This window comes from Capricornis sumatraensis, chromosome 5 (genome assembly GCF_032405125.1).
Source record: "Capricornis sumatraensis isolate serow.1 chromosome 5, serow.2, whole genome shotgun sequence".
Taxonomy (NCBI): domain Eukaryota; kingdom Metazoa; phylum Chordata; class Mammalia; order Artiodactyla; family Bovidae; genus Capricornis; species Capricornis sumatraensis.
Window position 1 is genome coordinate 81,942,853 of NC_091073.1, and position 68,340 is coordinate 82,011,192.

The 68,340-nt window shown below is 54.0% G+C and overlaps 4 protein-coding genes across 4 annotated transcripts in view; 3 read left to right on the forward strand and 1 right to left on the reverse strand.

Moving 5' to 3' along the window:
* Positions 1–20,673: 20,673 nt before the first annotated feature.
* On the forward strand, positions 20,674–34,128 carry GCK (glucokinase). The gene is made up of 11 exons (XM_068972415.1): positions 20,674–20,684; positions 21,603–21,654; positions 25,557–25,719; positions 26,245–26,399; positions 27,516–27,635; positions 29,199–29,294; positions 29,501–29,600; positions 31,609–31,792; positions 32,708–32,863; positions 33,496–33,729; positions 33,984–34,128. The coding sequence occupies exons 1-11, from the start codon at positions 20,674–20,676 to the stop codon at positions 34,126–34,128; spliced, it is 1,416 nt and encodes a 471-aa protein (XP_068828516.1).
* Positions 34,129–37,918: 3,790 nt separating this feature from the next.
* MYL7 (myosin light chain 7) lies at positions 37,919–39,886 on the forward strand. The gene is made up of 6 exons (XM_068972516.1): positions 37,919–38,026; positions 38,217–38,292; positions 38,541–38,645; positions 39,038–39,116; positions 39,325–39,373; positions 39,785–39,886. The coding sequence occupies exons 1-6, from the start codon at positions 37,991–37,993 to the stop codon at positions 39,884–39,886; spliced, it is 447 nt and encodes a 148-aa protein (XP_068828617.1). The 5' UTR covers positions 37,919–37,990.
* A 13,168-nt stretch (positions 39,887–53,054) lies between these two features.
* On the forward strand, positions 53,055–60,994 carry POLD2 (DNA polymerase delta 2, accessory subunit). The gene is made up of 12 exons (XM_068972863.1): positions 53,055–53,069; positions 53,476–53,642; positions 54,295–54,554; positions 57,735–57,856; positions 58,059–58,182; positions 58,344–58,458; positions 58,632–58,830; positions 59,117–59,197; positions 59,348–59,505; positions 59,718–59,845; positions 60,336–60,437; positions 60,804–60,994. Exons 3-12 carry the CDS (start codon positions 54,335–54,337, stop codon positions 60,962–60,964), a joined length of 1,410 nt encoding a protein of 469 aa, XP_068828964.1. The 5' UTR covers positions 53,055–53,069; positions 53,476–53,642; positions 54,295–54,334; the 3' UTR covers positions 60,965–60,994.
* Positions 60,995–61,181: 187 nt separating this feature from the next.
* The window catches only part of AEBP1 (AE binding protein 1), a 9,434-nt gene continuing 2,275 nt past the window's right edge, over positions 61,182–68,340 (reverse strand). Inside the window, exons 2-21 of the mRNA XM_068972696.1 lie at positions 68,265–68,340; positions 67,661–67,723; positions 67,461–67,532; positions 67,182–67,316; positions 67,025–67,105; positions 66,497–66,574; positions 66,290–66,373; positions 66,118–66,171; positions 65,380–65,489; positions 65,163–65,302; positions 64,752–64,836; positions 64,511–64,655; positions 64,321–64,406; positions 64,032–64,155; positions 63,562–63,758; positions 63,288–63,467; positions 62,721–63,072; positions 62,501–62,640; positions 62,257–62,356; positions 61,182–62,036 (exon numbers count right to left, since the gene is read on the reverse strand). The exon at positions 68,265–68,340 is cut by the window's right edge and continues 326 nt beyond it. Of these exons, the coding sequence (XP_068828797.1) occupies positions 61,417–62,036; positions 62,257–62,356; positions 62,501–62,640; positions 62,721–63,072; positions 63,288–63,467; positions 63,562–63,758; positions 64,032–64,155; positions 64,321–64,406; positions 64,511–64,655; positions 64,752–64,836; positions 65,163–65,302; positions 65,380–65,489; positions 66,118–66,171; positions 66,290–66,373; positions 66,497–66,574; positions 67,025–67,105; positions 67,182–67,316; positions 67,461–67,532; positions 67,661–67,723; positions 68,265–68,340 (2,922 nt within the window). The 3' untranslated portion in view covers positions 61,182–61,416. The remainder of the gene's footprint in view (positions 62,037–62,256; positions 62,357–62,500; positions 62,641–62,720; positions 63,073–63,287; positions 63,468–63,561; positions 63,759–64,031; positions 64,156–64,320; positions 64,407–64,510; positions 64,656–64,751; positions 64,837–65,162; positions 65,303–65,379; positions 65,490–66,117; positions 66,172–66,289; positions 66,374–66,496; positions 66,575–67,024; positions 67,106–67,181; positions 67,317–67,460; positions 67,533–67,660; positions 67,724–68,264) is intronic.

A 68,340-nucleotide genomic window follows, 5' to 3' on the forward strand; every position in this document is an offset into this window, starting at 1 on the left:
GGTCAGCATAAACACTGGACTGGTTCTGCTCCTGGCAGAGCTAATGATGTTAGGAGAAAAACAACCAGCCCGGGTCAGGGCGCCCACAAGCTGCAGGCAGCAGGAAGCCTGCATCTGCTGGTCACTGGGGCTCTGGCCGGAGTTTGGATGAGAAATCCTATGCGGAGGGGCCAGGGGGGCCAGCTGAGAGAAGGGAGATGGGGTCTTCAGCATGAGCAGAGAGTTGGCATGGTGGCAGTGAGAGGTGGGACCTGTGGCCTGCTCTGGGGAGTCCACCACATCAGACAGGGGCAGGCCCATGCCCCTTTCTTATTTGTCTCGGGGACACAATGCTCCCCATGGTAAACCCCACATGCGTTGGGGAGCTGGTTCGGTCCAGAGTGGTGGGGGGATGTGGGTCACTGACAGCCTTGTCAGGGCCAAGAGGAGAGCGAGGCCCCTCCTCTGGCCCATGCTTTAAGGGGGCACAAGAAACATCAATCATCAAGATAATATTTTAATGCAAATTCTAAAGAATCAAAAATCAGTGCAAAAAATTCTGATGAGCAAAATGCTGAATTTCCAAAGAAAGAGGGCCCAAGTACTGCTGATTTGTTCACTTGTCTCAGGCCTGTGCTGGCTGCCCTCACAGCCCCAGTCAGCAGGCTGCCAGGGCCAGATGAGGGAGGCGGGGGCTGCTGGCGATGTGCACACCCCTCCTGTCTGTGCCGGCTGCCCAGGGGGCCCACCTCTTGTCTGGGAGCTGGGAAGCTTCAGCTTGGTTTCAGAGCCATCCTAAGGGTCTGAGGTTTTGCTGCCAGGCCTGCCCAGGTCCAGCCCTGCACCCCTGGGAAATGCTATTCCCACCACAAGCCATTTGGCCTGGAGCAGTAAGCAATTTCAAAATTGTCCCCAGCAGGTCGGCTGGGGCTGTATCCACTGCAGGCTCCCAGAAGAAGAGCATTCTGGTCGCATTGGAGGGACCTCAAGTGTGGCTGATTTTGCTCTTTCTGTTTCCCTGGTGCCTCTTGCCTATGCTGACATCTCAGATCACCTAGGGTCTTCCTCTACAATTTGTAGGAGTGTGTGGCCTCAGTACCATTTGCAGCAGCTTCATACATGGTTCTTCTAGAGCTCCTTGGGAGCAGGCCTGCTCCTATGAGGCTGCTTCCCCTCACCTGTGGCTGTGGAACCTCAACATCCTCAGTCATTCCCTTGGCATGGAGCTCTATCTTTTTCGCCATAGTTTCATCATCTGTAGATAGGTTAAAAATATCTTTTTCTTTTTTTTAAAAGAATTTTTTGATTTGTATTAGTTCAGGTATATAACAAAGTGATTCAGATATATATATAGGCTTCCCTTGTGCCTCAGCTGGTACAGAATCCACCTGCGATGTGGGAGACCTGGGTTCAATCTCTGGATTGAGAGGATCCCCTGGAGAAGGGAAAGGCTACCCAGTCCAGTATTCTGGCCTGGAGAATTCCTTGGACTGAATATATATATTTACTTTTTCATGTTCTTTTCCATTAAAGGTTATTACAAGATATTAAATATAGTTTCTGATGCTATACAGTAGATCCTTGTTTTTATTTATTTTTTACATAGTAGTGTGAATCTGTTAATCCCCAGTTCCTAATTTACCCCTCCCTCCCTCCCTCTCTTTTCCTCTTTGGTAACCATATGTTTGTTTTCTATGCCAGTGAGTCTATTTCTGTTTTGTAAGTTAGTTCATTTGTATTATTTTTTTTAGATTCCACATATAAGTGATATCATATGATATTTGTCTTTGATTTACTTCACTAAGTGTGATAATCTCTAGGTCTATCCTTGTTGCTACAAAGTGTCATTACTTTTAATCTTTTTTATGGCTGAGTAGCGGGCTGCTGTCTATGGGGTCGCACAGAGTCAGACATGACTGAAGCGACTTGGCAGCAGCAGCAGCAGCAGCAGCAGCAGCATCCCATTGTGGATGTGTACCACATCTTTAGGGCTTCCCAGGTGGTCCAGTGATAAAGAACCTGCCTGCAAATGCAGAAGCCGCAAGAGACTCCGATTTGATCCCTGGGTCAGGAAGATCCCCTGGAGCAGGAAATGGCAACCCACTCCAGTATTCTTGCCAGGATAAGCCCCTGGACAGAGGAGCCTGGCGGGCTACTGTCCACGGGGTTGCAAAGAGTCGGACATGACTGAGTGAGTGAGCACACACACGCCACATCTTCTTTACCTGGTCATCTGTCAGTGGACATTTAGGTTGTAGAGAGTTCTATCTCTTGATGGCCACCACTTCTCAGTGGCCTCAGATTGGGTTCTTGGAGCCCACTTGGAAGTTTCTGGTCTATTCTTTACCCTCTCTCATCTGTGCCCCTCTGCTAGTGGGTAGGAGGGATGGGGCACCATAGCCTGTATAGTTAGCTGTGTGTGGTGGATTTGGGGAGCACTTTTCAGGAGGAAAACTGGGGAGGTGACCCTCCAGGTGTTTTAGTCTGCCCAGGTGCCAAAACAAAATACCGTGGACCAGGTGACTTAATCAACAGACATTGCTTCCTCACAGTTCTGAAGACTGGAAGTCTGAGATCAGGGTGCCAGCATGGTCAGCTTCTGGGGAGGGCTCACTTCTTGGCTTGCAGACAGCTTTTTTATTGCTGGGTCTTCACAGTGGCGGGGGATGCAGAGGTAAGAGAGAGCACGCTGGTTTCTTCCTCTTATGGGGGCTCCACTCATGACCTCACCTAACTCTGATCAGTTCCCAAAGGGCCCACACCCTGATACTATACACTGAGGGTTAGGGCTTTGGCATATGGGTTTGGGGGAACACGATTCAGTCTATAGCACTGAATCAGGGGATGGGGGTAGAGCCGGGGAGGGGGCGGACCTCTCTTCGTTCAGCCTCCACAGCTGCCCTGAGCACTTTGCTGCTGAAGCAGAGGCTCGGAGATGGGGTGAGGGTGCGTCACTCGGCAGGCACGCTCTCTGTTTCCCCGCAGGACCTGTCCCAGCCTATGTGGGGCCCCTGCCCCCTGAGCTGGTTGGAGGCCCTACTACTGCCAGATGCTCAGGAGGACACAAAGCTCCAGGTGGCCCCCAAGCAGATGTGTTGGCAGAGGGGCCAGAGTGGGGAGGAGCAGATGGCTCCACTGAACAGAGTGGTGATAAGACCCTGAGCATGGGACGACCGGGCTCTTGTGACCCAGTAAGGTGTGGATTCAGCAGTGGGGGCTGGGGCCATGCCTGCCTGCCGTGGGCCCCTCTCAAGCAGGAGCTGCTGGCTCTGAGCATGTGACACGCTGTCCCTGCGGTCCCACAGCGGGGCTGGGCTGGCAGACTATGAAGCAGAGACTGCTCCAGGAGAGCTGAGCAAGCCGCCTGCATCCCAGGCCCCAGGGTCCAGGCGCCTCAGAAACAGAATGCCGAACATCTCCCTGCTCCAGAGAGGCGTCGTCATCTGGGGTTTATGGGGTCGGGAGCAGGCCAAGGGGACCCAGCAGTGAGAGGCAGTATGGACCCCGCGAGGCCCATGCCTGCTCCTGCAAGAGTGGGACCGGAGGGCAGACGGGCTGAGAGAGAGCGGGGAAGAGAGGGAAAGGCGCAGAATGCTCTCGACCTCCTCCCATGGTTTCTGCAGAGCTGCCCTGAAACCACCCTGCAGCAAGAGAGATGAGACTTGTGATGAAGGGAGGCCCTCCAGGGAAGGATCTGGAACGCACCCCTAATCCTGTGACGGGGGGCAGGCCCGGCCCCTCCCCTCCGCCTTCATCTTCCTTCCCTTCTCAGGTAGACACCAATCCTAAGGAGAATATAGTTCTGTGTGCGTGTGTGTGTGTCTATCTGTCTCTTCCTCTGTCTCTCTTTCTCTCTGTTTTTCTGTCTCTCTCCTTCTCCTGTCTCTCTGTCTCTTTATCTCTGTGATTCTCTCGCTGTCTCTATGTCTCTCTTGTCTCTTTGTCTCTCTCTCTTTCTCTGGCTGGACACACAGTGAAAAGAGGTCCCCCTTTCCTCCCCAAACCCCCCACTTTCCACATCATCCCATCAGGTCTGGGTCTGCCCCTGCCCAGGTCCCTCCCAGACTGGAGTCCCCTTGGCCCCTCCTCTGCACCCCTGCTGCACTCAGGCCTGGGGTGTCCCTGGGCCACACCCTCCTGTCCCAGGCCCCTTTTCTCTTCAGCCTCTGAGGGCCTCTGGGGAAGCTGCTTGGCGTCAGCCAAGGCCCCTGGTGCTCTGACCGCTGCCGCCGCCTCTCTTGTGCCATGTATTCTATCCCTTTATTTCTGAAAGAGCGGCCGTTTCCTGGCGACCAGTCTGTGTACAGGCCATCGAGCTATTTGGAGAAGCCTGTTTTATGGGACTAAGTTGCAGTAAGTACACGTGCCTGGTGGGGATCCATTTCTGTTTGTTTACTTCTGCTCAAGGAATCCCTCGCTGCAGCCACTCACGTTTCAAATATAGCTACAGCACTAGCTCTAGCCTCCCCTTTTCTCAGTGAGGTTTAAACCCATCTGGCACGTTTCATAAAAAGCGGGGTTTTGATCTGGAAAGAGATGTACCTTCTACCCCAGAAAATGGACCACTTCTCCCTGACTCAGATGATGGCTCTTTTTGAGGGGGAGGATGTCTTTTTTTGCTTTTTGGACAAGTGTTCACATGTCTTCTCTTTGGTCTTGGACTCTCCTTTCCAAGAGAGTTGACCTTCTGGTCCAGGCCTCTCCCTGACCCCTAAAAAGGCCAGTCTGGCTCATCCTCCTCCAACCATCGATGCCAGAGGCCCTGGCTGTCCTCCTGAGGGCTGGGGTGGGCCAGGGTGCTCCAGCTCTGAATCTTCCCACAGGCTCCTTGAGCTGGATGCTGGGGGTCCCACCAGCAGCTGGAATCAGCGGGAACTGCACCAGCCATAAGCTAGGCTGCAGGGAGGTAACTGGGAAGAGGCATTGGAAGGAGCGGGGCTCCAGAGGCCACGAAGGTTGGAGGGTGTTCCTGGACCAAGAGTGATCCCGTGGGGTAAGGGGGACGAGGGGCCAGGTGTGGGGGCTGGCCATACCCGAGAGCCCACCTTTCCAGGTGGGCAGCTAGCACCCCCTGGACCCCAATTCCTCAGGCCCCCCTGCAGTCATCCTGCCTTACTCTTGATCCCCAGTCCCTTCCCACGCTCCTCATGCATCTTAGTCCACCTCTGCTCTGCTCCCTTGGTTAACAAACACCTGCCCAGGCCGGGGCAGGGGCAGGGAGGAGTGCTCCAAGGACCACACCCCCCCCCCAACCACCACCCAGTGCTGGGCCCAAGCCAGAGTCTCGCAGAGGGGAAGGGCCCCGGTGACGGGTCCTTGGTCCCAGGTCCCCACCAGCCAGGTCTGCCCGATGTTCAATCACTGGCTGTTCTGGGGGATGGTGCTCAGAGGCTGTCCTGCCCCTAATGTCACAGAAAGAAGACTCTGCAGGCAGAGAAGCCCTGTGAGTTGCTGAAGTCACAGGGGTGAGTGATGGAGACCTGGGTTCAGTGAAAGCATTTGTTCTTAGGCAGTGACTTCATGAGCCTAAAGGCGGCTGCTGGTGAGGGCAGAGCCTGCCCGGGCTCTGGAGTTAGCTTCCTCGAGGCCTGGTGAGATCTGGGTGGCTCTGGGCCTCACCTGTCTGGTCTGTAAAATGGGTTAATAGCAGCGTGTGCCGCATGGGCTGGGTGTGGAAACTTCTGTGAGGTTTAGCCAGAGGGTGATCTGATGGAGACTGGGGGAACCAGGAGCTTTTGAAGTTATGCTGTCTGAGGGCCCCAGGGCTCTGGGTGGAGGAAGCATCCCCACACCCACCCCACTCTGTGAAGAAAGGCGCTGCTCACTGCTCCAGCGTGGACACTGACTACATTGCCTCTTTGGCTCCCACCCCTGCAAGGGGCCTAGCAGAGCCTGCCTGGGGATGTGCAGTCAGGACCACAGCCTTATGTCCAATGAATGCCTGTAGACACCTGCTGATCATCAGTTGACCATGCCTAGCACAGCTTGGCAGACCTCTAAGCCCTGGGCAAACCACATAGATGCTGGGGAGTGGTGAGCTAGCTTCCCACGGGCCCCGGTTCTTCATGCAGGGCCCGTGGAGGCCCACTCTGCTGGCCATCCTGCCCAGGGGGGAGCTCTGCTGACCCCCCACAGGAGAATGGGGACAGGCCTGGGTGAATGTGCTTCCTGCGCATGAAGACCCAGCAGATCCATCCTTCATCCCCAGGGGAGGTGAGGGGTGGGAGGAAATAAAGAACTCCTTTGGTTAGCACTCCCAGAAGAAAAGAACCAGTCTGGGCACCCAGCAGGGAAGGAGGCTGGCTCCACCTCCAAGGACGACCCTCTGCTCCCAGCCTGTGCCTGGTAGGCTGTGGATTCAAACCCGCTCTTCCCTTCCCTAGCAGGGTGGACTTGGTGACTTTGAAATCCCTCCAGACCTCAATTTCCCTTCTGGTACTATGGCCTGCCAGGGCTGCTGTGGGGGTTTGAGCCCCTAAGTATGTTCCTCTCAAGGGATGAGTAGAGGAGCCCCTCATGCTAGGTAACCAAGAGCTGACCTTTCCAGAACAGCTTCCCACTGTGAGTAGAAGGCAGCGAAGTCCCACAAGTAGACAGGCAGGAGGAAGGTGATGCCAACACTGTGACACACCCTCTTCCAGAAGATACAGTATCCTCACTCTATGTTCTGGGACATCATTTTCCCATCCACAGGCTCACATGAAACCCGTGTCATATACATCAAATATATATGTATATGGCCTGCATGGGTCCTGGATCTGGCCAAGGTCCCCCTTCTTCCAGAGGTTCCAGGGCAGCATTGTCTCAGCTGATGGGGCTGTGGGCTGTGCACACAGGGAGAAACATCAAGGCTGGTGTGCTGGGGGAGAGCACCTGCTTTCTTCCCCTGGCCCTGGCCCATGTAACCCCCTCAGGCTCACCTGCAGGAGGATGTCCCTTGAACATACTATGAAGAAAGCCAATGCATACATTTGTAAAGCAAAAGTCAATGAGAATGGTGATAGATGTCTTTTTAAAGAGCCCACAAGGGGCCCACTACTGTGTGGTGATTTCAGTCCATTACAAAGAAATAGTGGATGTTTCCCTATTCACACACACATACAATCACATAATCACTGATATAAGCAAATCACTTGGAAATTAAAATTGTAGTGTGAAAAAAATGCCATCAGGCAGGACTCGGGGTTTCCAATGGCTGAGCCTGAGTCTGCCCAGGAGGAGCTTGTGGAGCAGGAGCAGCATGGCAGAACGGGGCGCCAGCCCCTCCCCTGCGTCGCCCAGCTCCCTCTGTGGGTGTGCATTCACTACCTCTGCACCTGGGAGAGGGCACCTGCCTGCAACTCGCTTGACCAGGTCTGTCACAGGCCCACCTCTCATCCCATGGTGCGAGCAAACGCTTGTTAGTCACCACGAGACCGCAGGCAAGAAAGGATGTGTTGGGGGGGACACGAGAGAGTGGCCGGCACCATCTCTCTGAGCCCCTGGGTCCAGCAGGGTCCACGTGCCCACACGCAGTGCCTTGGTCCAGCAGGTGCTGGTGGCCGTGTCTGCTCCTTTGTAGTCCAGCCAGTTTATGCTCAAACTGCTCCACAGATGGGGTGCGCCTCTATGCCTGTATTTGCTTGTGATGAGTCGGAACCCATCAGAGGTCGTGCCCGAGGTCACACAGGTGGGCACCTGCGGAGCCGAGATATAGCCAGACCTCTGGACTTCCAAGAAAGCCTGGACCCGTTCAGCCTGGACGCCAGGCCTCACAGGTTCTCTGCCATGCTCTGGGCCAGTGACCGCCCGCTGCTGTGTACAGTCCTCCTCCAGGGGGACTCTGAGGCTTGGCAGTCCTCATAAAGGCGGGCACCAGCCGGGGACACATGTAGTAGGGTGATCCCTTCCCACCCCACAACACTGCCCATCCCTCATAACATGTCTGGGAAGCACAATTGCTCAGATTTATATTTACTAATGCGGACACTTTTATGCATTTAGTAGTTGCTAAAAGGGATTCCCAGGTGGCGCAGTGGTAAAGAATCTGCCTGCCAATGCAGGAGACGGAAGAGATGTGGTTTCAGTCACTGGGTCAGGAAGAACCCCTGCGGTGGAAAATGGCAACCCACTCTACTATTCTTGCCTGGAGAATCCCATGGACAGAGGAGCCTGATAGGCTACAGTCCCTGGGGTTGCAAAAAGTCATACACGACTGAGCACATATTCACACAGCTGAGATAAAAATATAAATGCTGGTTCCTCTCTGCATGGGTTTCTTATAGCTTCTGTAAGAAATGATCACAAATAGTGGCTTAAAACAAAGCAAATTTATCAACTGACGGTTCTGGAGGTCAGAAGTCTGAAATGGGTCTTCTGGACTAAAAACAATGTGTCAGCAGAGCCAGTTCCTCGGCGGGTTCTAGAGGAGAGTCCATGTTCTTGGCCTTTCTGGCTTCTGAGTCCATGTGCATTCCTTGGCTCATGGCCCCTTCTTCCATCTTCAAAGCTGGCAGCTGCCCCTCCAGCCTCTGCGTCTGCCATTACATCTTCTCTGACATTCCTGCCTCCCACTTATAAGGATGCTTAGGATGCTATTGGGCCCATGAAACAGTCCAGGACCATTTCCCCATCTCAGGGTTCTTAAACATCTGTCACCTCCCTTTCGCCATGTAAGGTCGCATTGCACAGATTCCAAGGACTAGAAAGTCTTGGGGGCTGTGGCTCTGCCTCCCACGCCGCCCCACCCCCACCTCAGTGATGAGCACAGCCCTGCCTGCCTGCCTTACACTTCGGCTCACTGGCTTCGAGGACTTTTTCTTTTCAGCTGTACATCACCTCCCCCATCCCAACACACACACACACACACACACACACACACACACACACACACACAGAGTTTTAATCAAATTCTGACACTTTTAGTCAAAATATAATAGACCACACAGAGCTATTTCCCCTCATGGGCAACCCTGAGGAGGGCAAAGGAGGAGGCTTCCCAAACCCATACCCATGCAAGGTCACAGCCTGCATTTTCCTTGCATTTGGGAATTGGTAGCAGTGTCCTGCATGGCCCACGGGAGGGCAGGAGGGGCCAGGCTAGGGGAGGGGCTAGGGGTCTAGTAACAGTGGAAGGAAGGGACTGAAGACCAGGAAGTGTGGCGTGCGGGCCTCTTAGAGAGTTTGGGATGAGGTATAAGTCCTGGCCTTCCTTTCCATTCCTTTGCAGGTGGGCTGGCCAGGAAGGCCAGCAAGAAGGGGTACTGCACAGGGACCTGGGGAGGAAGCCAGCCCAGACAGGATGTGTCTGTGAGGGCTTGGAGGCAGGAAGGACATCCAGGAGGGAACATGCTGGGTGACAGGAAAGAATCACTAGGGCTGGAGAGAATCCCTTTCCTAGGGGAGGGGTACTTGGACTTGACACTTCCTGTCTGTGAGGAGGAAGGGACAGCAAGCCAAGAGCTGACTGCTTTTCCCCTTGTGCACAGCCATGTGTTCTGCTTGTGTCTGAAGGTGACTCTCAAGGTGTCAGCCTTCTCTAATGCAGGCACAACTCCACACATCACTGTCCAGGGGAAATGCAGTGTTTTCTAGTAGCCATGTTACAAAAGTAAAGAGAAATAGGTAGATTAATTTTCATAAAGCTTTATTTAACCCACTATAAACAGAATATTAAGGGCTTCCCTGTTGGTTCAGATGGTAAAGAATCTGCCTGCAATGCAGGATACCTGGGTTTGATCCCTGGGTTGGGAAGATCCCCTAGAGAAGGAAATGGCTACCCACCCCAGTATTCTTGCCTGGAGAATTCCATGGACAGAGGAGCTTGGTGGACTACAGTCCATGGGGTTGCAAAGAGTCAGACACAACTGAGAGACTAACACACAAAAACAGAATATTATTGGGACTTCCCTGGAGGTCCAGTGGTTAGGACTCCGCTACACTATTGAGGGCTCAGGTTTGATCCGTAGTCAGGGAACTAAGATCATGCAGCATCCATGCTGTGCAGCATGGTCAAAATATTTTTTAAAAAAACAAAACACAAGACAGAACAAAACAAAAACCCAGAATATTATCAGTGAAACAAGCAAGCCACATAAAAACTGTTAATGAAATATTTTACACACTGTGGTTTATATTGCCTTCCAAAGCCATGTGTATTTTCCACGTACAGCTTCTCCCAATCTGGACTTGCCATGTGTCAAGTGACAAAAAGCCACATGTAGTCAGTGACTACCACTCTGAATAGTGCAGTTCACAGCTACTCTGATAAATGATTGTCCAGGGATTTGTCAGGCTCTCTGGCCATAAGCAATGCAAATTCAATGGAAGCAGGGGAAGCAAAGAAGGGATGGACTGGCTGATGGGACCAAGTTCCCTGTGCTGAGGTGAGGGGAGGGGAGGGGAGCAGGATCTGAGGTCCAACGGTGGCCGAGGGTCCTCTGTCCACTTCTGTCTGGGGCTGGTGTCGCTTTCCCTTCCGGACCATGTGTGTTCTCCACTGGGCGGGGATGCGGCCATAGAAACTGCAGGCTCCCAGCCTTACAGTGTAGCAATCAGAGCGAAAGGAGAACTCTTCGTGAGTTCTGCTACACATGATTCCCAGGAAGGACTCGGGGCTCTGCTAGGGCAGCGCACCCACTGGATTTCCCAAGGCGCTGGCTCCCTGAGGCGCTAGAATCAGCTGCCTTCTGGAGTCAGAGAGCTGGTGTGGGCACACAGGACAAGGGTCCTGTGCTGGGCATGCCCTCGGGCCCTCGTCCATACCTGTCCTTACTGCAGTGTGGCCTCCAGGCAGCCCAGCTCCCCTTACCAAGCCACTCACAGGCGTTCTCTCAGCTTTGGCCCAAGGCCACCTGTCTGTCTTGCAAAGTGCATCGTTGCGTGTGTTCTCCTGGGGCCAGCCGGCCCCCAGCAGCTTTCTGCTCTCCTGTCCTCCCCCCTCCACCTGCCTCTGCTGGCTGTCCCACTCCAGGTCCTCGCCTTGCAAGTCAATTCACTTTCCCTATTGCATCCAAAGTGAGCCGTATCAGTGCAACTCCAGGTCGGCTTCCCCTGCACAGAGCCTCCCATGACATCGGCGCAGAGCCAGACCCTCAGAAGACATCCCAAACTGCAGCCTCACAGCCTGGAGTCTGCAGCCACACTCTGGTTGCCCTAGACCTAGTGCATTCTCTGTATCCAGCCCGGCTCCTGGCACTTGGCTCTTGTAGGTGTCCTGCCTGGCTGCTGGCCCCAGGAGCAGGGCTGACCAGGATGCAGTCATAACTTTAAATTCTGTGGGGCTCTTCCTGTATCTCTTGTGGAAGCATCCCTCCTCTGAGAACCAGGACCCCTGGGCCCACAAAACCTAAGGCTGCAGGTACAGAAAGAACAAATCCCCTCACATCAGTCGTGAAGAATGATGAAGAGCCCTTGGTTCCCAGACCATGTATTTTACCTTTTAGGGACGCAGCATCACCCAGTGGCTGTTAGAGTGGACACTGCACCCTGGAGGTCACAGGTCCCTTCTACTGGGGGGCGAGCATCTTCAAGCTGACAGCTCAGCTGTGCCTTCAGGAGGTTGTTTGACTGCTCTATCGTAGGGCAGCTGTTAGGTGGGAGGACTAGTGCGTCCTGATTGTGCACTCACTGCCAAGCCTCCTTTGCCAAGAAGCAGGTCCTTCCTCTGCGGTCGTGCTGTGGGGGATCTCGGATCAGGAGATTCGAGGTTCCTTGGTTGGTGGTACTGGCTGAGACAGTGAAAGTAGGAAAGGCAGACGTGTGCCTGGAAGAGCAGATGGTTGCCCCTTCTAGAGTGGAGCGGTCCTGCGTGATCAACTTAGACCAGGTTGTGGCTGGTTGGTGCCCTGGAGGAACAGTATCACCCCAGAGGTTTAAGGTTGGTCTCTGACACTGGCAGGTCACACATTTGACAACAGCAAAAGCTAGGCTAGCCTTGGCAAGATGGAGCCTATGCTTTGGGGCGTAGACACAGCTTCCACATCCGCCGCCATGGTTAATGGTTTGTGAGGGCATTGTGTTAACGCCGAGAAGCTACCAACGTGAAGCTACTAGCCAGCCCTCCGCGTGCTTGTTCAGTGCCTGTTCTCTAGCAGGTGGTTTCTCATGGGCTGGAACTCCGCCGACTTGTTCTCGAGCACCTGGATTTCTCCATAGTCCTCCTCCCCGCCCCATTCCTGTCCCCAGTCCTCTAATCTCGCTCCTTCCAGCTAAGCTGTTCCCTCCTGTCCATGGTCTGTGGGTGCCTTGACCTGTGGGCCGTTTCTCTCTCTTCGCAAGGGGAGTCACTGGGTGCCTGCCCCAAACGCTGACTCTTGAGAGCCTTTCTCTCCATTTCTGCCTTCCATGGCCACCCTTGAGTGGGACTGCTGCCTGGCAAATGCCCGTCTCCAGCTTGCACCAATGGGCCAAGCTGACCTGTCTGTGGACCAAGTGAGTGGGTTTTGATCCCTCCAGCAGCCAGACAGAGGGAAGGGCATCTGTGTGAGCTGAGGGGGGCACGGGGGCATTCGTGCAAGAGTGGTAGTGACAGGAGGTGGGTCTGAGCCTCCTGCCCCTGCTTGAGTCTGATTGCAGACGCCCTCCTGTCTTATGATGGATGGCTGTGGCATCTGCCCGATCTGATGACTTAGCAGCTCTGACGTCACCCAGCTCAGGATGGGCAGTTCTGGCCATATGATCAGTCACTCAGTGCCCCGTGGTTAGATGTTCTGTCTCTACTGGGGCCCAGCGACAGACCAGGAGCTGCCTTTCAAGTGGTATTTGGTATTTGGCTCACCTGCTGCAGGTAGTAGGCCCTTGGTCCAGAGCCTGGGGTCTGGTCGGCGACACTCCTTTTGGGATTTATCACACTCCCCACAGTGTAACACCTCAAGTATCACAGCTGCCAGGTCACATGGCCTAAGAGTCAGGGCTGACTGTGGCCAACTGGCTCCAGAGCGCTTTCTTTCTCTGGCTCCACTTAACCTATCAGCCTTCTGTTTCATCCAATAAATAGGTTGGAACAGTATCGCCAAGTGCAAGAATATGCTGCTTCCAAAATCTGAAGAGGCTTATCAAGCACTACACACCTTTCTTAAGAGAAACAAGGCATGATCATTACTCACTTTAAAGCAGTTGTCCCTGGCATGTCCCAGACCACTGGGCCGTGGCAAATTTCACAGAGGTGGCAGCCCCTGAGGCTTTTCGAGATGTGTCTCACCACGAGACATCCATGATACTCACCTCTTGTGTCCAACTAGCATAATATCCAACTAGCATGATGTCCAACTAGGATGAGTCATCAATGTGGTGAGCTGATATAATGTCTGGTCTCTGTAGACCAGGTCTCTTGGGACCATACTGTGATGGAGAGCAGGAGAATTCACAGGGTGAGGCCGGGTGTATGAGGGACTTGGTAAGACAAGGATGGAGGCAGATTCACATTTAGCAGAAGTCAAGCCACAGTCTAATCCCATGGGGAGCTCTGGGTCATGAATGGCCTCGTGTGTGAGTCATCTCTCCTGAGGCCAGGTAGCCTTTGCCCTTCTATACTGGGCATTCATTGGTTGGAGGCCCTGGTAGGAGGGTAGGGGCTGCCAGATTCAGCAAATAAAAATTTAGCAAATAAAAAAAAAGAAGCCCAGTTATATTTGAATTTCAGATAAACAGCAAATAAAATTGTAATATATGTCCCAAATATTGCACGACATACTGTATTTTCTCCGCCAAACCTGGGGGCACATAACCTCCCAGGTATTTCTGGGCAGGATGACTTAGTAGGTTGAAGGTGGGTCTTAGGAGAAGGGCCCAGCTGTGAGCTATTGGCAGCCAGCTGGAGCAGGTGGGGGCAGGTACAGTGCCTGTACAAGGGGATCATGGCAGCCTCCAACATCTACAATGTGATAGGTTGTGACATGAACAGGATTGCTATGTACTCCATACAATTACAGCCACCACTGAGCTCTTTAAGAGTTAAATAATTAGGTAATTGGTGTTTTGAATGTTTCATATTATGCAAAAGTCACTGGTGGGTTGCTATATATGAAGAGAGTTTTAGTGATATCTGGATAATTGGATAGAGTTTTTGGATGGGCATCATTTGCCTTTTATTTAAAACAAGTAATGTAGGCTCTTGCTGCTGTAAATTAGTTCTCTAAGATGTTTTCAAAGTGACTGTAAAGCTCATGAGTATAGCTCAACCACACAGGGAATCCATGTGGGAAGCAGCAGCAGACCTAGCTTGACCAGTGGCATCGTTAGACCTGGCGAAAGTCAGAGGGTGGGACAGAGGCCCAACTCCATCTGCAGGTGGTAGGGCCAGAGTGATAGGAGAACGTGTGGCAGAGCCCCTCGTGCTGTGGTCACACAGTCCCTGCCAGAACCACAGCCTCTGCGAGGTGGCCTAGCTATGCCAGAGGACCAGGTCCTCCGGAGGCTGGGGGCAGTGGCTGCAGCCTGTCTCTGCTCACTTCCTTCACTCAGGTCTTTCCCCCTGGAGAGCCAGTTGTTAAACATTTTCCAGCTGGGTTTCCATAACCTTGAAAGGAGTGAAGTCCAGTTCCTGCCTCACCTCCTGTGGTCTTTCCTGAGCCACTCTGTCGAGGGTGATTACCAACATGTGCCCCACTGTCCCTTGCTTCCCCCTCTTCAGGCTTGCTCACATGAAGAAAAGCAGAATAACTTGTTAGTCCTCATGAGGCAATTATGGTCCATTGGGCTGTACCAGACACCCACCTAACGCTGAATTCATTGATAGGCTCATAATCTCACATAAAAAATAGTCCAGAGGTGGCTCCCACCCCCATACATGACAGCCTGATGTCAGACTCTGGGTCAGCCCCGCGGGTTGTCTTGTCCTCCCCCTCATGGCTGTCTGGGGTACCAGCAGATTCAGTGATGCTCCAAATGCAAGAGGAGTGGGGCTTCCGCTTCCACATGTTCCCTAGCTGCCTCCCTCCTGTTGTCTCCAGAAGAGGATGGGGGTGAGGCCAGGCAGGTCCAACCCCCAGTACTGGGTGTGTTGCCACAAACGAAGGCTCTTTGAGTAAGAATGAAGGGGAACCGGGTGTGGGTGGCAACAAACCATGTTTGCCCCCACCCCTAAGAGCACACATGTCCAGGGCACTGCCCAGGAGCAGGCCACCCACCTGACCAGGGCCAAGGCTCAGGACTTTTTATAGGCTCAGAAACTGAAATTGTGAATGAATCACTTATCTGAGATCAGGTAGGTAGCAAGTGTCCACCAGCTCCCTCTTCCTGTTCCAAGCGCCACGAGGGAGCTGGAACAAGGACTTCCAGGGTCACGGTTCCTACAAGGGAGAGGCCACTGCCCAGGGAGGCTTGAGGGTGAGGCAGCTCTCTCCACGGGCCCCTGTCTCTTTCCATCTGTAATTGGGACCCCTGACTCTTCTACTTCATCTGTTACTCTTCTTTTTTTAACGTTGATATAAAATACATGCAATGAAATTCACCATTTTAATCAAATTTACTTTTTTGTTTTGTTTTTATAGATATAATTTTTAAATATTTATTTATTCATTTGGCTGTACCAGGTCTTAGTTGTGGGATTTTCTTAAAAAATTTTTTTTTTATTTGTTTATTTTTGACTGCGCTGGGTCTTCATTGGGCTTCCCTGGTGGCTCAGATGGTAAAGAATCTTCCTGCAAAGCAGGAGACCCGGGTTCAATCCCTGGGTCAAGAAGATCTCCTGGAGAAGGGAATGGCAAACCACTGCGGTATTCTTGCCTGGAGAATCCCTGGACGGAGGAGACTGGTGGGCTACAGTCCATGGGCTCTTCATTGCTGGGAGAGAGTTTTCTCCAGCTGTGGCAAGCAGGGGCCACTCTCTAGTTGCAGCGCTATGGGCTTCTCGCTGCAGAGCACGGGCTCTGGAACGCTCAGGCTTCAGTAGCTGCAGCGCGTGGGCTCAGTAGCTGTTGCTCAGGGAGTCTAGGGCGCAGGCTCAGTAGTTGCTGCTCACAGGCTCAGCTGCCCCACAACATGAGGGATCCTCCCGGACCAGGGATTGAACCCACGTCTCCTGCATTGGCAGGTGGACTCTTACCCACCGTTCCACCAGAGAAGTCCCAGTTGTGGGATTTTCAATCTTTAGTTGTGGCGTGTGGGATCTAGTTCCCTAAACAGAGATCAAACCTGGGCCCCCTGCATTGGCAGCACGGAGTCTTAGCCACTGGACCACCAGGGAAATTCCTCAAGTTTGCTATTTTTTTTTTTAATGTTTAATTGAAGGATAATTGCTTTACAGAATTTTGTGGTTTTCTGTCATACATCAACATGAATCAACCATAGGTGCAGCCATATTTGCGTATTTTCTGTACAATTTGTTTCTACTTTTATCATTATTGATTGCTTTATTCTTAGGTTTACTTTATATTCTGTGTGTTGGGTTTTTTTTAAATACCTTTAGAGGAATGTGTTGCTCATTGATTTTTCATTTATTTTTTTTGTAAGTGAATTAAGGGTTCCTTTGAGTTTTGCTTTAGCTATTTTTTAAATATAAATTTATTTATTTTAATTGGAGGCTAATTACAATATTGTATTGGTTTTGCCATACATCAACATGAATCCGCCACAGTGCTTTTGCTATTATCCGTACTTTTTATATTTGGTACACTAATGGTTATATATTTATAAAGGGGGGTGTAACCCAACTCAGATCTCCTCTTTAGCCCAAATGCTATTTAAAACAGCCTAATTTCCTTTGTGTACTCTTTGAGTGCATTATTTCAAGTCACTAGAAATATATGCATTTCTCCAAACGCCTCTGACTTTGTTCTGCTGGCCCCTCAATCTAGAATGTGCTTCTCTGCTGGCCATTTCCTGCTCATACATCAAGGACTGCAGGAAGAGGTCCTGAGAAACCCTGTTCTCCAGAGAACCCTCCTAGTCTCTCTCATGTTCCCTCAAGACTCTGCAGCTCTGCCAGTATCAGTTAGTATTTGCTATTTGCTTGTCTCTTCTGCCAGAGCGTAAGGTCCTTGAGAACTAAAAACTAGTCATTTTCATAACCTTAGACTGAACACAAATTAGATGCTCAATAAATCTTAAATAAATGTGTGATTCAATCCCTTCCGAAGCTCTGTTCGGGTCATTGGTGCTTTCATTCTGAGTGTTAATTAGGGCAGATATAATTGCTGTAACCAATACCAAACAGGAAATGGATCTACAGAGCAGAATTGAGTTTGCTCCCATGTTAGCCCAGCATTATCCTGCCTCCTTTGGGCCCTGAATGATCCTGCAGCTGGCGGATGTGCAGGACACACCCTGTTCCTCACCCACTCTCTACCCCCCTCCCTCCCATGGCCCCAGCCTTTAGGTTTCACCCCAACATCTGGCCCCAGGCCTTCAGGCCCACCTGCTGTCAGAGGCAAGCACTGTGCAGGACAGACCTGTGTGGCCACTTCGGCTCCCCCCACCACCCCCTCCCTCCTCCCCACCTCCCCTGGCTGAAGCTGAGGCCTCTGAACATCTCCATCATGGAAGCAGCTCCAGAGCTACTTCCTGACTCCCAGCATGTGCTTAACCCTGGAGGGACCCTCCCCATCTAGTCAGACTAATCTTCCAGCACACCTGGAGTTAGGCTGAGCTGGGGGGGAATCCTGGCTAAGTCACTGATGGCTGCTGTGTATCAGAAATCCCTTCACTCCCAGGCGCCCCAGCGTCCCCACATTTAAAATGACTGCCCTGAGCTTGCCGGCCAGTTGTGCTGCATGTAAGCATCTAGCACAGGAGCCGGCCTGCGGAAGGCGCTGGGTACTTGCCAGCAGTGGCTACCGAGGTCCCAGCCCACTCTGCTGTCTCTTGGCTCATCTCCCCCTTTCTCTGTCCCTGACATGGCCACACTACCTGATACCCTCTCATCACCAGGCCCCTGGTCTGCCCTTACACAAGGGCGCAGCCGGCCTCCAGTCGACCCTGCTGTAAGTGAACAGCTGCAACACCATACTGACCTGCAGGCCCTGTTGTACCAGCTCAGGGAGTACCCACACTGTTGCCCAGCTGGTGTGGAGGGCTGGCAGGCCAGTGGGGAAGGGGCTTGCAGGCGGGATTCTCCAGCTTCCAGCCTCACTTTCTTTCCCACGGAATATGGAGTCTGGTAATTTGACCCATTTAACTTTGAGCCTCCATCCTTCAGAGTCTGGGCCTCAGAGCCTCTGTGCAAAGAAAGCAGATAAGACCCAACCTTTTTGTTTTTAACTTGATTTTTAAATACTACTTAATTAGTACAAATCCATTGCAGAAAATGCAGGACATATAGATAAACAAAGAGGAAAATAAAGTCACTCATATTTCCATGATCATGATAACTACTATTACTATTTTCCTGTATTTCCTCCCATGTGTATATCACATATACATGTATATGACAAGGTCTTCCATGATGTGGTTAAGACTCCAAGCCTCCACTTCAGAAGGCACATATTCAATCCCTGGTTGGGGAATTAAGATCCACATGCTGTGTGGTGTGGCCTAAAATAAAGAGAGAGATTTAAATACATATATATGAGAAAAATGGATTGTGTTATATTTTTAAACTGTTTTTCCTCTGTATTTGTCATCTATTCCTATGTGAAAAATTACCTCAACACTTAGTGGCTTGAAACAACAAAACTTTATCTTACAGCATTTCTGTGGGTCAGGAATCCAGGAGTGGCTCAGCTGGGAGGTTCTGGCTCAGCATCTCTCCTGAGGTTGCAGTCAGGATGTTGCGTGGGGCCGGATCATCTGAAGGCTCAACTGGGGCTGTTGGACCTGCTCCCAAGGTGGTTCACTCACCTGCCTGGCAGGTTGGAGATGCCCATTAGCAGGTGGCCTCAGTTTTTCTCAGTAGAAAAACTATCTACCTCCTGATAGAACCTGAGTGTCCTCATGACCTGGTGCTGGCTTCCCATAGAGTGAAGAATCCAATAGAGAAAAGCGGAAGCTTCATTGTCTTTGTTGGCCTAGCCTCTCATTTCACAGTCCATCATTTCTGCAACAGCTTATTAGTTACATAGGCTAGACCTATTCAGCATGGGTGGAGCCTACACAGCAGCTTGAATGCCAGATGTGAGGCTCATTGGAGGACCTTCCAGAAGGTAGCCCTCATGTTCTCTCCTTAAAAAAAGTTATTTATTTGGGCTTGCTGGGTCTTAGTTGGGGCATACAGGATACTCAGTCCTCACCGTGGCATTCGGACTCTTAGCTATGGCATATGGGATCTAGTTCCCTGGTGAGGGATCAAACCCGGGCCCCCCGCATAGGGAGCATGGCATCTTAGCCACTGGACCACCAGGGAAGTCCCACATTCTGTTTAAACAAAATGTCATTAACATCATTCCATGCCAACAGAGGCAGATCAATCATCATTTTGCATATAAACGTAGCATAGTTTATGTAACCAGTTTCCTAAAGTTGGGTGTGTGGATTATGTCTCATTTTTTGATCCTATAAAGAGTAACCTGGAATATCTGTTACTGAATTTGCTAGATTATTTCCTAGAGATAAAATTAAAAAGAAAATTAAATCATGCCTATCAATCAGCTCCTTGAGCAACCAAAGGATGAGGACACTGACTAGGACACAGAAGTCCTTCAGCACCTACTCTCTCTAATACCTCACATCTCTCTCTCTCCCATTAAGTCAGGAGCTCACTATGTGCTGAGACATCCTAGCCCATTGCTGGGCAGCTCTGTTGCTTTTATTTTTGAGGAAGTCTAAGCAGAGACCACATTCATCCAACATCCTCAGGACAACCACTCTGTGTCCTGGGCATCCCCCAGGAGCCATGATTTTTGACGTCCTTCCTCTCCTGGCCTCTCTTCCCTGGACAGGTCTGTCACTTGCTACAGTGGCTCTTGACTCCTGCCCAGGGCTGACCCTCTGGTGTCACTCCCTCACCTGAAAGGGAAGCGACGAGACAGGGCACACCTCCTGTGGTGGGAGCACAGGAGAGCTGGCTGAGGCATGACAGTCTGGCTCTGAAGGATTAACTAGTGTGGCCAAGTGGGGGTGTTGCCCTCATAGGTGCAAGGAGGAGGCCCAGGAAAGGGGTCTAGGGAAGGATGCTCACTGGTCAAATTGAAAGCCAGAGAGGGCCCCAGAAGTCCAGCAAACCAGCAAGGGACCCGCTGATCTCTGCCCAGCCCTGTCCTCTCCAGCCTCCCAGAGGACAGGCCTGGGGGATTCTGATTCTCCTCTCAGGTGCTGTGAGCCTGGACCAATAGAAGGGCAGCTGCTCCTTGGTCTGGCCAGTCCAGAAGGCCAGTGTGGGGACTCCAAACCCAGGGATGAGTCCTGCCCACTCTGTGAAGACAGAAGCACAGAGCCAGGATCTGGTGGGACAGTAATCTGTCACATGTGGGTCTGGTGAAGCCCTTTTTGCTCTATTTTAGGAAAGAGATGAATCATGTCAAGAGCTTCCTTGGGGATGACCACACTGGCCATTGGCTGGAGAGCCTGGCATTCTACCCAGCCACCCGGCCCACTTGTGAGCTCTTGCTAATTTTAGCAGTGTTTGGCAGCTGCAGGCGGGTCCCACTAGACAAGTTCACTCCCAGGCAGGGAGCTAGGAGTGGGGAGGAGGGATGGTTCTCAAAGTGAGTGCTGGCCTGGACTTTGCAGACCCCAAATGCAAGAATGACCTTCCCCACCTTTTGAGGCAGGTTTTGATGATTTACAGTTGAAGACCTTGATGAAAACAAGCATTTTCTACTTGGGCAGGGAGGAGGGGGCATGGCCCTGAGGTAAGGGTGGGGCCAGTCATCAGAGTGGTGCCCTGCCTCCAACTACTCCCCGACACTTGCCCCACCCCTCCCCTTCCCACCTCCTGGCCCCCCTACCAGCCCCCAATTACCATCATCCCTCACCCCCAGCCCCTACCCCTGCCTCAGCCCAGGACTGAGCCTGGCTCTCAATGACCTAAACGATGTCTTAGGCACACCCCCCAACCCCTCATTCAACCCACCAGCCTGATTGGGCAAATGGCGGGGCGTTGAGGGCCCAGGAGAGGAGCCGAGAGTCTCAGGAGGTCTCTCATCCTCTGCACCCCAGTTTCACAAGGAGTCTTCCTTGCTCAGGTCCTCAGGTCAGGCCTCCCTGCCACCAGCCTGCCTCTCCCCTCCCAAGTGCAGTATAGACCTCAGCGGAAAATTGGCCAGGGGTCCCCATAGTCCAAGACCAAGACCAGGTTCAGATTCTTCATCCAGCACAGGGTCAGGCCCTCAACAGCCCCTCCCGGCCTGCTGGATCTTTGATGTGCTTTCCTGATCTGGGCAGTGTGAAGACTGTCCACCCTGGACGCCCAAGGACTGAAGGGGACATAGACTGGTTCTGCTCCCTCTCCAGAAGATCTGGACAACAAATCTCCACTCCCGGGCTGAAGGCATGGGGCACCACTCCATAGCCCTTGTCACTCCTGACCCCACGCAGGCCTCCTTTGCCCTTTTGGCCCTGTCTGACCTGTGGCAGTAGGCAGAGTATTTTAGCAGCTGCCTGCTGAAAGCTCTCTGCAGAAGCCCCAGACAGCCTGAGTGGGCAGCTGTCTGTTCCATGGCCCATACTTGCACAGGTGGGCCCCTGACTTCCAGGCTACAGGGCAGCCCTGTGCCTCAGCAGGAAGGAGTGTCTCCACCTCCCCCCAAACCTACCTCTTGGCCTCTCAGAGAAGTGGTGATGGAAGCCACAAGGAGCCGGGTCCAGACAGCTTTGAACCTGGTAAGGGTCACCGCAAAGCCAGGTGAGTGGTCCCTGGGGACGGCTGGGACAGCAGAAGTGAAGAAGGGGCTGGACGCCCTGGAAGGAGGCACAGAAGCTAGGTGGCAGCCGATCCCTCCTGTCCGGCCTCTCTAGGAGGGGTCTCCGTGGACAGTGTCTTCTTGGGGACTTGCTCCTGGGCTGACAGTGCCAGACTGTCTGCTGTGCACTGGCCTCACAAATCCAACCGCTACTTGGCACCAATCTCTCCTTGACTAACAGACACACTGACATGCCAAGACCAGGTGGATTCCCCCAGCCCTACCCATGCCTTTCGGTCTGTGGGACCTCTCCTCCTAGTGCACAGCCATCAGTATGCATATAGTCCGTAAAGCCACAGGTCTGGATAAAGCCATTGGATGAATATGTTGGAAGCAAAGTGGGAGGGGCCAAGTTGGTGGGCAGAGATGATGGGGGCTGGGTCTGTGGAACTTGGTTGAGGACAACTGCCCTCTTTATGCCATACTCAGCACTTTGGGACCCTACTTCCTTGGCTCAAGAAAGAAGGCAGGACATGCTGCAGGGCTTCCTTTTGATGGACGAGACAGGTAAAGGTGTGAGAGTGCCTCCCATCCCAGCATAGCACTGGGAGGGCCCCAGAGGGCCAGGGCATGGGACCCCTAGGCAAATGTTGAACACCCTGTGAGCTTTAGAGCCCATCCATTGCCCTGGAGGGCAGTGTGAGCCCCACGTGTGTCCAGCTGCAGCCACTGGATGGCTGTGTACACACAGAGGGTGATCCTGGGCCAGCTGCCACACACTCCTGGGGAAGCAGTTCCAAACATGCCAACCCGAGACCTGCCTTGAGAATCCCAGGAGAGCCAAGATGGGAGCACCCAGGAGAGCCAGAGGGCCGGGACACCAGAAGCCGGGATCCTGGGGGCCATGGCACTATCAGATGGCGGCAGTGGCCCTGCCTGGAGCATAGTAGATTTGCTCAGGCAGGAGACCCCCCACACACACACCGTATTCGGGTGTAGCTGTGAGCCTTGATGCTGTGTCCTGTGACCTCTTGGTGAGCAAGCAGGGGTGCAGCTGTGGGGTGAGAGTGGGGGACAGGCTCTGTCTGTGACCTGGGGGACAGGTAGCTTCTTGGGGTTCCTCAGGCAACTCCCCGCAGTCCCTAGGCTACTCAACAAGACCTTTAAGCCAGAGTGCATGGACACCCAGCCTGGGCTCTGGGAAGGGCTGGGCAGCCCAGTGGGGTGGGGAGGGGAGGTGGGCTCAGCGCCACCCAGGCCAGCGCCCAGGTTCAATGCCAGCTCTGAGCTGTCTAGATTTGTGGCTTTGGAAAGTAAGTAGGGGTAATAAAATGCTTGGGTCCCAGGGGATTAAACAGGAGATACCCTGGGCAGGGTCTGGGGTTGTTCACAGGGGGATCTGTGGGACAGACCTCTTCCCTGTGACTTGAACCCCACCCATACCCCCTGGACACACAGCCTTGAGAGCTGAGGGGACTGTGCAGTTAGGAGCACCTCCTCTCAGGGTTGCAGGCTGACTAAGTGTGGTGCCTGCAGATACTCAAGGAAGAGCTTTGTAGCCATCTTGGAGGATGCTCCCCACGGCCAGAGGTGAGGTCAGCTGGAGGCCCATGTCAGTCTGTGGCCTGCAGTGTTGGTCTGCAACCACAGAACCTTCCAGCCCCTTTCCAAACATGTGCCCACATGGGCCTGGACACAGAGTGAAGCCACTGGGTCACAACCCCTCATGGGTCCAGGCTTACAGCTATGGGACAGGCTGCCATGATGGAAGGAGAGGGGATGAAACCCAGCGGGGCCTAAGGGCTGGACCTCTGCAGGATTAGCATTGCTTTTGGTAAGAGCCTGTGATGTCACACAGTCCTGTTTGGGGAAAGATGCCAGGCAGTCCTTGGGTACCTGGCCTTGGGTGCTGGACCCATGCTGTGTGTTGGCTGCCTGTGGCCACCATCTAAAAGATGAGCAGATGCTAACACCTCCCCTCGTGCCAGGGATGTGAGGCAGCTTGTGTAGTATATTCAGCTCAGCGCCTGGCATACTGCAAGGATTTAGCGAATGTTAATGTTACTATTCCTTCTTGGCATGTTTTATGTTTGGAAGTGTGTGTGTGAGAGAGAGAGGGGTCCAAACTGAAGGCGTGGACCTCTGAGGACAGCCTGGATGGTTTCACAGAGCATGGGGCCTTCTCCAGAGCTGTGTCCTGTGAGAAGAGCCTTGGGGCAAGGGGCACCCCACCCCATGCCCAGAGCTGCAGAATAGCTTAGCAAACACTGGTGTCTGATTCTCTGTGCTTTGTTGTAGACTTTGTCAGCCCCATTCCTGTGTGAACTTCCATGGGTTTAAGTTTTAATCAAGGGGGTCTTGGTAAGAGAATTGGTTCCTAAGTAGGGATCTGTATCCATTAAGAATGCTTTGGGCTTTAGGAAATGAAACACCTGACTAACCATGGCCTTAAGTGATGAGTGCTTGTTTCCACAACCGGCACAGGGAGGTGTGTGGGTCAGGGCTGACTCAGCATGTCAGTGACGTCATCAGGGCTCAGCTCACTTAGCCTCTCTTCACTGCCATCTATAATATGCTAATAGCCTTTTCTCTTCAGCCTTGTCTCCTCATGGTTCAGCATAGCTGCTACAGTGCCAGTTATCACACCCTTTTATAGTTGTGTATACAAAGTTGACAGGGCACTGACCTTCCCCAGAGGGCCCTCCTCCTGCTAAAAACAGGCTTCCCTTCACCTGTCATTGGCCAGAATTGGACCACATGCCCAACTATAAACCAAATCACCAGCTAAAACAGGACAGGATAACTGGGCTTGGCTTAGCCCAATCATGGGATGTTGCCTCAGCCTGGTGAGGGGCTGTCTTCCTTTAAGGTGATAGCTTCCCAGTCTCCCAACAAAATGTGGGCTATCAAAGCTGAGGAAGAAGGAGCAAATAGCTGTGTCGTCTCCTTATTGGAATTCAGAGCATCTCCACCCCCAAGCTCACAAGGAAAACTGCCAGCAAAACAGGCTGAGATTTTTGAAGAGTGGATCCATGGCTTTTATTCGAGTATCTGCCCTTTCTTTTTTGGTCCGAATATCCAGGGAATAAAAATGGCCTTTTCTGCATGAATACATGCTATTGTGCAAAGAAGGAAGGGCTGCCATACCACTGTCCACATGTAAGGTCAGAGCAGGGTCTCTGCTTTCTGGGGATTCATGGGCATGGGTACTGTGTTTACACCCAACCTCATGCCACCACGATGGGGTGTGGCAGGAGACCCTTGCCCAGGCTGTCATAACTCACAGGAATGGTGACATCGAATCTATCTTTTATATATAGGGACCCTTCCTCCCTCTAATGGCCTCAGCAACTTCCAGGCTGTGGACACCATGCCTTAGTCCAACAGACACCTCTAACTAACTGGTGTCACCTCTAATTGGTACCTTGACTAACACTTAATGAAAATGTGCACCACTGGCTCATTTACTCACTTAGCATAAACTCGTAGAGGTAGAATGATTGGATCTTTTAGACAATAATGCCAGCTGCCCATCGCCCTCCAGACAGACTCTTCCAGCCTGTGTCTCACCCACTCTCCTGGTTAGCACCTCCCTCTTCCCCTGACCTGGATCAGGGGTACAAAGCGGGTGCTTCATCTGCCCTCTGCCCCTCACCCCCAGGCTGCATTTATTTAGACGGGGTGTTGGAACGCCACTGTCTTAATTTTCCAACTGGTTTTAACTGCAGTAGTTTGAAATGATGGGTCATCCTGGACCCAGGGTGAGGGGGCAAAAGGAGACCCTCAGTGTGGGTGAGAAACACCCACTCTGCAGGTCCCCCCTCCCCAACTCTGCACAGCTCCTCTCCCACCCAACTGCTTTCCATCCCCCTCCCTGTGCAGGCGGAACAGATCCTGGCAGAGTTCCAGCTGCAGGAGGAGGACTTGAAGAAGGTGATGAGGCGGATGCAGAAGGAGATGGACCGAGGCCTGAGGCTGGAGACCCATGAGGAGGCCAGTGTGAAGATGCTGCCCACCTACGTGCGCTCCACTCCAGAGGGCTCAGGTACTGTGGCGCAGGACAGGGAGCCAGCGGGTCCTCAACCAGAGGCATCTGTCCCCTGGCTCCAGCAGGGAGAAGCGCCCTAGGCCCTTCTTAACAGCCCTGATTGTCCCTAGCAGCCCCAGCGTGCTGGGCCCCAGACACTAGCCTGTTCTTACTCTCGGTTCCATTGGCCCAACCCTGGGCCCTTCAGGCTCATTCTGATCTCAGAGAAACTGGCTTTTTTCATTTCACAAGGAGAAAAATGGTTTCCTATAGTCATTTGGGGGACTCTCAGCCCAATCCTGAGTCTGAACCATTTTCCTAGATCTTCGGGTGGGCTCTGGGCTTGGGGGGACTTCAGTCCAAGGTAAGGAATCCCTGCTGACTTACCCGGTTCACCTTTGACCCTTTGCACAGTTTACTCTGGGGTCTGGTACCAGGGGCCCCTCCGGTGCCCCCACCATGCCTTTACCTCCTCTTCTCCAGTCTCAGGGGTCCTGCCAGGCAGTGCCCATGAGACTGATGTACTTCTGTCTGTGGCTGCAGAAGTTGGGGACTTCCTCTCCCTGGACCTGGGCGGCACCAACTTCCGGGTGATGCTGGTGAAGGTGGGAGAAGGCGAGGCAGGACAGTGGAGTGTGAAGACCAAGCACCAGATGTACTCCATCCCCGAGGATGCCATGACGGGTACTGCTGAGATGGTGAGCACCCTGGGCTAGGGAACAAGGGGCTGGGGCGGGGGGTAGTGCAGGGACCAGGGTCAAGACCATCCAGGATCTTGGAGCTTGGCTAGTCCTGGTGTTAGAGCCTACCTGTTCATCAAGGGCAGGTGGCTGTGGGCCCAACTTCAGGGGGCCCTGCTACAGGAAAGGGAAGCAGCTGAGAGGCCTAGGTGGATGGCCGTGGGGCATGGACCCAGCAAGTCGCACCACTGCCCAGTTTCCCAGAAGGATCAGAAACATGGTAGGGCAGTCAAGAGAACACTCTGGTCCAACAGGCTCACAGTCCATGCATACATTCTACTTCCTCCCCAAGTGGCTTTCCCTCACCCTCCACCAACATAGATGCCAGGGGGAATGACTGCAATGATAATATCTGCCCACGGGGAGGACTCAAGAAGGACCACAGAAGTAGAATGAGCCCTAGGGGAGGTGCTTGGAGCCAGAGCCAATTTCCTTGAGGCACAGGGTTTTAAGAGCCAATTTCCTTGAGGGACAGGCCATGGCAGCCTCGTCCTTGCCATACCCTGGAATGCTGTAGGACTGGGCGTGCATCAAGGAAGCAGGATAGTGTTGTTGCCTCCCTGGGCCTGGAACCCACTGGGGAGCTTAATCAATCAGCAGGCACTCAGTAATGCCCAGCTCTGTGGACAGGCCTATGTGAGTGGGGTGGTGGCCAGTCCTTGCAGGTCCAGTGGTTGGGCGGCCAGGACACTTGGAGGCAGCAAAGAACACTTTGAGTGTTGAAGCTAGAAACCATAGTTATAGCCAGGGATACACCTCTGTCCAAAGTCTGAGGCTGGATGCTGCTGGGTCCAGCTGGGAGGGCCAGACTGGCAGAGCACAGCTGGGCTGGGGACCAGGCCCATCGTCCTGGCATTGCCTGTCCTGAGGACTGCTGTCAGTGGGACTCTGGCATGGGGGTCATGCCCAGGGCTTGCTTGAGTCCCGACAAGCAGTGGTGATAAGAAACAGGGAACTGAAGGCAGGTCCAGAGGCCATGCTTTCCAGGGGCCTATGGTTCAGCAAGGGCTGAGAAGCATCCTGGCACCAGGCTCGCCCTCTGCAGCTGATGGCCACCTTGGTGTTGTCTTCCAGCTCTTTGACTACATCTCTGAGTGCATCTCTGACTTTCTGGATAAGCATCAGATGAAGCATAAGAAGCTGCCCTTGGGCTTCACCTTCTCCTTTCCCGTGAGGCATGAAGACATTGACAAGGTGGGGCTAGGTGTGAGGTGGGCAGGGGTGGAGGTGGATGGATGGGTAGACAGGCACCCCAGAGAAAAGGGCCCATGAACTCTGCCCTGGGCTGCTTTCAAATGCAGCGCCCCACATTGGGAAAGAGCCTTGGATTCAAACAAGCTCCGTCACTCACCTCCTGTGAGATTCTGGGAAAGAATCATAATGTTAGCTGATTCTTACTATTTGCCTCAAGCCTCCTCGCAACCCTATAAGGTATGCATAACACCCCCATTACAGAGTAGGAAACGGAGGCATAGCAACATGCCCACAGTGGGAAGTGGCAGCACTGGGGTTCAAACTCAGACAGCCAGGCTCCAACACACCAGCGTGTCATCACTACGCTGTACTTTCTGTTGGGGAGGTGGCAACGTCCCAAGGCTGCAGCTTTACCCTGCCTTCTGGCAGAAGTTAGCCTACCAGTTATACATGCCTCCACACACACACACACATATATAAATTATACACACACATAGACACATGTAAATTATGTGTATATATGTGCACAAGTTATGCATGTGAATCACATGTGTGCACATAAATTATACATGCATGCACTGCATGTGGTTAAATTACACATGTATGCACTCATGCTGATTATACATATATAAACACATAAGTTATACATGCATATTTTTATACATAAATATATTATACATACATATATACACACACAGGTCAGTTATATATTTGTATATATCTACACATGTCAATTATACATTCATATATACATGTAAATTATACCCATCAAGTATATATACATATACACATGTAAATTATACCTGCATATTTACACATGTCAATCATACCTACATGCGTATATGCATGTGATCATATATATTTATACACATCCACAGGTAAATGATACATACTCATCTATACACATTAATTATAGAAATATATGTGTGTGTGAATTATACATACATACATATACACAATTATACATAACACATAAGACCTCTGGGTCAGAGAGAAAGCCAAAGTCAGTACTCCTGGCAGAAGCAGCTGTAGGAGCAACATCTTATGTTGGTTTTCCAATCCCCAGTCCCCACTGGACATTGGGGGCCGGATGGGACCTTCACACACAGGAGCTGCACACAGGAGAGAAGCCCTGATCTTACGTCGGCTGCTCCCCTCCGGACCTCCTCCTCACTCAGGGATGATGACTCTAGGCTTAACTATACAGGCATCCTTAAATTGGCTGGAACCTAGCTCCGCAGAAATTTGAGATATAGATAGAGAATTGTCTCCAACACTTTTCAAAGTTATATGGCCACTTTGAGCCTCAGTTTCCTCAGCTTTAAAGCGGGTGCACATTGTACTTCCCTGGTGGTCCAGTGGCTAAGATCCCATGCTTCCAATGCAGGAGCCATAGGTTTGATCTCTGGTCGGGGAACTAAGAACTCATATGCTGAGCTGCGTGGCCAAAAATTTAAGATAAATAAATAAAGCGGTGCACATCCCTGTGGTCCGAGTTAGCTCCCATACCTTCACACCTACCCCCAGCATCCAGCAGTCACTGAGACCCTCCTCTCCCCACAGGGCATCCTTCTCAACTGGACCAAGGGCTTCAAGGCCTCGGGAGCAGAAGGCAACAACATTGTGGGGCTCCTGCGAGATGCCATCAAACGGAGAGGTGTAAGTCGCACCTGCACCTGCCCCTGTGACTACCCTGGACCCTCCTCCCCCAACCTTAGGCCAGGATGCTAGCGAGGGCCTGCTGGGTGTCCCCTCAGGAAGGGGTCTCTGCCTCCTGTGCTTGGCTGGAATGGCTCGGTGCGCGCTGAGCTGAGACCCCCACCCCCATCCAGCCCTGTCACCACTGTCTCTCCACCTCTTGGCAGGACTTTGAGATGGACGTGGTGGCGATGGTGAATGACACTGTGGCCACAATGATCTCCTGCTACTATGAAGACCGCCGGTGTGAGGTTGGCATGATTGTGGGTAAGGAGGCACACCCTGCCCGACCCAGGGGCCCCAGCCACCCAAAGACAGAGCTGAGGCTTCTCATCTACAGCAGGCTACACAGGGGCCTCTGCACCAGTCACAGCCACCCAAGGTGCTGGAGCCCAGGGTGGTCTTGTGAGCAGCATGGGTGTCCCGAATGCACGTGCTATTTATTGGTAGGAAGCATTTCAACACTCGCAAGTCACTGCCTCAGATGGCACACCAGCTGCATGCATGTCCATCTGGCCCATCAGGATTTAATTAAATCACCTCATCTGGTAAATTGACCAACCTGGACAGATTTGTCCAAGTGGAAGAGGATAAACCTGAGTGGCGTCATCCCTTCCTGGACAGTCTTACCGCACCCCAGGGCAGCCGGCTGCTCTGCCAGAAATGAAGGCAGGTACCAGGAAAGGGGACAATGTGGGCCCCAGTGGGCCCTTCCCACCAACCGTGGGCCTTTCCCAGAAGTTCCCGAGGCATTTACAATGTTTACTGTAATGCTTGAATACACAGGCGTGTGGGTATTTCCCTGGACTCTCTGGGCCCTGGTTACCCAGAAAGGCAGTGTTAAGTTTGTTTGCTTCTACAGCCCCTTCAGAGTCAGCCCTGAGGGGTTCAGTATTCATGTTCTTACCATCTCTCTGCAACTGTATGAACATGTCCTAAGAGGCAGCCTGGTCGACTCTGCCTCTCCTCTAGTTTCTCACTTTTCTTCCTTCCACCCTCACCTTCCAGCTGAAAGTTAAGTCCACCCCTAAACAGAAGACCCAGGGGCCCTGGCTCTCTCGTCCCTGAGAGGAGAGAGAACTGCCTGGGTCAGTTCCCCAGCACACCTCCACCTGGGCTCTGTGGCCGATGGCCTCAGGCTCGCCTCTGGAGCAGAGATGGTAGTGTGGACAGTGATCACATTGGCCCTGCAACAGTCTTGGTGTCTCTGCTCTGTGGTTAAACACATGTTTATGATAATTACCAAGAACTAAAAATTGGGAGGAATCACGTCAAAGTCTGGATTTCTGTATTTTTTTCCCCACAAAATCTTGGAAGGCCCAGCATCACTGGGCCTGGATCCCAGGCAGCTCCACTGCTGGTAAGAGGTTGGCATGACTGAGTGGCTGTCCCTCACAGCTTGAGGGGTGTGCAGTCATGTTCAGACTGATGCTCCACTGTCACTATTTTGAAACTCAATTTATGAACAAAGGACTCCATGTTTTCACTTTGCATGGGACCCTGCAGAGTATAAATTCCATGGCCAGGCCCACCTGCAGTGACCTGTGTGCTGCTCACAAGGGCCAATATGCTGCTCACAAGGGCCAATACGCTGCCTCAGTCACCACTGGGTGTGTGCGTGCGTGCTCACCCGCTTAGTCATGTCCAACTCTTTGCGACGCTATGGACCGTAGCCTGCCAGGTGCCTCTGTCCATGGAATTCTCCAGGCAAAAATACTGGAGTGGGTTGCCATTTCCTCTTCCAAGGGATCCTCCCAACCCAGGAACTGGACCCACACTTCCTGCATCTCCTGCATTGGCAGATGGATTCTTTACCACTGAGCCACCTGGGAAGCCTGACCTCTGGGTGGCCCCCCTCAAAAAAGAACAGAAGCTGAGACAGAGAAGTTCAAATAAATGTTTAGAAAGTGCCAGAAAACAGAGGGATGCACAGACAAGACAAAATCATAACATTCCACACCCATCTGTAATAGGCAAAGCACTTTAACATATATTCTTTCCCTCACTTCTCTCAACTCCAGGTAACAGGGGGAGTAGGTGTTACCAACCTCTTTGGGGGAAGAAGAACCACTCAGGCAGGTGGGCTTATCTACCTGAGGTCACACAGCAAACCCAGACTTTCCAGCTCCTGGGAGAGCTCGTTTTCCTTTGCTGCAGGGGGATGGAGGGAGTGGTGAGGGTGGAGGGCTCAAAGAAGCTGTGAAGACACACAGGGGTTCCTGCAGGGGCGATGCACCCAGGACAGCTGGCATCCCAACAATGCCACTTCCCACAGGCACGGGCTGCAACGCTTGCTACATGGAGGAGATGCAGAACGTGGAGCTGGTGGAAGGGGACGAGGGCCGCATGTGTGTCAACACCGAGTGGGGCGCCTTCGGGGACTCAGGCGAGCTGGACGAGTTCCTGCTGGAGTACGACCGCGTGGTGGACGAGAACTCCCTGAACCCCGGGCAGCAGCTGTAAGGATCACCCCTCCCCTGACCGTGTGGCAGATGGGGCCAGCCTGCAGATAATGGGCTTGTTTTTAAACAGTTCTGGGGAAAAGCAAACTGACAATCTCTTCATATGCTGGCTCGTCTCTTCAGCTCAGACGCATGTGCCCCTCTGTGAATCGTAAATAGTGAGAGATGCCAAGATTAGTCTTTAAAAAGAGGGCCTATGGACAGATGAGCGGGGACCTCCCTTGTTCCAGCAGGTGACCGCTGGCATAGGAAGACTGAGAAGCCCCAGCAACGCTGACTGGGCTTAATCAAGAGATCCCCACAGTACAGCTCTGAACAAGTTACCAGAATGAATCAGAGTAATCTGGAGGATGTTGCCGGTTCACAGAGCTTGTCAGAGCTTTCCTTTATCAATTGCCTACTCTGCACCAGGCACCTGAGCTTTTTCTCTGGCTCTCCTAAACCTCAGGGAGGTCGGTAGTATTCAATGAAAGAGGAAAACACTGGAGGCCTACAGACTCTAGGGCTGATGTCCCAACTCGGTAGATTCTAGGAGCACAGGGACCCTAGGAGCCCTAGCAAGTGTGCAGAGGCCTGCTCCAGGCTGGCCGCTAGCCCCTCTGAGCCTGAGCTTCCCTAACTGTCTCTGGGTGATGAGAAGAGCTCCTATCACATACATGCAGGGAGATCGAAGTGGGCTCAGCTCAGAGTCCTTCAGGAGGAAGGTCTTAGAGGGACTGAACTGTAGGCCCACCATGGAGCGTTCTCCCAAGGCCCCAAAAGCCCAGGTGGATTAATGCTGGAATGGGCTTGAACCCAGTGTCACAGCGTCCCACCTGGCCTCCTCTTGGCTGTGATGGGGCAGTGGCCGATCTCCATCTGCTCGTGGGGACCTCCTTGTGGGGAATGACCCGGCTGTCCTCCTCTGCCCAGGTACGAGAAGCTCATTGGTGGCAAGTACATGGGCGAGCTGGTGCGGCTTGTGCTGCTGAAGCTTGTAGACGAGAATCTGCTCTTCCACGGAGAGGCCTCGGAGCAGCTGCGCACGCGCGGCGCCTTCGAGACACGCTTCGTGTCTCAGGTGGAGAGGTGCGCGGGGCGCTCAGGGGATAGGGGTGGGGTACTGGCGGCGGTGTGCACGCAGAGGTTCCTGGACTCATAACGCGAAGTCGAGGGGGCGGGGCTCCATGTGTGGGCGGGGCCTGGGCGGAGCTCAGGGGGCAGAGGGCGGGGCAGAGACCTGAATCTGGGTCCCAGGGTAGCGATGAGGTCCTGGGACGTGTGCGGGGAGCCGGGCTCAGAGGGCAAGGCGCAGGGCGTAGGGGCTCAGGACCGGCTAAGTCCAGGGATGGGGCACCAGGGGCGGGTGTGGCTTCCGGCTCCCAGAGGAACTCCCCTCAGGACAGTCGACGGAGACCACACCTCCCCTCTGCGGCTCCCCCACCCGCCGTGGACCTAGTCTCTTTTCATCCACACAACAGTCCAGAGGCGCGGCAGTTGTCCACTTTAGGGCGGAGACCCTGAGCTTAGAGAGACGAGTAATGACCAAATTACTGCTGGTCCCTGGCGGAGTCAGACCCGCTCCCCTCGGGACTCGGAGACCCAAGCTCTCTGCCTGGGAGAGGTGGGCAGGGGAAGGGGCAGAGGCCGCCGCGGTGGGGATCTGGCTGGTCCCAGACCAAGAGACCCTCCCGCAATGTCCTCTCATCCCCTCCCCGCAGCGATTCCGGTGACCGCAAGCAGATCTACAATATCCTGAGCACGCTAGGGCTGCGACCCTCGGCCACTGACTGTGACATCGTGCGCCGCGCCTGCGAGAGCGTGTCCACGCGCGCCGCGCACATGTGCGCCGCGGGACTGGCGGGCGTCATCAACCGGATGCGCGAGAGCCGCAGCGAGGACGTGATGCGCATCACCGTGGGCGTGGACGGCTCCGTGTACAAGCTGCACCCCAGGTGAGCCCGCGCGGCCTTCTGCCGGTCCAACCCTGGTCCAGCCTGCCCCCTGTGAGTTTGCATCCTTAGGGCAGAACCCGGGCGTTGGTCTCCATCTATGATACTCAGGCTGAGAGGGAAGCTCTCTGAGGTCCCGAGAATTCTTAAACTCTCCATAGTCCCTTGGCCCCCAGACTCAGGAGGAGGGTTCCCTTGTTTTATCCCCTGGCGTGCATTCAGCGCGGTACCAGCAGCCAAGCTTCCCCTCTACGCAGCTTCAAGGAGCGGTTCCACGCCATCGTGCGCAGGCTGACGCCCAGCTGTGAAATCACCTTCATTGAGTCGGAGGAGGGCAGCGGCCGGGGCGCGGCCTTAATCTCCGCGGTGGCCTGTAAGAAGGCCTGCATGCTGGGCCAGTAAGAAGAAGGCTGCAAGACAGGAAGGAAGCTGTGGCTGGCTACTGGACCTGGGCTCCAGGGGACACTCTCTTTACAAGTCCCCCCAACCTGGCCCAATAGAGAGGCTTCTCCTTGTGAGGACCTTGGATGCCTCCCATCCCAGCTGTCACCTCCAGAAGATGGGGGGAAAGCCTCTGGAGTGGTTGCCGAGGGCCCAGGCAGGCCCCTTCTCTCAGGGTCAGTTGGTGAGATAGCCCTAGGGCCCTGACTGGGTTGGGAGCAGAAATGAACAGGAACGGAGAACCCTCAAAGTACCTCGCCTTTCTTGCTGAAATCAAGGACCTAGAAGGAAGTTATTCACTCAGGATTTTGTTGCATTTCTGCACTGCTTGTCTCTTGAAGCTTTCAGCCTGGCTCAGCCCTGGCTCTGAGAAGGGGGTGCCCTCTGGACCCTACTATGGCCTGGCTTCCCCATGAGCTCAGCCTGTGTGGGGAGGCAACCCTCATCACCTGGCCAGACCTAGACCTGGATTCCACAGGGGCCCCGGGGAGCTGCTGATCACTCAGGCCCGGGAAATGGAAGGGACAAGCTCCACGGTAGAGGCTGTGTGTACCCTGAGGCCTGGAGATGGCAGCCTTTTCCCTCCCATCCTGCCATCCCTGAGTGGTCTGTGGTTCTGGGATGGACTCTCACAGGAGATGCAGGAGACAGAGTCTCCAAAGCCTCTGCCCAGAGGGGCCCAGGAAGAGGAGGAGTCCCCCCACCCACAGACAGGTCTGGGAGCATCTCTGGGATCCCATGGCCCTGGGTACTCAGAAAGCCCAGCAGCACTCAGCACACACCCCAAGGGACAAGCTAGGCCTCTTTCTTCTCAGCAGACTTCCATGTACCACACGAGCATATCCATGCCCAACCTGGAACTGTGTGGGTGTTTTTTTTTTAATTAAAAGTTTTAAAAGTTTAGAACATAACCTTGTCCACTGTTCTTTGACCTCTGTGTATGAGACTGTGGGACAGCACACATACAGACGTGATCCTGTGCACACGGACACTCTGCAGGCCAAGGTGTGTCTTGAAATTTGCCATCCTCTCTGGTGAGCCATGCTAGGGAGTATGGAGAGTAACACACAAGGCTGAAGGAACAGGAATGGCATGGGGCGGTGTGCGGGGGTGTGGTCAGGGGTCCTGGACTTGACCAGGCCTCTGCCCACCAGCCTGTGGGGTTCAGGGTGTGGTTCCACCTGTCTGTAATCACTCAGCAGCTCTGAGGTCTCTGAGAGCTTCCAGGTACTATCCTGGAGGGAGTGGGGCTACTCTAAGAAGGGGAACAGGGCTGATCTCTGGGAACTAGTCCTGCTACAGATTGGTCTCAGCAGGGAGTCCATGTTGTGACAGTGATGGAAGGTGTCGGAGACAGAATTATCAGAAGTCACATGGGAACTTCCCTTGTGGTCCAGTGGCTACGACTCTGCACTTCCAATGAAGGGGGCCCGGGTTTCATCCCTGGTCTGGGAACTAGATCCCACATGCCACAACTAAGAGTTTTCATGCTCCAACTAAAGATCCTGTGGGCTGCAGTTAAGACCCAGGGCAGCCAAATAAATATTTTTTTAAAAAGAAGTCACATGATTTCTGTGATCCTTTCAAGTTTGCTCCTGAAAGAAATGCCTATTTCACATCAGCCAAGCCTCAGGGCTAAGACCTTCTTACACACAAACCTAGTTACATATGAACATGTATTTGTAAGATTTTAACATACACTCACTTATTTTTTCAGGTTTTTGGGTGTTGTTATCTTTTTTAATTTAATTTTTATTTTATGTTGGAGTAGTCGGACATGACTAAGAGACTTAGCACATCATTGATTTACAATGTTGTGTTAGTTTTAGGTATACAGCAAAGTGGTTCAGTTATACATATATCCATTCTTTTTCAGATTATTTTCCCCTCTCAGTTATTACAGAATCCTGAGTAGAGTTCCCTTTGCTATACAGTAGGTCTTTGTTGATTATCTTATACATAGTAGGGCTTCGCCTGTGGCTCAGTGGTTTAAAAAATTCACCTGCAATGCAGGAGACGTGGGTTCAATCCCTGGGTCAGGAGGACCCACTGGAGGAGGGCATGGCAACCCACTGCAGTATTCTTGCCTGGAGAATCCCATGGACAGAGGGGCCTGGTGGGCTACAGTCCATAGCATCACACAATCTGACTGAAGTGACTGAGCATGCATGTGTAGTGTGTATTACACTCACTTTTCAATGAGAGAAACCAGCAAATCTGGAATGACTATGTTGTTTCATTCAGTACTTAACCCAAAGTTGTGATTTTAAGTTTTTATGTCCCCCTTGAGATGCTGTCCCATTTTATGGTATGCCACATGTGGAATTACTTCTGATCTTTTTCGTTCTCTGAAGTATAAATGATGCGTTGGAAGTCTGTGCGAGCCTTTGATGATGCCATTATCAGTACTAAGGTACTCATGTTCCAGCATTCACCTGCAGTATTGGATCTCATGTTACCATAAATTATTTTCTAGGTGTCCTTCATGTTATGATTCAGGGCCCTGTATTGTTTGTTTAAAATTCTCAGTGGAGGTAGGTTATAGGTATAGCCTATGAATTTCATTTCAGGAGAGTAAAAGTGGTGTTACAAGATACTTGTTACACAAAAGGGACCTTGGGTCTCATGGATGAGAAGCCTGTTCTCCTAGCTGGCCTCCCTGCATCCTCGCCTCAATGGGCAGAGGGCCAGCCATGGGCCCTCTCCTTTTCTGGTTTCAGGGGAGCTGCCAACTGCCCACTCTTCCTGCTCTGGCAGGTCTCCAGCTCCCCAGCCCCTCGCTGCCCTGGGTCCACAGGGAGCTGAGAGGCTGCTGCTCTGGCACAGATGGAGGGAGACCAGGCCTCTCACTCTATAGTGGAGCTCCACAAGAAGGGCTTGGGACCCACTTCCATGGGGATCACAGGGGATGCTCGGGGTCCAGGCAGTGCTCCGTGCTCCAACAGCATCACATGCAAGTTCTGGTTGGGGTAGCCATCAGCTCAGGGCTGCCTTTTGCCCCTTGGTCAGAGGGGTGAGAGCCCAGGGCCAAATGTCCTCACCTCGGGGAATCCCTAAGACACCCCCCACCCTGGTCTCAGGCCAGAGACCATCCTCAGAGCCTCTGAGTGCCTTCCCAAGCCCAATGGAGGCCTCAGGCCAGCCCCACCCCAGCTGTCCCCATGGCCTGGGCTGGAACTGGAGGAAGGACAGTCTGGTGAGGGTAACAGGGGCCCCTCATTTAGCCCTGGAGTGGCGAGAGCTGCAAGCCTGCTCTGCTCTCAGGAGGCAGTGCATTCACAGGGCCAAGACGGGCGGACACTGCATGTCACACGTCTGTCAGGGGCCTGAAGGTCGCTGGGAACGTGGCTGGAATCTGCTCAGGGGCCCTGTCTTCCCCCAGCCCAAGCAGAGGCTGCCAAGTTTGGGCCTATCCTCTCCTCCTGTCCTTATTTGGCGTTCCAGGTGATAAGGCTGAGACATAAAGGGGGCTGTGGGCCCTTCGAGGCAACCAGGCTGCTGCAGAGAGAGAGGATGGTGAGTGGCAGGTGGGGGACTCCAGGCCGGCAGCCTCCAAGGTGCTGTCCTCTGGGCTGGGGGCGTGGAGCTGGTACTTCTGTGCCTGTGCTGTGCCCAGAGAGGTGGTCTCCAGGGAGAGAAGCAGGACCCTGGGCCCCGGCTCTCCCAGGAATGTTCTGGGGTTGTCCGTGGCAGGGAGTCTTTGGGGAGCTGGGGGGAGGACCCATCCTCACCTGTGGTGTTGCAGGCCAGCAGGAAGGCAGGGACCCGGGGCAAGGCCGCGGCCACCAAGCAGGCCCAGCGAGGCTCTTCCAACGTCTTTTCCATGTTCGAACAAGCCCAGATCCAGGAGTTCAAGGAAGTGAGTGCCTCACTCCCACTAGCCTGGGCCCCATCTGGGGACCGTGCCCCCAATACATCCCTTCTTCCCTGTAGATCAGGGGTCTTGGCCCCTGTCCTTGCTTCTCCCACCACCCAGGACCCCCTCACCTCCTGCCTTGCCTGGGGTGCGGGCTGCTCCTGCTGGAGACTGTGGCCCCTCCACCTCACAGGCTTTCAGCTGCATCGACCAGAACCGTGACGGCATCATCTGCAAGTCGGACCTTAGAGAGACCTACTCCCAGCTCGGTGAGGGCACCCGTCTCCTGCCTGGCCCAGCCCCTCTCACACCAGGGATCCGGCTCAGAGCTGTGGGCTGGCCTGGCCTGTACTCCTGTCCTGGCTCACACCACCCACCCACCCCCAGACCACCTTCCTTCCACTTCACTTCCCCCACCCAGTGAGCATTCTCTACCCTTGGTGGCTAGGATGGGGGAGGGGCAACCCAGCCCTACTCAGGGACTCAAGGGCCCTGTGTCCGTCTAACACCCCCAAAGGGAAGGTGAATGTTCCAGAAGAGGAGCTGGACGCCATGCTGCAGGAAGGGAAGGGGCCCATCAACTTCACTGTCTTCCTCACACTGTTCGGGGAGAAGCTCAATGGTGAGCCAGGGGCAGGTCTGGAGTCCCTGGCTGGGCAGCAAGTGTGCACTCCACTTGGACCCTGCCTGGACCCTGCCTGAGTCCCATCCAGAGCCTGTCCAGACCCCATCTGGCCCTTGCCCACCCAGAGGATGTGGGGCCCACCTCTGCATTCCATGAGCACTGATCACCCCAAGCCTCAGGGCTGGGAAATATGCCTTAGCTTTCACTCCCAAATCCCCAGTCCCAACCTCCTGGCCAAGCCAGGCATTTCAGAAAGACAGCCGATCCCAGCGTCTCTGAGCCTCCCCGCTCTCTGCGATCTGGAAGGCTCCCTCCCTAGCCTGGGCTCCTCCTCGGTGGGGCTGGGAAGCTGGCAGTGCGGTGCTCACCTGGCTCCCTTGGCTTCCCAGGGACAGACCCCGAAGAAGCCATCCTGAGCGCCTTCCGCCTTTTTGACCCCAGTGGCAAAGGCGTGGTGAACAAGGATGAGTAAGTGGGACAATGGAGTGAGTGGCTGGGGGCACTGTGCTGGAAGCAGGAAGGGAGGTGGGTCCCCTTGTGAGGGTGGCCACCTGTCCTTTGGGGTCCTCTCTGCTTTTGGGGGGAGCTGACCATCTGGGCTGTGAGAGCCTCCATCCCCTCCCTGTGCAGCCAGCCGCACCACGCTCTCCCCACTGCTCCCCACTTACTCCCTCAGGTTCAAGCAGCTTCTCCTGACCCAGGCAGACAAGTTCTCTCCAGCTGAGGTGAGGATTCCGGGGTCCTTCACAGGGCTCCACCCCACAGGGTCCAGGCGGTGGGGGCCTCAGTGACCCACTGCCCTCGTGGGCTTAGAGCCCAGCTTACTGGAGGAGGTGCTGCCTCTGTTGGAATCTGGAGGGTGAAGGAAGTGGAGTCAGAGGAGGCGTGCAGGCTGGGTGAGCTCTGTGTGCAGGGGTCCAGGGGTGAGAGCGCAGTGAACCTTAGCATCTGAAAAACAGCATCTTAGCAACACAGGAGGGAGGGTGGCTCTGTGGGCAGGGTGGGCCCTGTGACCCACCGCACCCCTCACTCCTGCCCCAACCTCCGCCTGAAAAGCTGAGGGGCAGTGCATGGCCCCAGGTACGGGGTGAAGGTCGCAGGCCTCCGTCAGATCACTCTGACCAGCGCCTCCGCAGGTGGAGCAGATGTTTGCCCTGGCGCCCATGGACCTGGCAGGGAACATCGACTATAAGTCCCTGTGCTACATCATCACCCACGGGGACGAGAAGGAGGAGTGAGCCCGAGGTGCCAGCGGCTGGGACTTAGGGCCAGGCCTGTGGGGACACCTCAATAAATGCTATTTCCGAATTAGATCTCAGTAGTGGCCTGTCTATGGCAGATGGGGTGGGGGCGCTGAGGTGAGCTGAGGGGCCAATGCAGAGATTGCTGTGACAACCAGCCTGGCCCTTGCCAGCCCCCTGCATGCACCCCACACTGCCCTGTGGCCTATGAACGCGGATGTGCCCAGGTTATAGATGAGGACACTGAGGCCTGCGAGGGTGGGCATGGCACCCAAGGCCACTCCTCTAGGAGAGGAAACAGGGGCCTTTATGCCCATCTCCACTAGGCCCAGAATGAGCCACATGAGGTTTTTCTGCTCAGCAAACATTTGCCAATGGCCCAGGGACTCTGCCCTCCTGGGAACCCCCTCCCCCTCACAGCCCCCATCTTTGCACCCAGGCTCAGGTGGGCCTCTCTGCACATGCATGTGGTGTGCTGGGCCCTGTGTGAAAGGCACTGAGGGACCCATGTGAAAACACAAATGAGGCGCCCTGATACCAACGGAGGGGCTGGAGCACACACAGGTGCTAAGGGAAGTACTCTGAAACTGGCCTCATGCCTCCGGATGAAAAGATGAGGCTGCTGGAGAGAGGAGAGGGTTTCTCTGGAGGGAACTGTGCATGTTCGTCCCCTTCCTCACCTGCAGAAACCAAGAGCTGGGGGCATCCAGCCTCATCATGGGAACAGGAGGGGCAGCAGGGCAACCTCCAGAGTGTCAGCAGCAGAGAGGGAGAGAGGAGAGGGCAGGAGGGTGCAGAGGGGAGGGCAAGACCTAGAACACAGGAAATCCTTCCTTGCCTGACTCCTTCCTACCTCCAAGCCCCATGCAGTACCCCGCCCCCACTACAGGCTGGGGAGGTGGGAGGAGGTGAGGGAGAAAGGGGAGCTGACCACAGTCCCTCCAGAAGGCAAACAAGAGGAAACGCAACTCACCCGAGAGGTGTTCAATTTTGATGTTTACCTGGGTCTTGTCAAGTTTAATTCCTACATTGAGACTTCAGATATAAAGTTATCAATGGTGCTCTCTATTACTTATTTGTGATCACAGAAGTCGTGGCACTGCTTGAATCTTCATCAGGGAGCAAGCAAACTGTCCCTCCCAGCATGCTTGCAGTGAAGATGGGTGAATAAGATCAAGCAGGTGTTATGATTCTAGCTCATGAGTTCTGCTTTTTCATCAAACTGATTTCAAGAAGTGGGGGATGGGGACTTCCCTGGTAATCCAGTGGCTAAGACTCAGTGCTCCCAATGTAGGGGGCCTGGGTTTGATCCCTTGTCAGGGAGCTAGAGCCCAGATGCCCCAACTAAAGATACAGCATGCTGCAACTAAGACCTGGTGCAACCAAATAAATACAAATAAATATTTTTTAAAAAGAAGTAAGGGATGATTTAATAATTCAAGCCTCTACAAGAAAAGTTGTGAAAGACTCTGAAACAGACCAAAAAAAAATCATAGATGTGTGAACAAAGGAAAAAAAGTGTCATTCACCACCCAGTTCTACAAGGGTTAACTCACAGCCCACAGCAGTCACCCACCATCTGGATGGAAACAGAAAGAAGCACTCTGTGCTTTGGATAAGCGGGCCCCTAGATAGTTAGATGCATATCTCAGGAAGGATTCCAATGACCCCAGAGTCTTATCTCTTCCCATACATGGAAAAACCCTAAAATCATTACCATGAGATGTCTGTTCTTTGTGACTAGCAGTACTCTTTTACCATGATGTATGCTTGACTGCAGGTATTTTCTAGCCAAAAAAAAAAAAAAAAAAATCACATATAAACTGGCCTCTCCCCTTCCTCTTCCGAGCAGTTTCTCAGAGCTAACTGAGCAGCTATCTCAGGCTAGAGTCCTTGGTGAGACCCGCAGGAGGGCCTGGAGCCAGGGCCAGCCCGCTGTGCTGCTCTGTCCCTTGGGTTTTGAGTGCATGCAGAGATGGCTGTACAGGCAAATGCAAATTAAAAATGAGAAAACGTTAATACTCCCTGATGCAAAGAAAGTAAACACTTTTCTCCTCCCTCTTCTTAGAGCATTTCCTTTTGAAAACCTGTAAGTTCTTTCCCTTCCTTTTGTGTGTGTTTGTGTGTAAATCTGTTTAAAAGCTAAATCAGCCTCTCGCCAGTCTGACAACCCTAAAATGTTTCCCAAGGACCTGGGGACATCTCTCTGAAGAGAGTAGCACCCTCCTTGCCCAGTTCCCCTGGGATATAGGAGCCTGACTACCATGGCTGGGCTTGTAAGTGTACTTCCAGTTGTAAAGAGATGAGAAGTTTGCTTTTCCTCCAGATAAGGCAGTCAGCAAACAAAGGTGCCCCGCACCCCCACCCAGTCCCAGTGGGGCCAGGGGTGGGTGGGGGGTGAGCTATGTGACAGGACTGGTTTCTGTTTCTCTTGGGGATGGATGGGTTGAACTGCCTTGAAAGGTGGGGGACTACTTCCTGCTCTGGTGTCTCTGTGATGAGCACAGGGCCTGGTGGTGTTCAGGACCACATCTGCCTTCTTTCTTGTGACTTTGGTAGAGAGGTTTTCTGGATTGGCAAGAGTTTTGTTTGAATTATCTCCTCAGCTTGGTCCCATGCCACCAGAGCCTCGGCCTGGATGGAGGGTGTGGAGGTGGATGGGGTGGGAGTTGGGGGCAGAGTGGCCTCGCCAGCCTGGCTGGGTGGGCAGTGTGGATCCAGGCCTCTGTTCACTGTATTTTCTAAATTTATCCTGAGGCTGTTCAGCCCCCAATCCGGGCCTCGGTCCCTGCCCTCCCCCACTCCATCTTGGAGGCAGTGTTCACATTCTTTCTTTCTTTAGCTATTTTAACACCACTGATAAAGACCAGCTCCGGCATGAGAAATCTGTGATTCGTCTGTTCCTGTAGATGTGGCCTGTCCGGAGAATTAGCTGACAGGGTCTGATGGCTGTCACAGTCCCCAGCCCACCTTGCCCATCCTCTGCTCCAGGCCTCTCCCAGGAAGCTGAGAGAGAGGATCTGAGAGATGGTGGTGTTGGCGCTTTGCTCTGATTTCACTGCAACAAGAATACAGTGATCCTAGAGAGACCAGTCAATGATAGGTCTAAATATGTTACAGAGTCCAGGCTCCCTCTGTCTGCCACACAATAGGCCAATAAATCCAAAATGAGTTTTTGGGACAAGGAGGGAACTTTATTCAGGAGGTGGCTGGCTGAGAATATGGCAGGCTAGTGCCTCAAAATAGCCATTTTTGGGGGGCCTGGATGCCAGGTTCTTTTATGGATCTGAGATGTGGGGAGGTGAGGAAACAAAGTAAAAAGACTATTCAATCCTTGCAAATGTCCCCTAGAACGGCAAGCCTCAGGCAGGGGGATGTGTTTGTTTCACTTCTGTACAGTCATTTCAAGGGTGGGGTGAAATGGAATATCTCCTGTCATATTAGCAAACAAAGATGCCACATTTATCTGTGACTGACCTCCCCATATGTGTATTTCTGGGCAGTGCTGGTAAGCAGCAAATGAGGGGCCACTACAGCTCTTGACTTTGTTTCTCTGGTTAACTGTGCAGCTGGAGGCACGTGCAGATGGCTTGGGAGTAGACTGGTACCCCCAGACAGTCCACAGGTGCTGTCTGCACAGATGACAATTTCCTAGCAGCAACAAGAGGAGGGTCAGAGAGCGCCTTGAAAGGGTGGTAAGCTGGAGGAGTTGCTGTCTGCCTTGAGATGACAGAGCCCCTAGGAGCCACATAGCTCATCCGCTCACCACAGTGGAACAATCACACTATAGTCAAGGCTTTCTGCCTGTCATGTTCGGGCAGAACTGCTCCTATCAGGAGACCAAGTCATTTTCTCCAACCAGAAATCTGGGCTGGCTTATGGTTTGTTGGCCTCAAGGAGCCTGTGGTTCTGTCCTCACTTTCTTGGAACCCAGAGGTCGCTGTGTTGAGATAAAGCCCAGGATAAAGATCACGTGAGAGGGAGATCTGGCCTTTGGCCAACCCACCCAAGGCTGGACTTTGAACTGAGATGGTTGGACCCCCCAGTTCCTGTCAAATGTGCGGTCCAAGCTCAAGCAGGAAGAGAGGATGAGCTGCCAGGGTACCCCTGCGCCACGAGAAATAGGACTCTGTTGTTGCTTTAAGCCAGTAAGATGTGGGATGGTTTGTTTTGCAGTTAAACATAAGGAGTACCTCATCTTATCTATTGGGCTTCCCTGGTGGTGGCTCAGCAGTAAAGAATCTGTCTGCAATGCAGGAAATGTGCAGAAGATGCGGGTTCAAGCCCTAGGTCTGGAAGATCCCCTGGAGAAGGAAATGGCAATCCACTGCAGTATTCTTGCCTGGAAAATCCCATGGACAGAGGAGCCTGTTGGGTTACAGTCCATGGGGTCACAAAGAGTGGGACATGACTGAGCACACATCCATCTTATCTATGCTGCTGCTGTTGTTCAGTTGCCCAGTTGTGTCTGACTCTTTGTGACCCCATGGACTGCAGCATGCCAGGTCTCGCTGTCCCTCACCATCTCCTGAAGTTTGCCCAAGTTCATGTCCATTGCATTGGTGATGCCATCCAGCACCCTATCTATATACTGAAGTAATGTCTGGGAGCAGGAAATTTCCACCACTCCCTCTCTCGAGTTCTTGTTGGGAAGATTCCCTGGAGTAGGAAATGGCAACTCACTCCAGTATTCTTGCCTGGAGAATTCCAAGGACTGAGGAGACTGGAGGGCTATAGTCCAGAGGATCACAGAGTCGGACACAACTCAGTGACTAACACTTTCACTTTCCCCCCTCGAATTCTTGTTGTTGGATCAATAATAAAATTGACACAAGACTGATTAACAGGAGAAAAAGAAACACATTTTAATTCCGGTGCATAGAGGTTTCATGGGAAGGGGCCCCAAGAAGTGGCCAAAGCAGGTAGTTTTTATACTTTTTAAACAAAGAAACAAATTTGGGAGGCATTAACAGCAAGAAGAAACTGAGGTTTTAAGTGCTCAATTGGTGAAGAATCTAAGCAGAGTTTGGGTTTAGGGTAGTAAATTTAAGAAGTCACAAGATGTGTTCATACAGACTTCTCACCCGAATTCCCCATCTCTAACAGTAAGGCTGTCCTCTCTCCAGATGGAGGGAGTACACCTTTCACATGAGAGATGACTTCCTGCTTTCAGTGAGACAGGATGCTTGGGGTGTCCCTCCTGCACTGGCCATTTCTTAAGTGATTTTAACTCAAAATAATCAATATGCCATTGTGGCTAATTTTGGGGGTGTCTGCCCTGAGCCCCAACAGTAGCATTCCCCAAACTTTAAGAAAGATTAACTGAAAATTGAGATTCTTTCTTTCATTTTGACTCTCAGTTACTGGAAATAAGGCCCACTCCAACTGGCTCATGGCTCACTGGTAGCCCAGGTGCCCATGGTTTTGATTTGGAGACTTACTCTGATCGGCTCCTCTGATAGGGGACACAGGACACAGAGGTGCCCAGAGTCCAGGCTGGAGGGAACTGAACCAGAAGGTGTTGGAACAGCTCTGGCTGTCATCCAGGCTGTACCCAGCCCCTCGCAGATCCTGCCTCTGGCCTCTTTGGGCTTCAGGCCCCAGCACAAGTGTCACCTCCCTAGGAAGCCCTATCCTGATGCAAGTCTGGGCCATGCTCCACCTAGAGCTCATCCACCCCACCCTGAGATCGGCCCAGCTTCCCAACTTCAGCACCACAAGGACAGATGAGAGTTATCCCACCCGGAGCACGAAGTGCAGCTTGTAGCAGGCACTCAGAGAATGTCTCACGAACAGTTCAGGCGATACTATGAGTCTCCAGACTCTGGAGCCTGAGACCAGGAGGCTCCGTAGACTCTGCGGGTGCATGCGGGGCGGGGGTCTCTGGTTTCTCTCCAGCAAGGCTTTGGCTGCAGGCGAGGGCACAGAGGAAAGAGGCAGGTGTTGTGGCTTCAGGGAGAGGGGAAAGCTCTTCTGCTGCCCGCACCCCCAGCTCTGCCACTTGCTGCCCTTCAGTGCCTGTCTGCCCCACCCCAGGGCTCTGGAACAGACTCTGACTTCCCAACTGCCAGTTTGCCTCGGCCCTGCCTCTCCTCACAAGATGCTCTGCTGACGTGCTGAGACACCCAGGTCCAAAATAGAACCTTATCACCCCTGCCCGCCCTGCTCTGCCGTCAGCAACACTTCTCCCATCTTCCTCCTGGGACCCCCTCCTTAATGTTCCACTTCCTCCCCCTCCCACCACTCCCCGATACCAGGCTGCCCTCCCCAGAGCCACCCCAGGCCCTAGTGAAGTGCCCTGGTCTGTCCTCCTGCCCCCTCCAGGCACTGCCTAGCCTGAGCCACACTGGGGTTCCGCTGGGTTATATCCAGAGCCTCTACTCACTGTGGCCCCCTTAGGAGATGGGGGCTTTGCCCAGGCAATTGGACTGGGGTGGCCAGTGTTCCCAGAGGGACACAGACCAGAGGCAGCGGGTCTGTGGGGGAGAGAGAGGTAGGGGATCGGACAGGGACAGAGACACAAGCCCTGAGGCCAAGCGACAGATAGGAGGGGGGCCGCCCGTCCTGCTCATGGCCCCGTGGGGCTTTCCCCTGTGATGAGACCTAGTTTGTGCTTAATCTGCCTCCAGCTGGTTTCCATGACTTGTGATCAGGACCCAGGTCCCCACTTCAGGCCTGATTCTGGAAAGTAGACCAGCCTTATAATCTCCCCTGCACCTCCCCCACACCCCTAGGCAGAATGCCTCCTTCCACACCAACCTCATCTTGCTCTCACCCATGTCACCCCTCCAGGGACTTCCACAGCTCCAACTTCAGCTGCTGGTCTGACATGACCCCTGGACCCTCCCCACAGATGCCCACAGCTTTCTGCTTCCATACTGCAAGGAGGTGCCCTGCAGTGGACAGGGGTCATCTACCAGCTCAGTGCTTGTCCACATTCCCAAAGCACTGTTTCCCATGGGGAGTAACTTCTTTCAGACTGTGTGTGGCTCTGGTGCGGTTAGTTCCTAGTAACCAACCCTACAGAGACTTAGGGGCTCAGACCTCTTCTACACAGCAGGCAGCGGGCACTTGCCAGCCAGCTAGACCACCTCCCCCAGACTGTTTCGTGAGTGAGTAAATCTAAGGGAAGAGGGAACTCTGGAGGCTATCCATCCCAGGGCTGGCATCAGATCAAAGAGTTCCAGATAGGAGACGGTTGCTGTGCTCCCAGCTCCATGGCTCTCCTGTGGGCCCCATCTGCTTGCAAACCCATCCTCCAACCTCCCACCAATGCTGTGCATCCCCAATATCCAGCTAATCAACTACCTTAGGTCTAAGTTGGCCATGACCGCGTGATACACTGAACTGCAGCTGACTCTGCCCACCTTCAGCACTTTCAATCCTCAGTCCCCTTCAGGGTATATTATCCCACAGGCATGAGGATGACCACCATCTTGGTCTTATGTCCACCATGTCTTGAGCCAGGTTTCTCATGACCAAAGAATGGCTGAGAGTGTCCTGGTTTTCAGAGTCCCCTACCTCATCTCCAAGATTTCCCTGTCCGGGTCCTCTACCTCCAGGCTTCCTGGCCCTTGTCCACTGCACCTTGACCTCTGCTTTGACTTTTCCTCCTGTTCATTCTGCACCAGTCTGGCTCCCAAGCTGCCCTGCCCAGTGGTGTGGCTCTATCCTACACACCCGCCACAGGGCTCAGGCATCAAACCAGCCTGTCTCCTACTGTGGCCTCTAAGTGAGTGATGTGTCTCTAACCTTCACACCTGCCATAGGGCTCAGGCATCAAACCAGCCTGTCTCCTACTGTGGCCTCTAAGCGATATTCCTGTCTCCCTGGGGAAGCCGAGGGCCACCCAGTCTGCCAGGTGTGTATCCAGTTCTGCTTCCACCTCATACTAATCACATACAAAAAATGTTTCAAACAATGGTGATAACTTTTCTTCATTTCATGCTAATTTACAAACTTATCATTGGGCCTATGGAAGAAACAACTTTTAGAAACTCAAGAATCACTGTCAAGAAATTCAATCTTTGTCTTAGGCCATATAGGAAAGTGAAAGAAAGTGAAAGTGAAGTCGCTCATTCGTGTCTGACTCTTTGCAACCGCATGGACTGTAGCCTACCAGGCATCTCCATCCAGGGGATTTTCCAGGCAAGAGCACCGGAGTGGGTTGCCATTTCCTTCTCCAATAGGAAACTAAGAAGGTTCTTATAGTCTTCAAATAGTTACTGATTTTGCTTGCTTGATTTCTACAGTGTCTACTCACACTGTCGAGCCCTTTTGTGCATCCAAGGACACCATCAACAGAGTAAAAGGCAACCCATGGAATGGAAGAAAATATGTGCAAATCACATATTTAATAAGGAATTCACATCTGGAATATATAAAGAAATCCTAAAACTGAACAAAAACACAACCCAATTTAAAAAACGGAGGATACAGGAATGAAAATTTCTTTTTAAAAAATAAATTTATTTTCATTGAAGAATAATTAATTTACAATATTGTGATTTTTTTGGCCATACATCGACATGAATCAGCCAACAAGCACATGAAAAAAATGTGCAATGTCACTAATCAATAGGGAAATGCAGATCAAGACCACAAGGAGATACCATGTCACATCCATTAGGATGGCTTGTTGTTGTTGTTGTTTAGTTGCTCAGTAGTGTCCAACTCTTTGTGACTCCATGGACTGCAGCACATCAGTCTTTCCTGTCCTTTACCATCTCCCGGAGCTTACTCAAACTCATGTCCATCAAATCAGTGATGTCATCCAACCATCTCATCCTCTGTAGTCCCCTTCTCCCCATGCCTTCAATCTTTCCCAGCATCACGGTCTTTTCTGATGAGTCAATTCTTTTCATCAGGTGGCCGAAGTATTGGAGCTTCAGCTTCTGATCCAACTCTCATAACCATACATGACTACTGGAAAAACCATATCTTTGACTACATGGACCTTTGTCAGCAATAATGTCTTTGCTTATTAATACACTGGATACGTTGGTCGCAGCTTTTCTTCCAAGGAGAAAAAGTCTACTATCCAAAAAACCCAGAAAACAAGTGTTGATAAGGATGTAGAAAAACTGGAGAAATTGGAACTCTTGTGTATTCTTAGTATGAATGCAAAGTGGTAGAACTGCTGTGGAAAATAGTATGATGGTTCCTCAGAAAACTAAACAGAGAATTACCATTTAATCCAGTTATTCTACTTCCGGATATTTACCAAAAAGAATTGAAAGCAGGACCTCAAACAGATCTTTGTATGCCCCTGTTCCTAGCAGCATTGCTCACAATAGCCAAAAGATGAAAACAACCCAAATCAATGTCCATCAATGGATAAATAAACAAAATGTGTTATACACATAGAACTAAGTATTTGTCCATAAAAGGGATGAAATTCTGACACGTTCTACAACATGATATACCTTGAAGGTATTTTAATTGAAATAAGCCAGCTACAAAAAAGACAAATATTGTACAATTTCCACTTATATGAGCAATGGGCAAATTCACAAAGACAGAAAGTAGATTAGAGATTAACATGGGCTGGGGTTGAGGGAATGGAGAGTTATTGTTTAATGGATACAGAGATTCAGTTTGGGATCAAGAGAAACCTGGAGACAGACAGTGGTGATGGTTGCATATACTTAATGACATATACTAATGCCAATAAACTTGGATGGCATTATCAACGCAATGGACATGAGTTTGAGCAAACTCTAGGAGACAGTGAAGGGCAGGGAGGCCTGGCATGCTGCAGTCTATGGGGTTGCAGAGTTGGACATGACTAAGTGACAGAAAAACAAAAACGTCAAATAAACTGCATGCTTCATAATAGCTAAAATGCTGTTTTATATTATGTTTCACCACAATTAAAAACATTTTTTAAAATAAAAACACGTTAATGAGCATCACAGAAAGCCCTGTCCCTATAATGTCATTCCACCCAGGCCTTGCTTTCAGCAGAAACGAGACTTACTTTGAGAGGCCCAATCCCAAAGACACAGTTTCTGTTAAGCCTTTAAGGAGACCTCTGCTTTTTTACGTACCTACATACTCCATTAAAAAAAAAATTTCATTTATTTGATTACACTGGGTCTTAGCTGTGGCACAATGGATCTTTGATCTTTGTTGTAGCATGAAGGATCTTTAGTCATTGTATGCAAACTCTTAGTTGTGGCATGTGGGTTCTAGTTACCACACCAGGGAATGGAATCCGGGCCCCCTGCATTGGAGTGCAGAGTCTTAGCCACTGGACAACCAGGGAAGTCCTTACCTAATTCATTTAAGAACATGCTTGGTTTCACGTTCAGAAAACTCAAAATGGAGAAAACAAATAAGGGTTCCTTTGTTAAAGTGAAATAAGTTAGCAATTGCTGGTCCTGATCCAGTAGCTAAGTGGTATACGGGTCGGCATCTTTGGCAGGACACTGCCAGGAACTCTATTCATCACAGAAAGAAGGAGGAAAGGGAGTACGTTGTGGTTCTCCTTCTTCTTTTTTTTTTTTTTTTTTTTACCCAAGAGAAATTTATTTTCTCATAGTTTTGGAAGCTAGAAGTCAGATCAGGATGCCAGCACACTTGGGTTCTATGAAGACTTCCCGGTTTGCAGAGAAAGTACTGTGTGCTCAGATGACCTCTTGGTGTTCATGTGGTAAGGAGAAAGAAAGCTCTCTGATGTCTCTTCTTTTTTAAACTTTTATTTTGTATTGGGGAACAGCTGATTAACAATGTTGTGATAGGTTCAGATGAACAGCAAAGGGACTCAGCCAAACAAATACATATACCCAGTCTCTCCCAAAACTCCCCTCCCCTCCAGGCCTGTGCTTTTCCTTTTTATCACAAAATCAGATTTCTCAGAAGCCCAACCTGCCTCCACGCGCAGCACCCCCCCCCCAACCCCAACCATCCCTGCCAGACTTCCCCTATGTCTCTGCCAGCTCTGATCTCACCATCACCAATGACTGCCAGGGAGGCCTAAAAAGTCAGCACTTTAGCCCTTCCATCCTTGCAGACAGCCAGGGGAAAACAGTTGGGAAGTGCAAGCCACCCATGGAACTATACCCACTTGTCCATCCCCCCTTTCCCAACCACCATCATTCCTACTGTGGCTGTTGTCTTGGGGGTCTCTCCCAGACCCCCTTAGCTGCCTCAACTGTGTGCCTGACACAGGCCTGACAGGAGCAGAGCTCAGTGGAGAGGCTGCTGCTGCTGCAGCTGCTGCTAAGTCGCTTCAGTCGTGTCCGACTCTGTGCGACCCCATAGACGGCAGCCCACCAGGCTCTGCCGCTGGGATTCTCCAGGCAAGAACACTGGAGTGGGTTGTCATTTCCTTCTCCAATGTATGAAAGTGAAAAGTGAAAGTGAGGTAGCTCAGTCGTGTCCGACTCTTTGCGACCCCATGGACGGCAGCCCACTCGGCTCCTCCATCCATGGCATTTGCCAGGCAAGAGTACTGGAGTGGGGTGCCATTGCCTTCTACCCAGCTTCATGTCTGAGCAAGAGAATCAGGCAGGTTGATTCCAATTTTGGTCCCGGTTTCCTGGCTGTGTGACCTTGTGCAACTGTGAATCTTTTGGTAAAATGGAAATCCTAGGACCTGTCTCACTCTTAAGACACAGTATATAATATGCACCCCAAAAGTGCTCATCTATTTATACCTTATAAATATAAACAAATCTGGGAGTCTCTACGTGCCAAGCACTGAGGTAAGTGAACGAGGCTAGGTTTCCACACATCCTCTGAGGGCAAACTTATCCAGTTCAGTCTAATTGGATGTTTGACAAATGCCTAATTAAATGGCAGGGGCAAAATGAAGTAATGGGTAATTAGATGGGAAGTTCAGCTGACCTGCACAAGAGGAGGGCCAGAACACAGACGATGTTAGGGCAAAGAGTCAGGCTGCCTCGGGGTGAATCCTGGTTGTTACTCACATGGTGAATCCTGCCATGTGACCTGTGCCTCAGTTTCCACATTTTCAAAGCGTTATTTGAGGATTAGTTGAATTACTGTGTGTCAAGAATTTAAAACAGTGTCAGGTCCACAGAAAGGGCTTTTATGTGTTTTCTTTAACTATTACCTGCTGCTGCTGCTAAGTCGCTTCAGTCGTGTCAAACTCTGTGCGACCCCATAGACAGCAGCCTACCAGGCTCCCCCGTCCCTGGGATTCTCCAGGCAAGAACACTGCAGTGGGTTGCCATTTCCTACTTTGTTCCAAAGACAAGACCGGTACTTGGGAAACAGATGGAGTGAACCAGAACGGCCTAAGACTGAATCCCGGCTCTGGTTGAAGCCAATAGGAAGCTTCATGCGGAAGGGCCACTAGGGCTCGGTTAGGAATTCTGTGGATTGGTGGAGATGTGGAAAAGAGCCCCCATGAAGTGGGGGATGGCACGGTAAAGTCTTGGTGGGTAGGGAGGAGTGAGAAAGATGAGGGGCAGTGAGGACAGCAGAGACTGAGGAGTGTTGGGCGGAGGCTGGGGCCTGTTGGCCCTGTGCTAGAGCCTTAGACAGCCAGTTTCCCTAGTCCTGACCCTAACTCTAAGCCCTCTCCTGACTTCCAGTATCCCAGGGCCCCACCTACTCCTCGGGCCTGCGGCGGAGTAATCGCTCCCCGTGGGCGGTGCAACCATTGGCCTCAGTCCGCCCACCCTGTGTCAGCAGTGTCCACTTCAGAGGCGGGCATCCAGAGGGGTCCTGTGGTGGCGCAAAGAGCGCCAGTTCTCGAGAATGCGAGGTGACTTCAGGACAAACCTAACGAAGGGCCGGGGTCTGTTCGACAGTGCTCACAAGCATGCCCAACGGTCACTAGCCACTGGCCCCGCCCCTCGTTGCCCTGCAACCTGTGGGGCGTAACCCTGCGCACGCGCAGGGCTAAGGGGCGGAGTACGTGTCTTGGCTAGCGCAGTGCACGTGCGGATTGGCGGGGGGGCGGGGCGAGACGGTGGGCGGGCTCCACAGTGATTAGCATAATAAATCGCGCGGTGACTGCGAGATACAGCAAGGGTGGGGCGAGGTGCGCAGAGTGGCGGGAGGCGGTGCGCGGCGGCGGGCGGGTCCCGCGGTGATAAGCATGGTGGAGCGCGCGGTGATTGGTGAGAAACCTCTGTGGGCGGGGCAAGGCGCGCGGATTGGCGGGAGATGGCGCGCGGCAGGGGGCGGGGCCGTGGCGTGCGGAGAGGTGAGTGGGGTCTTGCTTCCCTGGACCTCGTGGAGGCGGGGTGGGCTAGCTCTCTTGGTGTCCACACGTGGCGGCGGGTTAAGCGGCATCTCGCGAGAGAAGTCTGAGCAGGGGCTTTGCTGTATCCCCCAAGACGGCCCCAGGGTGCGGGCTGGGGCCGTGGTCTGGGGCTTCAGACCGAGAGGCTCCTTTGAGATTGCTGCCAGAGTACTGCCACTGCTCTGCACTTTGGGGCAGAAAGTTAATTCAGATACAATCCCGGCCCAGTATCTGTTCGATAGGGACAGAATTCAAGCCACTTATAGCTGTAAAAAAACGCGGTGGGGGTAGATACCGGTTTTTTAGTATCACATACTATTTAGCCCATTACATGCGAACTATTTATCATCCCTTCACGTCTGTATAGACTGAGCTCTACCACGTATTGATTTTGGGACCTGCTGTGGATTTGACGTTCTTGGCACATCTCACTCAGGCTCGGGGCTGCTTTTGAAAAGTGGGCTTAAATGCTGCTACCTCTGGTCTCCTAGAGCGCTTATTCTACTCAGAGGAGGCAGACAATAAGCTTAAAAGGTATTGTTTGTTGAAAGGTAAATGCTATAAAAACAGTAAACACTGGAGGAGTAGACCTGTCAGGGGAGGGATGCAGGTGGAGAAGGTTTGAGCACACCTGACGCAGAGGCGGCAGTGGACCATACTTGTATGGGAGGGAGGAGAGCAGTTCTCCTGGTTGGGAAGCGGGGGCAAGAGGGCAGGACCAGGGGGCCAGATCTCATAGGCCACTGTAGGAACCTGGGGTTTTATTCCATGAAACAGGGGACGTTTGGAGGGTTTTGAGCAGAGGAGTGACTGACGTATGTTTTGTTATTTAATCATAAGCTAATTATTTTATGGTAGGCTTGTATAGTAATAAGGCTGTCTTCACGCCCTGAAATGGGGCAGGTGCCAGGGAGCTGGATGGGGGCAGATCCCCTCATGTGGGGCATGTGGAGTTTGAAGCCCTGATAGTCATCCAGGTAGATGTGTGGAGCAGGCAGTGGACACTTGAGCTGGGTTTCGAGAGCTCTAGATAGGAGATGCATTCCCTTACTTGCTCCATCTCCCTTTTTGGATGCAGGTTCCTGGGTGAGACATTGGTAGCCAACACAGTAAGTTCCAGGTGCTGTTCTTGCCGTCTGTTGTGCATGTGGGCTGGGGTTGCAGGATTGCATTTGTGTTTTCACAGGGACCACCTCCTCCTTGGCTTGAACACATCGAGCAGGGCCATGTTTTCTGAGCAGGCTGCCCAGAGGGCCCACACTCTGCTGTCCCCGCCATCAGCCAGCAATGCCACTTTTGCCCGGGTGCCTGTGGTAACTTACACCAACTCCTCGCAGCCCTTCCGGCTGGGAGAGCGCAGCTTTAGCCGCCAGTATGCCCACATTTATGCCACCCGTCTCATCCAGATGAGGCCCTTCCTGGTGAGCCGGGCGCAGCAGTCCTGGGGTAAGTGATGAGGTTGCGGAAATGCTTTCGGGTTTGCTGGGTATGTATTTCCTGCCCCTTGGGGTCGTCTGTCTTTCCTAATCAAGTGACCTGGACAGTGCAGACCTTTTTCTTTCTTCCCGGTTCTTCCTTGTTGATCTCTCCTGCTTTAAGTTATTCCCGGTGAAGCAGGACTCCCACCCTCCCCAACCCACCCCACATTCAACTTTCGAACGATGCTGCATCGCCCCGTTCTTAATATTTATGAGTGCCTTCCGGGACTTCCCTGCTGGTCCAGTGGTTAAGACTCCATGCTTCCAATGCAGGAGGCATGGGTTCGATCCCTGGTAGAGGAACTGGAATCCCACATGCCACATGGTGAGAGAGGGGTGGGGTGGGGGGGAAGAGTGGCTTTCCATGTAGTTTTGAATTAATCTGTTATGCCTCTAAACAGAAACTTTGTAGGTAACATTGTGTCTTTTTTTATTGCCTTCCTCCCACCCCCAACTGCCACCTGGCACCAGGCATGCTGGGTGGTCTCAGCCCAGGTTGCACATTGGAAGCACTTGAAAAGCTTTGTAAAGCTCTGGCTCCCAGGTCCGTTCTGTCCCATCAGGTTAGCTGGGTTGTGTGCGTGTGTGCTAAGTGACTTTAGTCGTGTCTGACTTTGTGTGACCCTATGGACTGTAGCCCACCAGGCTCCTCTGTCCATGGGATTTTCCAGGCAAGAATACTGGAGTGGGTTGCCATTTCCTACTCCAGGGGATCTTCCTGACCCAGGGATCGAACCCACATCTCCTGCATTGATAGGCAGATTCTTTACCACTGCACCACCTGGGAAGCTCTGGTTTTATTAATATTATAGGCAGTCCGGAGAATATGTGACCCAGTCTCCTAGCTACATCATCATATTAAAGATGTTTTCCGTTTTCTTTACTTCAGGCAGAAGTATCATTAACCTTTTCTCCGCCACATAAGAAGGGTCTCCTTTCTCTGGCCTTTCTCTCGCTTTCCTTGACGTCCTCAAAGACATTCTCCTCGAGCCCAAGATCAATGTCACCTTGTAACCTGCTGTGGTACCAGGTCTCTCTTCTCACAAAGCTGCCCAGTAACAGGAAACAGCCATTTTATTCTGCTCACAGAGTAGGGCCAGAAATTCAGACTGAGGCGCATGATAAGTGGGGCCTTGACTGGATGGTGGACAGTGGGGCAGCATCCCTCACTCACCACGTGGCTTCTCCATGTGGCCAGGCTTCCTCCCCAGAGCTCAGCCCCTGGCAGAGTTTGTCTCTACTCACAAGTTCCTTGAATACCTCAAGCCCTTTCTTGCCATCAGCTCTCCCTGCGTCTGGCATGCTCCAGCCCCAGGCTTCCTTCACGACCTCAGTTTAAATGTCCTGTGCCTCGAGAGGCTGCCTGGGCCAGCAGGGCCTTCTCGGCATCTGCTGCCTGCGCTCCCGTCTGCTCGTGGCACCTGTGCCAGCAGTGGACCCCTCATCTCCTGCTGTTGCCTCTGCTTCTGCACCGGAAGCTCAGTGGGAGCAAGGATGGGCCTTCGGGCTCACTCTCGGTGCTGGAGCCTGGCCTGGTGCCCACAGGCTGGAATGGACGGAAGTCCTCCCGTCAGCACAGGGGTGTACAGTTCTGCCTGGTGCTCAGACATACCTGTTGGATCTCGGCTGTGTAGCCTTGGGCATGTTACTTAATCTCTCTGTGCCTCAGTTTCCTCAGCCAGGTAGTGTGTGATAATATCTCCAGTGATGTGTTGTCAGGGGTAGAAGAGCTCCAGGCTCAGGGCTGGGCACAGCTCCCTGGGGCTCAGTGGACATCACGGCTTTGAGATCTGTTGTTCCCATCGGTGTCTGGCATTCTATCTAGAATGGTGGCATCATGCTGCCCTCCCTACCTTACTCTGAATTACTCTCCTTTACTCCCCAGGGTGTAGATCTGTGGAATGTTATTGGTTAGGGTTAGGGCAAGAAGGGAGAAGGCAATGGCACCCCACTCCAGTACTCTTGCCTGGAAAATCCCATGGATGGAGGAGCCTGGTAGGCTGCAGTCCATCGGGTCTTGAAGAGTTGGACACGACTGAGCGACTTCACTTTCACTTTTCACTTTCATGCATTGGAGAAGGAAATGGCAACTCACTCCAGTGTTCTTGCCTGGAGAATCCCAGGGACGGGGGAGCCTGGTGGCTGCCGTCTCTGGGGTCGCACAGAATCGGACACGACTGAAGCAACTTAGCAGCAGCAGCAGCAGCAGGGCGAGAAGGGCTTGTGCTGGAGAACCCAGCTAAAGAAAGGGCTGGTCCCAAGTCCACATCATCCCATAACGCTGTTAGCGTTTTCTCCAGGCTTAGGGTCTAAGTCCTAACAAACTCTCAGGCCTTCGGGGACTGGCTCCTCCCTCTTGCCCACTCAAGTGACCCCTGCATTCCATGGCTCTCCCACGCCTGTCTTGCTCCTCATCCCTGACGCTTCCTGTGTGTTCTCTCTGGGATCTCAGGAGCTCAGAGTGAACAGGGCTGTCTGACTTTACAAAGAACAGAACGGGGTGGATGGGTATATGAAGTTTGAATTTAGGGTATCTCTTTTCAGAAGACAAGGCACTTGTGGGGTTGATAAAAGAATCTAAACTCGCAAAGGAAATTACAGTGTTGTCCAGGCAGGGCTGTGTTGAGACTTGGCATACCTCTTTCTAAAAATCAGTGTTATACTTTAGGTATAAGTGAGGGAACTCTGTATTAGCATCCCATGGCTGCTGTCATAAACAACAAGGCCAAAACTGTGTGCCTTCAAACAGCAGAAATGTATTCCCTTCCAGCTCTGGAGGCCAGAGGTCCGAAATCCAGGTGTCGGCAGCACCACGCTCCCTCTGATCCTTCTATGCCCCTTCTAGCCTCTGGTGACTGACCTCGCACTGCCGGCCTGTGGCCACATCTGTCTGGTCTCTGCCCCTGCACCATCTTCATGCTGCCTTCTCTGCCTGTCTGCCTCTCCTGCAAGGACACCTGGCATCCAGAGTCCCTCTGTCCTCCTGGGGCCGATCCTTTAGGTCCAGGGGGTCCTTGCATTTGATGTTCTCTCCCTCTTGGTGGAGACCAGGGCCCCAGGGCCACAGTGCTCAGTGAGGACTGGGCTAGTGCTTCATGGGGCAGGGGAGGGCCACCTGGTCTCTGAGCACATTATCTTTGTGTCCCAGGCAGTGGAGTCCTACTGAAGAAGCTGTGTGAACTGCAGCCTGGGGAGAAGTGCTGTGTGGTGGGGACCCTCTTCAAGGCCATGCCACTCCAGCCCTCCATCCTACGGGAGGTCAGCGAAGAGGTAAGGCCAGCTGGCTCACACATGCCATCCCCAGAACAATGTTCCCATCCCAGAGGGCACGATGGGGCTACCTGCCTTGGATCCAGAGAATCAGGGCTGGGTCTCTGCCCATGGGGTTGCTGGCTGCAGGGCCATCTCACTGATCCAGCACCAGAGCCTTGCTGAGCCCTGGCCTCATACCACTGCCATCTTTGAATTCCAGCACAACCTGCTCCCCCAGCCTCCTCGGAGCAAATATATCCACCCAGATGATGAACTGATCTTGGAAGATGAATTGCAGCGTATCAAACTGGAGGGCACCATCGATGTGTCAAAGCTGGTCACAGGTGGGGAGTAGGGAGGGGGTGGCCTGTGCATCTGGGTGCTGGCTCACACTCGCATTCCCGGAGCAATGAGTTTGGGTTCAGGGAGAGGGTTAGACTATGGTAGTGTGTTTGGTGGTAGCCTCTTGGAGGCTCCTCACAGACCTGATCCTGCTCCTCCCCAGGAACGGTCCTGGCTGTGCTGGGCTCTGTGGGAGATGATGGAAAGTTCCTGGTGGAGGACCACTGCTTTGCAGGGCTTGCCCCTCAGAAGCCTACACGCCCCCTCGACACAGACAGGTGAGGAGCAGAGGCCCAGGGTCTGGGCAGTGGTCCAGGGGAGTCACAGTCGCTGCCTCTATCCCCCCTGCTTCCTTGTGATGGTGAGGAGCCCCACCAGTAGCTCCAAGCAGCCCTCTTGGGAGACCCCCTTGCTTTCCCAGCATCCAAGAGGACCCCGAATTCTCTGGCAGGTTTGTGCTGCTGGTGTCTGGTCTGGGCCTGGGTGGAGGCGGGGGCGAGAGCCTGCTGGGCACCCAGCTGCTGGTGGACGTGGTGACGGGGCAGCTTGGGGATGAAGGGGAGCAGTGCAGTGCCGCCCACGTCTCCCGGGTCATCCTTGCCGGGAACCTTCTCAGCCACAACACACAGAGCAGAGACTCCATCAACAAGGTATGGCGCCTACCTGCCTGCATTCAAGCCACTCTTTCCCCACGGAGGGTTGGGAATGGGGTCTTGCAGGTCTTATGACCCAGGAATCTCTGGTGCTTGGGGACCCAGCCTCGTTCTCAAACCTCCCTCCTGAGGGCAGTGTGGGGACACAGGCCCAGAACTCTTACTGTCCCTCCATAAGTCAGGCTTTGCTCTGCTGTGAGCCTCCTGGCAGGGGCTCTGGGTGTCCCTTTGATCTAAGTCTCCCTTGAGACCTGACAGCCTGCGTATGGACTTCTACTCCCAGGCCAAGTACTTGACCAAGAAGACCCAGGCCGCCAGCGTGGAGGCCGTCAAGATGCTGGACGAAATCCTCCTGCAGCTGAGCGTGAGTGAGCTGGGCCAGGCCGGCGCCTGGGACCCGGAGTCTCTGGCGGTGCAGTTGGGCACTGAAAGGCGGGCAGGGGGAGTGCACTCCAGCAGGGTGGCTGTGGAGGGCGCTGGGCCTCACAGGCTCCCCTGCCCCTGTGCCCTCCAGGCCTCCGTGCCCGTGGATGTGATGCCAGGCGAATTTGACCCAACAAACTACACGCTCCCCCAGCAGCCCCTGCACCCTTGCATGTTCCCTCTGGCCACTGCCTACTCCACGCTCCAGCTGGTCACCAACCCCTACCAGGCCACCATCGATGGAGTCAGGTAGCCCCACTCCAGCCTGATCCCTGGCCTTTTGCCTTGGTGACACCAAGAGGGAAGGTTGGGGCCCAGGGGTGCAAGAAAGCCCACCTGGGATCGGGCTCTTTTTCAAGGGGGGCTTGGGAACCTGCTATGAGGGCGCCGGGCCAGCAGCTGTGGGACGAGCACAGATGGTGGCCCCTGCAGAGTGGGGTCAGCCGAGCCTTGACTTGCAGATTCCTGGGGACGTCAGGACAGAACGTGAGTGACATCTTCCGATACAGCAGCATGGAGGACCACTTGGAGATCCTGGAGTGGACGCTGCAAGTCCGGCACATCAGCCCCACAGCCCCTGACACCCTAGGTAACGGGGCTTGCTTAGACACGTGAGGTGGGAGCAAAGGGTTGGGGAAGACCAAAGGGGCTCCACTGATGCTCAGAGGGTTCCCAGCATGGATTTGCACCCACTAGCCTTGCTGTGACCTGTCTGAGGAAAAGCCCCAAAGCCTGACCTTTGTTTGGGGAGCTACTCTGGAGTCTTTATCTCTGTTTATGGCCAAGGCCCTGCTTAGGGCTGAAGGCTGTGGGAGCATATTGGGAGCCTGAGCCAGTCAAGAGTCCTGCCCCCTGCCCCCTGCCCACCAAGAAGGACAGAGGCAGCAGCAGCACAACACTGCCCTGCCTCTGGGGTCACGTGGCCAAGTCTGGAGGGGTTTTTGTTGTGACAGCTGCAGGGTCTTGTGTGTGAGATGGCGCCCCACGTCCTACATGGGACAGCCCTATCCCTAACGTGCAGATGTCTCCTGTGTGAGGCTGAGAAGTCCCACTCTCAACTGTACCTCGTCCTCCTCCAGGTTGCTACCCTTTCTATAAAAACGACCCATTTATCTTTCCGGAGTGCCCTCACGTCTACTTTTGTGGCAATACCCCCAGCTTTGGCTCCAAAATCATCCAAGGTAAGTTTTGTCTTCTGGGGGCCCCAGGCCTAGGCTGTCATGAGGGACATGCTCTCAGCTGGGGCCAAGGCTCACAGAGAAGGCCTGTGTTGGGGTGTCCAGGCCCCCGTGGGGTGGACAGGCCAGGCTCTGCAAGGGCTGAAACTGTCCTTGCCCAGAGCTCATCCTGCTCAGTGTGGCTCTAGCTTTGACCTGTACGGTGTTCTTGGCCCTTTTCATTTCTGGTCTCAAGGAGCTTCTGTGGTCAGCGCTCCATGGTGCTGATGGCAGGGGGTGGGGGAGGGCTCCTGTTTACCTCTCGTGACTTCCCTTTGAGACAGGGCTCACACAGAACCTAAGATGGGCTCCCACCTGGCTTCTTTGCAGGCCCCGAAGACCAGACAGTGTTGTTGGTGGCTGTCCCAGACTTCAGCACCACCCAGACCGCCTGTCTCGTGAACCTGCGCAGCCTGGCCTGCCAGCCCATCAGCTTCTCAGGCTTTGGGGCAGAGGACGAGGACCTGGGAGGCCTGGGTCTGGGTCCCTGACTCACAAAGGCAGCCTTGTCCAGAGCAGCCCTGGCCATTCTTTCCCCGTGGCGTCAGCACCATGACAGCTTTGGCTCTATAAATAAAGCCTAACTGTTTACTGGTGTTGAGCTGGGCAGTTCCCTGTGTGGGACTGTGGAAGGAGCCTCCCTACTCCTCCCCTCTCCCGGCTGGTCAGGATGGCAAGTGGTCAGTGATACATCTGCCAGTGAGCTTGGTTTATTGGTGTGGTCTGGGCAAGTGGTTGAGAAGTCTGCCCCGGGGCTTGCTCGTCCAGCCCCATCCCAGTCCTGCAGCGGAGCAGCAGGTGACCCTGGCTCTTAGGTCTCCATCACATTCATGCCCCCTCCTGGCAGAACCCACACCGGGGGGCCTTCCCTGTGCTGATGGCCGCGGCGCTGGCCAAGGCAGTGTGACTACTGGTGCAAGCTCGCGCATTAGCAGACCTGTTCTCAGAAGTCCCCAAAGTTCACTGTGTAGGTCTCAACTGTGGTGAAGGGGAAGTCTGGGCCTGTGACCATCTCTCCTTCCTCTTCCTCCCCTTCCTCCTCCTCAGGCCCCAGCTCTGTCCCAAACTCCGTCACCACCTCCGTGTAGGTCTCCGTCTCCGTTTCCGACTCCTCCCAATTGACTGTGGTCTCTGGTAGAAACTGCCAGGGCCCCAGTGTAGAACTTGGGGCTGAGGAGGGGGCAAGGTCGGCAGTGGGGAGCAGTGTTGGGGTGGGAGGGGGTGATGTGGGCGTGGTGGCTGGGCTCGTGGTGGCGTTGAGGCGTCGAAGCCGCATCTGTTCGCGCATGCGCAGCCGATACTGCAGGCGGCGGCGTTGCATGCGCCTCTGCTGGGGGGTCATGGGGCGCGATGGGTCGATGTGTGGGATGGGCCGGTTCCCGTTCATGGCCATGATCTCACGGATGCGCTTCCAGTTGGAGCGAGCCAAGATGAAATTGCACTGAGTGGCCCCGATGTCATAGTCCACGTTGCAGGTCTTCGAGCTTGGGGTGTAGCCCTCCGCGTGGGCCGTCACGCGGTACTCACCAGGGTTCAGGATGCGCCAGTAATCGCCACCACTGGCTGCAGAGAGGAGGATGGGCTTCGCTAGGTAGGAGTCCCCCCTCCCTCCCAGGCCTCAGCTCTGTCTGAGAAATCTGCAGCCCCTCCAGCCCTCCCTCTGGTCGGGATCCAGAGGAGCAGGGACTTCCTGGGCAGGGCAGGCCAGGCTTGCTTTGCCAAGGGTGTGCACACGTTTGGTCCCCCATCCTGAGAAGTGGGGTATAGTTGTACACTTGTGTACCTGTCTTCACTCCATGGTTAATGCCACTCACAGAGATGGTGGCATTGGCTATCGGGATGCCTTGCTCGTCTGTCACAACGCCCTTGATGCCACGGTGAACCTGCAGGGAGGAGGCAAGGTGGTGTCTACATGGCCTTCCCACAGGCTGTTCCCCTGTCCTGTCCAGGAGGTCCCGCAGCCCTTCACCAGCCTCTCCCCAGATGCTGGCCCACCCTTCCACCAGTCCGCGCGGTGGCCCCCACACCTGCTCCATGAAGGTGAGCAGGGCTTCTTTGTTGTTCTCCCACTCTCGGGGCAGCTCGCTCTCGTGCGGGAACTTATCACAGCCCAGGTAGATGGAGAGCTCCAGGCAGTTGGTGTGCAGGTAGCTGAAGTCGTTGATAGCTGGGTGGGGCAGACACAGAGCCGCAGTCACCCTTGCCCATGCCAAATGCCCCACCACAGACCCTCCCAGGCCAACTCACTCCCAGAGCGGGGTTTCCACTTGGCCCCATTGACGATGCCCATGCCGCCAGTGTAGTCCTGTGCTTGGCACCCTCCCCTGTAGGGCTCAGTCATGGTGAGGTGGGTAGAGGCGAAGGAGATGGCCAGCCAGCGGAAGATGGCGTGGTCTGGGGTCTCCTGGGCCTCAGATGCCTCTTCTTCATCCTCTCCCCGGGCGGCCGCCATGGCTGCAGCCAGAAGCTGCTCCTGGCTGGGTGTGCGGGCCATATCATAGGGGTAGGACACAAGCCGCTCGCCACCGTTCAGGTTTGCCCCCAGCACGAAGGGGTTCTTCTCCATCCAGGTGATGATGGCCCGGACCTCCGTGGATACCTGGGAGTGGCCGGGGGAGAGATCTGGTCCACAGCCTCCATCATCTGCTGTGCACATCCCTCAGCAGTACTCACATCCCCTTGGTCCCTCGGAGCCCCTGCAGTCTCACCACCTGGGCTCAGTCTCCCTCAACCCGCCCCCAAGTCTCGAGCTCCACCCGGACCCCAGGGTCTAGGTTGCTCCCCTAGGCCCTGTTGGCCAGGCTGTGGCCTCACCGTGGCATCTGGAGAGAGGTAGCGTTCAGGGATGGGCAGGTTATTGTTGGGCACCCGGTAGGGGACCCATTTCCTTTCCTCGGCTCCCCAGAGCACAGAGTTGAGATCCGGGAAGTCCTCGTAGATGTCAAAGCCCTCCTCGGTCCACAAACCCAGTGCCCAGTTCCCAAACTCTGAGCCCTGGGGAAGCCGAGAGAGAGGGGGTCAGCATCAGCAGCCCACTCCCAGCCCTGCCCCACCCAGGCTCCACCCTGACCCCTTTCCCTCCACCCACCATCTGCGCTGCCACCTCGTAGCCGTCAGGGTTCAGCGAGGGCACTAGGTGGATGCGCGTGTCGTGCACCAGGCTGCGCACGCGTGGGTTCCCATCGCGGTATTCGCGGCACAGGTATTGCATGAGTAGGAGGAGCAGCTCTCGGCCCAGCACCTCATTGCCGTGGATACCAGCTGTGTAGCGGAACTCGGGCTCCCCTGTGAGGGTAGGAACCTCAGCAACTAGCCAGCCTCCTGAGGCCTGAGGCCCAGGGGATCTGAGGAAGGACCCAAATCAGCCTCCCTCCCAGGAGACTGGGAGTGGCTGAGGCTTGCAGGGCCCAGGAGGGGTTCCAAAGACACAGGTGGGAGGTGGTGAGCTGGCAACATCAACAGTGCAGGCTCAGCTGCAGTACTGGGCCTTGCCTCTATCTGTTGGGCTTGGGGAGGACCAGGCTTCCAGGGGGCCCAGGGGGCTGTGGGGGCCCTCACCCAGCTCGTGATCCCCGGGATTGTCTGAGATCTCCATGGCATAGATCTTGAGCCCTCGAGAGCTCTTCCCCAGGCTGTATGTGCGGGTGATCGTGGGGCATTGCTCATTCACCACCTTCATCAGCTGGGTGCCAGAAAAGACAGGGAGTTACACAGCCTACCCCGCTGCCCCCAACCCACCCCCAGTGACCATGCCTTTCCCACAGCCCTGTCTGTTCTATGGGGAAGCACCCATTAGCCCTGAGCCCAGCGCCTGGACAGGACCCCAGCCTCAGGACAAGCTCCCCACCTGCCGCATGTCCTTGTAGTTGTGGTGCCGGAAGTCCAGGTCATCGGTGGTCACCACCTCGTTCTGTGCGTAGTAGCTGTGGACAGCTACAGAGAAGGCAGGCAGGCGGGACCTTGAGCAGTCCACCTGCCAGCCCACCCCAGGTTGCCCCAGCCACCCGTCCACGCCCCTGCCAGCCCCAGGCACTCACAGGACACGGGGCACCCCAGCACTTCCAGGCGCATGCACAGGCTGCCGTTCCAAGTGAGTGGGTAGATGCGGATGAAACGGGCCACTACCGGCTCCGGGAGCTCGCTTAGCACGGGCGTGTCCTTGTCCACGTTCCCGTGGAAGGTCTGGGAAGAGGCAGGCCTCAGAGCAGCCCCCAACCCCGGCGGAGACCCACCTGTGGCCCAAACGAGGAGGGTAGAGCCAAGAGCTCAGGTGCCCACCATTTCCTCGTAGCCGTTGGTGTACATCACCCACGTCTGGCTGTCGTTGCTGAAGCCCACGAAGAAGGAGGTCACAAAGTCGTCACTGGGGGGCAGATGGTGGTCAGGGAAAGGCTGCTCTCCCCACCCCAGGCTAAGGCCCAGGCCTTCAGGCGGCCTGAGCCCTCTTCTGGGCCCAAGAACCCAGAGCTAGCACGTGTGGGGCTAGCTGGGGGTCTGGAGAGGCTGCCACTCCTGCTGCATGGCTGTGGGTGGTTGCTGTGCTTATCTGGACTCAGGGAGCTGACAGGCCACAACCAAGGAGTCGGGGTGGGGGCCCTGGAGAACCCACCAGATGGTTCTGAATGGGACTCAGAGCCACGTCTGGAGCCACCCATCCCTACCGAGTGCCTGTGAGCCTGGCAGACGTACTGGATGCTGGAGTCACGGCCCTGGGTGATGACGCCTGTGAACTTGGTGGTCCTTCTCGTGTCCACCTCAATCCACTGGGTCTGGGAGTCATCCTCAGCACACCACGCCCCATCATAGTAGTCGTCCTCAGTGTCGCCGGCCTGTCAGGGACAGCAGGGAGGCTGAGCGGGCAGGGGGCCCCTACGCAATGGGGAAATGGGCCCATCCTGACACCCACCTGCATGTTGAGCCGGCCTCGCTGTGCACCCAGGCCATGGCGCAGCATGGAGGAGGCCCGGATCTGGTTGTCCTCAATGCGGTGCGACTCCATCCCAATGGGGGGGCACTCTGGAGACACGGCACCCCAGGCTAGTGGCCCATTGGCTCCATCCCTCCATCGGTCCCTCCCTTCATCACACCCAGAATGGAGGAGCCCAGTACCCACTTCCCCTCATGTCAGGGTGCCAGTTAGGGCAGCTCCACCCCAGCTCATACTTCCCCTCCTTGGGCCTCAGCTTCCACCTCCGGGGAATGTGCTGAGGATGGCGGGTGCCAAGGGGCCATGAAGCCTACATGAAATCACCCCAGAGCCTGACCCGTCACAGGCATTGTCTGTATCAGGGCCATCTGCACACCTGCCTTGTGCCCCGAGCTCTGTCCCTGGGGTCAGGCCCAGGGCAGACATTCCAGGGTCTCTCCCTTTTGCATCACAGGACTTTAAGAGCAGGAGAGAGTTCTGGAGGCCTAGAGTGCCATCAGAAAGTCTGGGTTTGGGACTCGCATGTGGCCTTGGATGGGTCACTTCTCCCATCATGCTTACCCAGCTGCTACTGCCCCGCCCCACAGCCCTCATACCCACTCTACAGCCCTCACACATACCCACACCCCCCACCACACCGCCCATCCCCATATCCATCCTGCAACCCCTCCAACCCCCCTGTCCTTATACACCCTAGCCTCTACACCCCTCACTCACTGATTTTCTCTGCTGGAGCCCACTCCTCCTCCGACTCCTCACCCTTCCGGGTCCCTGGGGGGCAACAAAGGGAGGAGGCAGTGATAAGGGTCCCAGAGCATGTGGGAGTCTGGCTGGCCTCTCACAAGGACCCAAGCTGTGTAGGCCCAGCCTCCAGCCCCCAGAGACACACCTTTGGGGTCCTTGCCCTTCTCCACAGTCCATTTGTCATCCGTCTCCTCCTCCTTGGGGCTGCTGCCCTCCTTTTTGGGTTTCTCTGAAGGATGGAAGGTGGGAGGGTCCTGTTGGCTTAGCCCCAGAGTTCAGGAGGCAGGTGGTGTGGGGGTCAGGCCTGCACTGGGGGCTGGCCCGGGGGTGGGGACAGTCTGGGTCCACTCACTCAGCTCTTCCTTCTCTTCGTCCGTTTCCAGGCCAGTGTCGGGCTTCTGGGGCCTGGGAGGCCGGAAGTAATAGTCCACTGTGGGGAGGGAGAGTCCTGATGAGAGGGCCTGAGGCTGGTCCCAGGACCCCACCCCAGGAGCTCCCAGCCAGGTTCACAGGAGCCCAGTGGGCAAGATGAGGAAGGGAATGGAGTCCAAAGGGACCATGCAGGAAGGAGAGGAAGGCGGCAGCTTTGAAGGGAAGGAAGTCCCGAGGGGTGAGGGGTGGCTAGGACCAGAGCTCAGGAGGGTCAGAGAGTGACGCCCACGGAGCTGAGGAAGAATAGGCCAGAACCGAGGGCAATGGGGAAGAGCTACGTTCAGGAGCCAGGAAGACCCAGCCTGAAAGTGGATATCAGATGAGGGCAGGCAGGTTGGAGGGGGTGGCGGAGGCAGTGGGGTTGGTGAGGTCACTGCCACCAAGCTGGAGATACAGGAGGCTTGGCCCTGGGATGCAGCTGTGGCGGGCGGGGGCCCTGGGCACTCACTGTCATCGTAGTTGGGGATCACGTAGCCGTCCTCGTAGTCGGGGAGCAGCGGGGGTGGCAGGGGCTTCAGAGGTGGCGGCTCTGTGGAGGTGGGAGGCAGGGGTGGGCCAGGGCCCCCTCTCCTGACTCCCCCACCCCAAGTCTGCCCACATCCTACCGATCTTCTCTTCTGGGGCCTCAAAGCCCCGCCCAGGCGGCTCAGCCTTCTCCTCAGGGCGCTCAGGCCAGGGCCTCTCTGGCCTTCTCCTGCTCGGGGGAGGCCTGGGCTGCTTCTGGCGGCGGATGTATTCAACTAGGGCAGAGGGTGGGCTCTGAGCCGGGCCAAGGTCAGGGAAGGTGGGGCCTCCGAGTGGACTATCGTAAACCAGGGCCAGGGGTCGGGATCTGGCCGGAGAGGCAGGGCAGGCGGGCCTCCCCGACAGTGGATCCTACTCACAGTCCTCGTAGTCTTCCCGCTCTATCTGGTCGTTATAGTCCAGTGTGGGCTGCTCTGTCTCCTCCTCGGGCTCTGGGGGAAAGTGCTTGTGGCCACCTCATGGAAGATACTCCCCGATGCCCCCCACCCAGCCCCACCCTGGAAACCCAGCAGGCCAGGGTGATTGGTCCCTTGAGGCCAGGTGGCTGGTGCCCACTTACCAGGCTGGTGCTCCACGTCGGTCTCTTCTCCTGGACCCCCCCAGGGATCTGGGAGGGGTCCACCTGCAACACAGACCCCAGGGGCATGTGGATGGGAGGCCTACCCTGATCACTGGCTCCACAGCGAGGCTCCACAAGACCTGGGCCCTACTGACACCCTCTTAACAGCTCACTCCCAGGGAGACCTGGGCTGCTCAAGCCCTTAGCACCCTGCTGGCACTTCTGGAAGGACAGAGAGCTGGATGGTTTTCTGGGGAATCCAGGCACCGCTGTCTGGACCTGCTGCCCCAGCAGGGGGGTACCCCTCAGGCTCACAGTCCAGTAACACACGGGCAAGTGGCTCTTGTGGGGCTCAAGGGTCAGAGCCCAGGACTGTGGAGAGCTAGCCCCACCCACAAGGCTGCCAAACACTCCCTCCCCAGGGAAGGAGTGGTACTGTGGGAGCCTCAGCTGAATTGCTGTGTTCATGACAACAATGAGGCCCCAGCACCCATCTGGTCTGAGGGTCAGCAAGAGGCAGGGACTCAGGGACCCACCCTCACCATCACCCCTCTGCAGCCCAGCAGGTCAGAGCCCCCGGACCCCAGATGAGCCCACTACACACCTCCCTCCTGGGGTAGTTCCTCGTGGTCGGGGCTGAGGAGTGGGGGCAGTGGCCACTGCGGGCTTTCAGAGGGGGT

Excerpts from the sequence above, each read along its gene's own strand:
- GCK (XM_068972415.1), top strand. Across the intron at positions 27,636-29,198 it reads GGCATGAAGACATTGACAAG|GGCATCCTTCTCAACTGGAC; the intron begins GTGGGGCTAGGT and ends CTCTCCCCACAG. Across the intron at positions 29,295-29,500 it reads ATGCCATCAAACGGAGAGGT|GACTTTGAGATGGACGTGGT; the intron begins GTAAGTCGCACC and ends ACCTCTTGGCAG.
- MYL7 (XM_068972516.1), top strand. The coding sequence starts at position 37,991 with ATGTTCGAACAAGCCCAGATCCAGGAGTTCAAGGAA. Across the intron at positions 38,027-38,216 it reads AGATCCAGGAGTTCAAGGAA|GCTTTCAGCTGCATCGACCA; the intron begins GTGAGTGCCTCA and ends TCCACCTCACAG. Across the intron at positions 39,374-39,784 it reads ACAAGTTCTCTCCAGCTGAG|GTGGAGCAGATGTTTGCCCT; the intron begins GTGAGGATTCCG and ends GCGCCTCCGCAG.
- POLD2 (XM_068972863.1), top strand. The coding sequence starts at position 54,335 with ATGTTTTCTGAGCAGGCTGCCCAGAGGGCCCACACTCTGCTGTCCCCG. Across the intron at positions 59,198-59,347 it reads AAATCCTCCTGCAGCTGAGC|GCCTCCGTGCCCGTGGATGT; the intron begins GTGAGTGAGCTG and ends TGTGCCCTCCAG. Across the intron at positions 59,846-60,335 it reads CACAGCCCCTGACACCCTAG|GTTGCTACCCTTTCTATAAA; the intron begins GTAACGGGGCTT and ends GTCCTCCTCCAG.